Raw genomic sequence first — 72,089 nt, 5'->3', positions numbered from 1 at the left:
ACAGCCGTTCGTTTCGTCCGTCGCAGCAGTCAGCAAGATCACGTGACTCGAGAGTACCGCCTCTCGTGGTGCCTCGCTTGCACCAGCCGACTGATCGACCAACCGACAAATTGGACGTGTGTCCGTGCTTTGACCGACCGAACGACTAACTTTCATTGTCGGGAAGTCGGGCGCTTCGGACCACACATCATTAATTCATTAAGTTTACATGAACATAATTTATTTTATTTGTTTTGCCTTTGCTTTATCATGACATATTTCCTCAGGAAGCTATGAATCACTTTGCAGGTTTCAAGAAACATTTTAGATAATAATTGTGGGGATCCATTACGCCGAATTTCAGGTCTTCACAAATTATGCCAATGCCTAGAAATCGTGATGTAGCTAACAGTCTCTCTCGCAGTTTACAGCTAACAGTTTCATGGAAAAGAGTAGCAATGATCCAGAATTCTTAATTTTCTATCATAGATACAAAGAGATCTATAGGAGGGTGCTGATTACTGCAAAAATTCATATAATGACAAAATAATATATAATGTAGAGAATAAAAGAAAAGCAGTCTCGGATGTTATAAAAAAGAAAACGGGAAGAGGCAAACAAACACAGAATAACATATTGCTAATGGAGGGGGATAAGGTAATAAATGATCCACAACACTTAGCAAACTATGTAAACGGGCATTTTTCAAGTATTGCAGAGAAGTTACAGCAAATATGCCCCTAAACAAATATAATTCCTATAACAATGTACAATGATGTTACTTCCAACCTCAGAGAATGCAGTCAATAAAAATGATCAAAAACTAAAAAATAAAAGTTAGTAGGTTTAGATGAAGTACCGATGTGTATACTGAAACAATGCATAGGTATTATACAAGGCCCCGTAACAAATATAAGAAATGAAACCTTCAGAAATGGCTCTGGTTCAAATGGCTCTGAGCACTATGGGATTTAACATCTGAGGTCACCAGTCCCCTAGACCTTAGAACTACTTAAACGTAACTAACCTAACGACATCACATACATCCATGCCCGGGGCAGGATTCGATCCTGCGACCGTAACGGTCGCGCGGTTCCACACTGAAGCGCCTAGAACCGCTCTGCCACACCGGCCGGCTAATCCTTCACATCAGGGACATTTCCAGAGCAGTTAAAACAGGCAAGAGTTGTACGTTTGCTTAAGAAAGGTAACGCAGAAGACATAGAAAACTACCATCCCATTTTCCTGCTGCCAGCATTCTCAAAAATAATAGAAACAATTATGAAAGGCAGATTAATGAATTACCTCAATAAATACAATCTTTTAAGCGAATCATTTTGGTTTCCAAAGTGGCAAAAATACAGAGTCAGTCATAGTAGAATTCACAAACGATGTACTTGATGCTCTCGATAAGGATGAGAGTGTCACAGGCATATTTTTATATCTTTCTAAGGCCATAGGATTCGCTTCAATAAATTAGAAGTATAGTAATGAGAAGGGTAGCTAATGACTGGTTTCGATCGTATCTAGCATACAGGGTACAGAGAGTAGAGATAACACATACTCCAGATGGATCTAAACATTTAGTAAAACACCTATCAGAACCAAAATACATCAATATAGGTGTTCTGCAAGATAGTATATTAGGACCAATACTATTCCTGATATACATCAATGAGTTTCCCAGCAGTGTTACTCATGGTGAAAAAATTCTATTTCCTGATGACAGCAATATTTTAGTCACTGAGATGACAAGAGAACTCCTTGCAGAGAAAGCAAATGAAACTCTCAAGGAAGTTTATGATTGGCCAATAAGCAATAAAGTGACATTGAACGAAAAGAAAATTAATGCTATGAATTTCAGTTTGAAGAGGGAAAAGACAATGTCAAATTAAATGTAGCTGGTACCTCTATAGACTGTGTAACAAATGTAAAATTTCTAGGAATGAATATTGATTCTCAGTAGAAGTGGTGTGAACACACAAAGGTACTTGCAAACGGAATGCCATCAGCATGTTACGCACTCAGAATCCTATCATCAGTGTGTAACGTGCGAGGTGTTTTAGTGAGACATTATTCATATGTACACTCAATTCTTCGCTACTGAGCCGTGGCTGGCTCGTGTTATGCTTTTCATTAAACCTCGGTTGCTATTCTGTGATTAGTCTCCCGCAGTTATCGCGATTATGCTGTTATCCTCTTCCTCCGCGAGTCGCAGCAGCATCGTGTATCGATATTTGCACCCTTGTACTCGTGCTTATCGTTTCTGGCTCTGCTGTGTGCGGGATGTTGCTCGTTTGGCGTGGAGCAGCGAGGAAGTCTCCGTGTCGCATGTCTGGCCAGGCCTGCTGGCGGCGTCCACGCGCGGTCGGAGTGTGAGGGGCTGTTCCCACTGCTACGAGGTCCGTGGCTCACCGATCCCGGACACGAAAGTTTAGTCTTTACTTAATCTACCAGCCAGCCCCAACTGTTCACAATGTGTCCTTTGAATTTCGCTGTGGGCTGTTGGGACATTCCTGTGAGCAACAACGTGTGTTTTCAAGTTGACGAAATTCTAGCCGCCCTCCTGTGGAGTTTAAATTAATTTGATTATTTCGGAATTGAAGTGCACCAGCAAAATCTTCTGCCTTGTGGCCGTTAGCGTTCCAGTTACCTGCCCTGGCAGGCAGAATATTTTTCTCGTCGTGTTGTGGCTGTCCAGCATGGTATGTAGTTTGACAGCTGAATGTGTAATTCGTTGTGAGTGCCGATACCTTCTGCGTTGTTCCATTGAGCTCCCTATAGCGTGCTGGTCGGCTGGAGCGGAAGTTATCCTGTCCCTGGGACCGTTGACTGTCTGTCAATTGGGTTTCCATCAGATTGAGATGGGCCGACTGCGAACGTTAGTGTTTGAATTCCAGGTTGACCTTTGGAAACTTCTGAGCGCCGTTTGATGTGCTGCCTTTTCTTATTTATCCATGTTGTTTGCTTCTGTATGGCTTCTAGCCGATTTTAAATTAAAGTCGTTTTGGCCTTTAGGCGTGAGATTGTTTGGGCCTTCAGCCTAATTTAGAGAAATGTTTCAAGTGAGGCCTTCTGCCTTTTAAAATTCTAATTCTTATTTTTGAGTCTTAAGTGATTGGCCTTCAGCTGGTTTTAAATTAGTTGTTTTGCTCTTGAAGCGTGAGATTGAAAGGCGCATTTAACAGGGAGTTAAGTTCTAAATTTAATGTTTGGCTGGCTCTGTTTTTAATGTTTTCTTATTCCTGTAATGTTTGTCAAATGAATAAAGTAGTATGTTCGAGTGTAATTGACAGCCACTCATTTTGGCCCCTTTCCACAAATTAAACTATCTGTCCTGTGCTGCGGGTATAGCAGGGGATCTCACTGGTTGGCCTTGGATTATTCCGGGCACACCTTTTCCTTTACATTCGCTCCTGAGGAGAAGTTTGGCCTTTGCGAATGCGCTAAACCTATTGTACATCGAACTGTTGGCGCTTTGGTCGTTGAGGCTGCAGCTGACGACTATGATCTGGCCCATCTATTGCCCCATCAGGCTTCTAAGTTACGCGATTTGTTGCACAGTTTTCCCCAGCTCCTGAGTGGTCACTTGGGTGTTACTAACTGTTTTGGTTGGCAGGAGAGCCAACACTGTGTTACTAGAAGCAGGCCGAAATGCACGCGTTTTAGCTCACGCAGGCTGGCGTGAGGTCTGGAACAGTACAAGGAAATTAGAATTTAGAAAAACGGACGTAGCTAGTGGAATACTTAACTTTAATCCATTAATGGTGAACGTCGGTCTTGACGGTACATTATTCAATATTAATAGTAACTGATAATGGCGCCTTGCTAGGTCGTAGCAAATGACGTAGCTGAAGGCTATGCTAAACTATCGTCTCGGCAAATGAGAGCGTAAGTAGGCAGTGAACCATCGTTAGCATAGTCGTTGGTACAAGTGGGGCGAGTGCTAGGAAGTCTCTCTAGACCTGCCGTGTGGCGGCGCTCGGCCTGCAATCACTGATAGTGGCGACACGCGGGTCCGACGTATACTAACGGACCGCGGCCGATTTAAAGGCTACCACCTAGCAAGTGTGGTGTCTGGCGGTGACACCACATTCCTCCCCCGCAAATCGGCGTACGGTGGTGGCATAAGGATTCCGCCCGCCGTGGGGAGGACCCCATGTTGACGTATGCGACGAGGTGGGGAGCCTAACAACAGGCGAAGCTGTTCCACCCGCACCCTGCCATTCGGACCGCGGGGAGCTAGGAAACGTCTCAAAACCTGCTCCAGGGTGCACGCCAACATGCGGTGTATGCGCCCGCAGAGAGACAGGAGGGTCCGAAGGGTCGACCTCCATCGGGCCGGGGCACCCGACGGGCGAAGAGACATATGGTCCGGAGCGGGCAAGAGTTCCACGTCGGAGGACAACTGGTCACGGGAAGCGATCGGCGGCGCGTGACCCAGGGAGGCGCCCGGCTGTTGCAGCGACGCGTCCACTGCGGACGTCGCCGGCGGGAGAACAGGCGGTGGCGGTGGCGCGTCGCCATGGGGCAAAATGGAAGGCAACGTCGGTAACACCTGGGGCTGAGACGAGCCAGTAGATGGGTCCCCAGGGCGCTGACCAGACGGCACTGTCGCTGAAAGCAGATGGGGAGCGGCAGATCCCATGCGACGACAGAGGCGCAGCTGGTTGAGATGCCGGCGCACCTCACCAGAGGCCCCCAAACACAAATACATAGCGCGTCCGAGGCAGCGAAGAATGCGCCCTTCGAGCCAGCGCCGTGAACCTCGGTAGTGACGATAGTAGACAACGTCGCCTGGAGCAAAAGCAGGTGTCCGCCGCTGCACAGGAACCTGATGCGACGGATGTAGCAAAGACATCAAGGTTCGATGATGACGACCGTGGAGCAACTCAGCCATCCAGCGACCATCTCGGGGCTGAGAGCGATACGAGGACAAAAAGAGTAATAACGCGTCCTCCCGAGAATGCAACTCTCTTAACTTCAACATCTGTGACTTGAAAGTCCTGAGCAATCATTCAGCGGCACCGTTTGACTGTGGCGAAAACGGCGCGGACGTCAGATGTCGAATACCATTGGCCTTGCAGAATGACTGAAATTCTGCGGACATGAATTGCCTGCCATTGTCGGAAACAATAGTCTGCGGAAGACCTTCAATGCAAAAGATAGGAGATAACGCTTGGATGGTGGCAGATGACGTCGTGGAAGACATATGGACAACAAAAGGAAAATTACTGAATGAATCTACCACAACTAACCGTCGAGCATTCCAGAATGGACCAGCAAAATCGATGTGTAAGCGTTGCCAAGGGGAAGTGGCTTTTGGCCATGCAAAGAATTTCCACAGTGGGGCTGATTGTTGTTCGGCACACACCATGCAAGAAGAGCACATATTCGTAATCGCGGCATCGATTCCGAACCATGTACAGTGCTGACGAGCAAGTTGTTTTGTTCTCACTATACCCCAATATCCTTGGTGGAGAAGCTTTAAGACAGAAGACTGTAACGAACGTGGGACCACGACCCTGGACTGATCATTATCAGAACGCAACAACAAAACACCACGTCGAACAAAAAGTCTCTCCCTGTGAGCAAAAAATCGGCGAACCAATGTGTCCCCGATCCGTGACTTTGACAAGGGCCATTGCGTAGCAACAAAACGCAAAACGGTAGCAAGGACAGGGTCAGCAGCTGTGGCTGCAGCTACAAGGCGAAAATCAATCGGAAACGATTCGACCACGTCATTGGTTGCTACATCAATGAACATGCAAGCAAGTTCGGAGGAATCGAAAGCTCTATCCACAGCAACAGGCAAACAGGACAACGCATCAGCGTTTCCGTGCTTAGCAGTGCACCGATACAAGATATCGTAGCAGTACTGCGAGAGGAAAATAGACCAGCGAATGAATTTCTGCGCTGTACGTGGAGGTACAGGCTTGTTCGGATGAAAAAGCGATGTCAAAGGTTTGTGGTCTGTGATGATGGTAAAGTGACGACCATACAAGAAATCATGAAACTTTTTAACACCAAATACGAGAGTCAATGCTTCTTTCTCGATCTGTGAATAATTTCTTTGCGCAGACGAGACCAATTTGGACGCAAAGGCAATAGGGCGATGGTGCGATCTATCTTTGTGCGCAAGCACAGCACCGATCCCGAATTCCGATGCATCTACCATCAACAAAAGGGGCTTCTGGGGATCGAATGGTGTAAGGCAAGTATTGGAAAGCAACGCCGATTTCAACTGGAGAAAGGCGCGTTCACATGCCGTCGTCCAGACGACGGAACACCTTTATGGCGTAAGCGATGAAGCAGAGCTTAAATGGAAGAGGCATGCGGCACATATTTATGATAATAGTTGATTTTTCCCAGCACACTCTGTAGCTGCTTCAAATTCTGCGGCGAAGGCAAGTCTTGTATGGCACGGAGGTGCTCGGGACTAGGATGTATGCCTTGGGCATTGAGTACATATCCCAGGTAGGGCAAGTCACGAGCAAAAAACACACATTTGTCCTTCCGCAAGCGAAGACCATTTTGTCGCAAGACCTGAAATAATGTTCTGCTATTGGCCAAATGTTCTTCTTCCGTCTTTCCGGAGATCACAATATCATCCAGATAATTTGCTGTAGTAGGGACCGATGTACAGTTTGTAGATATTGCTGAAACAATGCAGGGGCGGATGCACACCCGAATGGCAGTCGTTTGAATTGATACAAACCAAGATGTGTGTTAACCACCAAAACGCGCTGGTATTCTTCGTCCACCGGTATTTGCAAGTACGGATCTGCGAGGTCCAACTTCGAAAAATATTTACCCTGGCACAGTTTGTCAAAAAGATCTTCCAGGCAGGGTAAAGTTGCAATCACTAGTTATGGATTCACTGTTGCCTTGAAGTCCACACAAAGTCTCAATTTTCCCGAAGGTTTTGGCAAAAGTACTAAGGGTGATGCCCGGAGAGAATCCTGCACACATTCAATTACACCTTGTGATTCAAAATCGTGTAATGTTTTTGCGACCTCATCACGCAATGCGTGGGGAACATTGCGCGCTCTGAAAAATTTCGGTTGCGCATTTACTTTCAGTTCCAAATGTGCTTTATAGTTCTTAGCGCAACCGAGGCCCAGTGCAAAAATGTCTGCAAATTCATCACATAGAAGAGAAACACTGTCTGAAGGCACAGTCTGGTTCACTGATAGGACCTGATTTACTATAGACAAGTTAAACAACTGAAATAAATCTAAACCAAACAAGTTCACTGTAGAAGAAGAACGAAGGACGTAAAATGACACAAGTTTTGTTTGTCCTTTGTATGTTGCAAGAAGGCTGCATTGTCCTAACACAGGGATCTCTTGACCTGAATAACTAGTTAACTTAACATTTGCGGCATGCAACGGAGGTGTTCCCAGCTGTTTGTACGTGTCTTGATTGAGCAGTGAAACTGCAGCTCCGGTATCGAGCTGAAATGGTATCACTTTGCCATTAATGTCCAAGTCTACAAAAAGTTTATTGTCCTGCTGATGACAAGAGCGACTGTCTCGTGTGACGTGAACTGACACTGGTACATAATCACTTGCGACTTGACGGGATTTCCGGCGATGTCGACGCACACTATTTGTGGGACGAACACAGTCACTGTTAGAGAGAGTGGCACTGAGCGGAGTGGAATGAACTACATGAATTTCCATGGCTGAAGTTTCACGAGCCTGGGTATCCTTGGTTCGAATTCGGCGCGAAGCAAAGGGCCTGGAATGGTTGTGAGTTTCTGATCTGAGCTTTTTCTGGCAAACACTCTGAACATGTCCTTCTTTATTACAGAAAAAGCAAATAGCCTCGCGTGACAGGCAATTCTCACGCGAATGTCTAGTAGCACACCGCGGGCATGATTTTAGCACTGCATTTCCTTGCCTGCGTGGCACACGTGGCTGAGAGCCTGGCGGCAGCGGCACGGCCGGGCGCGACGGCTGTTTACTGCTCCGTGCAGCTCGCCCGGCGTGTTGGTTAACCTGACACACGGCTGGTGAAGATTCAAATGATTCCTGAGCAAAGTCAAGTGTGACCTGCCGATCCACTATGTCCATCATTTGTAGAAAGGAGGGATTGACTAGTTTCAAAATCTGTTCCCTTATACTAAGATCAGAAACGTTCTGTGCAATTGCCTCACGTACCATAGTATCTGAATCAGGGAGTCCACATTGACACTCAAAAGCACAATCCCTAGTAAGGCCTTGCAAGGTTGCAGCCCACTCCCGATTAGTCTGACCTGCCATACGTTTTGTATGAAAGAAGGTATACCTCTTCGCAACTACATTGACTGGTTCTTTGAAATATGCATCGAATGCAGAGAAAATTTCGTCGTAGGACAGAGTTTCTACGTCGCGTCGGGGAAATAATTTGTCTATCACATGGTACGTGGTCACCCCAACGGATGATAACAAAAAAGGCTGCCGCTCGTTACCTTGAATTCTATAGGCGGCGAGATGGAATCCAAATTGGCGTGACCACTCCGTCCAGCTTTCCAGTGCAGCATCAAAAGGTCGGAAAGTTGGTGCAACAGCGTGTTGTGGCTGCGTTAGCGGTGGAGCGGCTGCTGCCGCATCGTTTTGCATCAGACGTTGACCCTGGACGAGCTGTCCAAGGGCATCCAGTAAGGCCTGCGTCTGCTGGTTCTGTAAGCAATAAAATTCGGACAGTACATCTGGAGATTGTGGCGAAGCCATTACACAAGCAAATCAGGGCAATATCGATAAGAACGCGGTTGTGCCCCGTCGCAAATGTTTTGGTTGACAGGAGAGCCAACACCATGTTACTAGAAGGAGGCTGAAAGGCACGCGTTTTAGCTCACGCAGGCTGGCGTGAGGTCTGGAACAGGACAACGAAATTAGAATTTAGAAAAACGGACGTAGCTAGTGGAATACTTAACTTTAATTCATTAATGGTGAATGTCGGTCTTGACGGTACATGATTCAATATCAATAGTAACTGATAACGGCGCCTTGCTAGGTCGTAGCAAATGACGTAGCTGAAGGCTATGCTGAACTATCGTCTCGGCAAATGAGAGCGTATTTTGTCGGTGAACCATCGCTAGCAAAGTCGGTTGTACAACTGGGGCGAGTGCTAGGAAGTCTCTCTAGACCTGCCGTGTGGCGACACTCGGTCTGCAATCACTTATAGTGGTGACATGCGGGTCTGACGTATACTAACGGACCGCGACCGATTTAAAGGCTACCACCTAGCAAGTGTGGTGTCTGGCGGTGACACCACACTAACGTTCTTGATTATCATATCCATCTGTGTGACAACATTCCGGTTAGGCAGTTCCCAAATCGCTTCTCACCCCTTTGATTATCATATCCATCTGTGCGACAATATTCCGTTTAGGCAGTTCCCATATCGCTTCTCACCCCCTAAAGTGAAGATACTCAAGTCTAAAATATGTCAGATGCTCCAACAAGAAGTGATTAGGCCTTCTACATCTGCTTATCCGTCCCCAATATTTCTTGTACATAAAGATGAGGGCGCGATTTCAGACCTGTAGTTGCCTACCGCCGTTTGAACGTTAGGGTTGTCCTTGCTTTGCTGGCGCTAATTGGTTTACGGTCCTCGATTTGAATCAGGCCTATTATCAGATTCCCTTGGCTGAAGAATGTAAACATGTTACTGCGTTTTGTACTGATTGGAACTTGTTTGAGTTTAACAGAGTTCCTATTGGGCTAGCGACTGGTGCAGCTGTGCTTACTCGTTTTCTGGATAATATCCTTGGCGACTTGAACTTAGTCTGTGCGTACAACTATTTGGACGACTTAGTTATCTATCTGTATCTGTTCGTTTCAGGACCATTTGGAGCATATCTAGCAAGTTCTTTTAAGTTACAGGCAGCCGGGTTGACCGTTAAGCCTAGTACGATGACGCTAGCCAAGCAGCAGGTAGCTTTCTAGGGTCATATAGTGTCAGGTCAGAGTATTTGCATCGACCAAGAGCGAACTAAAGCCTTGCGGGCTTTGCCTTCACCTACTGATAAGCGAAGAATTGCTAAATACACAGGCATGGCGAACTAATGTAGGCGTTTCGATCCCAATTTTACTCAGTTGGCGGCACCCTTAAATCAGTTACGGCGGAAGGGCGCGCGTTTTGAATGGGGACCCGCCCACGAAACCGTCTCTGAGCACATTAAGGAGCAATAGCCAGTCCTCCGGTTCTTGGAGTACCCGGTTTTAATAAAAGGTTTGTTGTTCAAACTGACGCTTTTAATGCCGGTATTTCAGCTGTTCTCCTCCAGGAGGCAGATACAGCCTCTAGCCTACGCATCGGTTAACTGATGCCGAACTTAGGTACTCTGTCTACGAGTGCGAGGCTTTGGCCGTTTTATTTGCGTTGGAGAAGTACCGCTTCCACCTTGAACATCGGGTTTTCCAATTAGAAACGGACAAGCAGTTGGGTGTTGGCTAGGTCGCGTAAAACTGGACATGTTGCCAGATGGGCGGTACGTATTTCGGTATTTCAGTATAAAGTTAAACATGTGAGAGGCTCTGAAAATATCCTTGCGGATGTCCTCAGCCGGATGTTCGCCGAAACTACACCTAGTAAGGGAAACCAGCAGGTAGAGGGAGACAGTCTTAATTGTAGAGTGTCGGGTGAAATTCCCCTCTTGTTTGAGGAGGTTGCTCAGCATCGGGATCAGGACTCTGTTTGGGCCCAGATTAAGCAACGTGTGTTGGCAGGAGAGCAGTCGGATGAGTATGTTGTTAAGAGTGGTATTCTCTGTAAGAGGGTGGGCGATGCTAAGCAGTGCAAGATCTGTTTGCCTGTAGCTTTCGTGCGCCCTGTTTTTCGTTATTTAGGACCTTTACCTAGTAATAAGAAGGGTCACCGATATGTGCTAGTTATTATCGAGGCGTTCTCCAGATTTACTTGGCTCCTACCGAGCCATAACATTATCGCTCCCACCACTATTTCTCTTTTAACTAATGTCTTCAGTGTTTTTGGCCCACCTAAGTAGCTAGTTAGCGATAATGCTCCTGCTTCCCTTTTGGCTCCTTTCAAGGCCTTCTGTTTTCAGAACGGTGTCAAGCATATCACAACCACCCCATATTATCCGCAGGGGTCCTATACGGAAAGAGTTAACCGAAATCTTAAGTCAGAATTGATTATTTATCATCAGAAAACGCCTAGTAAATGAGACTCCAGTCCTCCTTGGCTTAGTTTTGCCTTTAATACCGCGTCATGAAGTTTTGCGAGCAACGCCCGCCTCCTTGATCCTTTCGTATCCCATTAATTCCCCTCTTTCGAACTTGTGGGGAATTCAAGATCTTATTCCACGAGATATTTAGTCCTCAAGTTATCAAGGGAAACTGGAACCAGGCCAGACGAAATATACTCAGAGCACATAATAAACAAGCTGAGCGTTATAGTAGTAATCGAGAAATTTTTAAGGGCAGGCCAGGGGATCATGTCTATGTCCGCAATTTCCTGGGGAGGCAGGTGCGTGGCGGGAATCTTAGTAAATTTACTCCCCGTTTTCTGGGGTCTTGCACCATGATGCGTATGTTAGGCCCGGTAAATCTGTTGGTCAAGGATACTGTTCGGGTAACCAGTATCGGGTTCACCTTAGCCAAGTTAAGTTCAGGTAGCTTAGGGTATGAGTCACCCCCTCCCTGTGTTAAGGGGGAAGGTTGAGCTGTGGCTGGCCCGTAATATGTTTTTCATTAAACCTTGGTTGCTATTCTGTGATTAGTCTCCCACACTTATCGCGGTTATGCTGTTATCCTCTCTCTTCATGAGTCGCAGCAGCAGCATGTATCGATATTCGCACCCTTGTACTATCTTTGGCCTCACGCTTATCGCTTCTGGCTGTGCCCTCTTCGTGTGGAGCAGCGAGGAAGTCTCCATGGTGCGGGTCTGGCCGGGGCCGCTGGCGGCACTCACGTGTGGTTGGAGTGTGAGGGGCTGTTCCCATTGCTACGAGGTCCTTGGCTCACCGATCCCATACACGAAAGTTCAGTCCTTACTTAATCTACCAGCCAGCCCCAACTGTTCACATTGTGTCGTTTGAATTTCGTTGTGGGCTGTTGGGACATTCCTGTGAGCAACAATGTGTATTTTCAAGTAGGTGAAAAACTAGCCGCCCTCCTATGGAGTTTAACTTAATTATTTTTGAATTGAAGTGCACCAGCGAAATCTTCTCCCTTGTGGCCGTTAATGTTCTGGTTACCTGCCCTGGCGTTGACGTAAATTCAGGCAGTGTATTTTTCTCGCCGGCCAGAGTGGCCGACCGGTTCTAGGCGCTACAGTCTGGAACTGCGCGACCACTACGGTCGCAGTTTCGAATCCTGCCTCAGCCATGGATGTGTGTGATGTCCTTAGGTTAGTTAAGTTTAAGTAGTTCTAAGCTCTAGGGAACTGATGACCTCATCAGTTAAGTCCCATAGTGCTCAGAGCCATTTGAACCATTTGTATTTTTCTCCTTGTGTTGTGGCTGTCCTGCACGACATGTAGTTTGACAGCTGAATGTGTAATTCGTTGTGGGCGCCAATACCTTCTGCGTTGTTCCATTGAACTCCCTGTTGTGTGCTGGTCGGGTGGAGAGGAAGTTATCCTGTCGCTTCATCAGGTGACTGTCTGTCAGTTGGGTTGCTGTCGGAGTGAGAATTGTTGGGCCATCTGCCTGTCTCACCTAAGCAAGCGTTAGTGTGTGAATTCCAGGCCGACCCTAGGAAAGTTCTGAGCGCCGTTTGATGTGCTGCCTTTTCTTATTTGTCCTTGTTGTTTGTGTATGGTTTCTAGCCGATTCTGAAGTACATTTGTTTTGCCCTTAACGTGTGAGATTGTTTGGGCCTTCAGCCTAATTTAGAGAAATGTTTTAAAGATGAGGCCTTCTGCCTTTTAAAATTCAAATTCATGTGTTTGAGTCTTAAGTGATTGGCCTTCAGTTGGTTTTAAATTAGAGTTGTTTTGCCCTTTAAGTGTGATACTGAAAGGCGCATTTAGCCGGGAATTGAGGTATAAAATTAATGTTTGGCTAGCTCTGTTTGTAATGTTTTCTTATTCTTGTAATGTTTGTCAGATGAATAAAGTAGTGTGTTCGAGTGTAATTGACCGCCACTCATCTGTCCTGTCCTGCGGTTATAGCAGGGAATCTCAGCTATGTCATATTTTTTTGGGGAACAAAAATGGCTCTGAGCACTATGGGACTCAACTGCTGTGGTTATCAGTCCCCTAGAACTTAGAACTACTTAAACCTAACTAACCTAAGGACATCACAAACATCCATGCCTGAGGCAGGATTCGAACCTGCGACCGTAGCAGTCGCACGGTTCCGGACTGCGCGCCTAGAACCGCGAGACCACCGCGGCCGGCGTTGGGGAACAAATGAACAAAAAATGAACAAAATTTTCAAACTCTAGAAAAGAACCATAAGAATAATAACCAAAAATAGTAGTCGAGCTCATTGTAAAGATCTGTTCAAAACACTGGGGATTTTACTGCTCGATGGGAATACATTTACCAGTCAGTTGTACACATCAAAAATAACATTGGTAATTACTGCACAAACAGCTTTGTCCATGACCATGGAACAAGAGCTGAGCTCAACTTACATTTGCCAAGAAAAAATAAACATAAAAGTCAAAACAGCATTTTCTACCAAGGAATAAAACTGTACAATAAAATACCAAAAGAGATTAAAGGAATTGCAAAAATACACTTATTTAATACGGCAGCTAAAATGTATCTGTTATGCATTACATTTTATACAGTGAAGGATTACTTAGATAAAGCGGTAGGGGTTTGGTAAAGAACAGTTACACAAATAAATAACAATAATGATTATAAAACATCCAACATTCCATCTAACACCTACACATTATGTTTTTTCCTTATTTTTTCCTTTTCTAGAAATACTTACCCGCAAGCTATGCATAGCACAATACTAACACCTCTTCCTCTTTCTGAGCTCAACACTATAGAGGGATGCTGACTCACTTTTTCAGGATTGCAGATGGGAAGTTGCAGCACAAAAAATGGCTCAGATATCACCTGTGTGTGTGTGTGTGTGTGTGTGTGTGTGTGTGTGTGTGTGTGTAGTGAGTGAAGTGTTATGAAACAATGTGTGTATAGTGTGTACAGTGACTGATAGTGAAATATGAGTGATCAGTGTGGCATTACATTATTTAATAATTTTTTTTTTAAAAGTATTGTATATCAGGAATAAATCTAATGATTGTCTCTGACTAGAAGTCTGTAAATGTACGTGTATACGAATTAGCTTATTTTAAATTGGTCGTAACTTGTAAATAGTTTGACATGTCCCATATCCATGTAAAACCAGATCTACAGATGAATAAAGCTACTAACTACTACTACTACTACTACTACTACTACAACTTCACGACTGCATCTTCAGTATGTTCTGAAAAGCAGTTTCCATCCATTCCAAAAATCTTCGGGTCCCAGCTCCGTGAGTAACACAGTGTAGGTGCATTTCTTCCATTGCATTATCCATTTCTTTACCTGCAGCTTGACCACAGCTTTTTCTGGCATTTTTCGTTCGAAAACAGCCAAGCCAAATCCCAATTCTTTTTCTGTGTAACACTAAGCGATATCTCGTAGAACATAACGTCACAACCAGCGAAAGGTGCAGGGCGGCGCTGCAGTCGTTGAGTGTAGTCGGCCGGGACGTGCGTTGTGTGGGCTGCCACGAAATTTGTCGGTCGGTCGATAAATTGTGCGTGTATGCGTTTGTGTGTGTGTGTGTGTTTAAGGTCCTTGAGGAATTCAAAACGTTTGATTCTAGAGAGAAGCGTGTGAAGAACTGTGGTTCAGGTTTAGAAGAAAAGCTGACCATGTGTTTCATGGACATGTGCCTTGTGGAATATAAGACGTATTAGAGATAAAGTTAGTGAACTGCTTATAGATGTTGACTCTGAAATTATTGGTATATCAGAGCACCACTTAAATTATTTGGCAATTCAGTGGCCCTCCTTTACCAGGCTACAGATTAGCTGGCTGTTTCTCAAGGAGTCCCTTGTGTACGTGAAAAACAGTATTCCATTTGAGTCCATAGACGTATCAAGACACTGCACTGAACAGATATTTGAATGCTGTGTAGAGTTAGTTGAATTTAGTAAAACTAAACTTCTAACTGTTGTTGTTTATAGGTCCCCTAACTCCGACTTCAGAGCATTTCTAATCAAGCAAGAGAGGGTTCTTGATTCACTTTGTAGGGAGTACCAGAAACTAGTTACATGTGGTGACTTCAATATTAAAAAAATGGTTCAAATGGCTCTGAGCACTATGGGACTCAACTGCTGAGGTCATTAGTCCCCTAGAACTTAGAACTAGTTAAACCTAACTAACCTAAGGACATCACAAACATCCATGCCCGAGGCAGGATTCGAACCTGCGACCGTAGCGGTCTTGCGGTTCCAGACTGCAGCGCCTTTAACCGCACGGCCACTTCGGGCGGCTGACTTCAATATTAATTTTGTATATGATTGTACAAGAAAAAGGATGTTGATAGATCTAAATTCACACGATCTGATGCAAATTGTGTTTTTTTCAACTACGGTGCTGGGGAACAGTAGCACAGCCATAGACAATATTTTTATTCATTCTTCATTACTAGATGGTCATTCTGTTTGTAAGAGCGTGAATGGCCTTTCAGACCACGATGCACACATTTTAGCACTAATAGGCTTTTGTACTCAAACCAATGTCACATTTAATTACAAACTATGTAGGAAAGTTAACCCAACGGCAATAGTGAGTATTTTAAAAACTGTCAAGGAACAAGAGTGGCAGGATGTTTATAGCGCCGATAACATAGGTGATAAATACAGTTCTTTACTTAACACATTTCTAATGCTCTTAGAGAGTTGCTTTCCATTACACCATTTTAAACGGGGTACTAGCAGTAATGGGCAGCCCAGGGGGCTCACTAGTGGGATAAGGATATCATGTAGAACAAAGAGGGAATTATATCAAAATATTGTGAGTAGTCACAATCAGGCTACAGTAGCCCATTACAAACAGTATTGTAAGATGCTTAAAATGTTATTAGGAAGGGAAAGAGCATGTGGTATGCAAATAGATTAGCTAATTCACAGGATAAAATTAAAACCATATGGTCAGTTGTGAAGGAAGTGTCTGGTCAGAAGCACAAGGTCGACGATATAAAGTCACAGTAAAAATATTTCTGTTACTGATAAAACAGATATATGTACAGTATTTAACAATCATTTTCTGAGCATTGCTGGTGAATTAAATAAAAATTTAGTTTCCACAGGAAATCATATAACTTCCTTGGCAAATGTCTTTCCGAGATTGATGTCTGAAATACTCCTCTGTGATACAGACAAGAGGGACACTGAGTCAATAATTAAATCACTGAAGACTAAGTACTCTCATGGTTATGATGGAGTGTCTAGCAGAATATTAAAGTACTGTGCTGCGCATGTTAGCCCTGTATTAAGCCATATTTGTAATTTTTCCTTTAGGAATGATCAGTTTCCTGAGCGATTAAAGTATTCAGTAGTAAAGCCGCTTTATAAAAAGGGAGAACGGGGTAATGTAGATAATTTTAGACCCATTTCTATGCCACCAGTGTTTCCTAAAGTTATTGAAAAGGCTTTGTATGTAAGGATAATTGATCATTTTATATCATACGATTTGCTATCAAATGTACAGTTCGACTTTAGAAGTCGTTTAACAACTGAAAATGCTATATTCTCTTTTCTCTGTGAGATACTGGATGGGCTAACCAAAACGTTTCGAACGCTTGGCGTATTTTTTGATTTAACAAAGGCATTAGATTGTGTTGATCGCAAAATATTGCTCCAGAAGTTGGACCATTACGGAATATGGGGAGAAGCTCACAATTGGTTCATCTCTTACTTTAGCAACAGGCAGCAAAAGGTCATTATTCACAACGATGAAAACAGGTGTGATGTGGGATGTGAGTGTGGTACTGTCAAGTGGGGGAAGGGGGGGGGGTGCCCCAGGGATCAGTGTTGCGGCCACTCCTGTTACTTATTTATATAAATGATATGCCCTCTAGTATTACGGGTAACCCTAAAATATTTCTGTTTTCTGATAACACTAGCTTGATAGTAAAGGATGCTGTGTGCAACATTGGCTCGGATTCAAATAGTGCAGTACATGACCTCAGTTCATGGCTTGTAGAAAATAAACTAAAGTTAAATCACAGTAAGACTCAGTTTTTACAGTTTCTAACACACAATTCAACAAAACCTGACGTTTTAATTTCACAGAACGGGCATATGGTTAGTGAAACTGAATAGTACAAATTTCTAGGTATTCAGCTAGATAGTCAGCTGTCGTGGAAACACCACGTTCAGGATCTTATTCAAAGACTTAATACTGCCATTTTTACTATTCGAACGGTATCAGAAGTGACTTATACTTCGACACGAAAATTAGTCTACTTCGCTTATTTTCATTCGCTTATGTCTTACGGTATTATATTTTGGGATAGCTCTTCCCACTGTAGAAGGATATTTTTGGCTCAGAAACGGGCGGTTTGGGCAATAAGCGGTGCGAGTTCACGAACCTCCTGTCGACTTCTGTTCACGAGTCTGGGTATTTTGACATTGGCCTCTCAATATCTATACTCCTTATTGTCGTTTCTTGTTACCAATATTAGTTTATTCTCAAGAACAGGCAACTTTCACTTGGTTAATGTTGTGTTGGCAGAAGAACCAACACCGTGTTAGTAGTGGAGGCCGAAATGCACGCGTTTTAGCTCACGCAGGCTGGCGTGAGGAGGAAAGAACTATATTGACGTGAGGTCTGGAACATGACAAGGAATTAGAATTCAGAAAGCGGACGTAATTAGTTTGATACTTAACTTTAATCCATTAATGATGAACGTCGCTCTTGACGGTACATGATTCACAATATTATCAGTTCAGAATACATTACTGAAGAATATGGCGCCTCGCTAGCAAATGACGTAGCAGAAGCCTATGCTAAACTGTCGTCTCTGCAAATGAGAGCATGTGTGGTGAGTGAACCATCGCTAGCAAAGTCGGCTGTACAACTGGGGCGAGTGCTAGGGAGTCTCTCTAGACTAGACCTGCCGTTTGGTGGCGCTCGGTCTGCAATTCACTGATAGTGGCGACACGCGGGTCCGACGTATACTAACGGACCGCGGCCGATTTAAAGGCTACCACCTAGCAAGTGTGGTGTCTGGCGGTGACACCACATTCCTCCCCCGCGAATCGCCATACGGTTGTAGTATAAGGCCTCCGTCCGCCGTGGGGAGGACCCCATGTTGTCGTGTGTGACGAGGTGGGAGCCTAACAACAGGCGAGGCTGCGCCACCAGCACCCTGCCGTTCGGACCGCGGGGAGCTAGGGAACGCCTCAAAACCTACTCCAGCGTGCACACCAACCACTCCAACATGCGGGGTATGCGCCCGTAGAGAGACAGGAGGGGCCGAAGGGTCGACCTCCATCGGGCCGGGGCACCCGACGGGCGAAGACGACATATGGTCGGGAGCGGGCAAGAGTTCCACGTCGGAGGACAACTGGTCACGGGAAGTGATCGGCGGCACGTGACCCAGGGAGGTGCCCGGTGGCTGAAGCGACGCGTCCACTGCGGGCGTCACCGGCGGGAGAACAGGCGGCAGCGGAGGCGGCGCGTCGCAATGGGGCAAAATGGAAAGCAGCGTCGGTAACACATGGGGCTGAGGTGAGCCAGTAGATGGGTCCCCGGGCGCTGACCAGACGGCACCTTAGCTGAAAGCAGAGGGCGAGCGGCAGATCCCGTGCGACGACAGAGGCACAGCTGATTGAGATGCCGGCGCACCTCACCAGAGGCCCACAAATACATAGCGCGTCCGAGGCAGCGAAGAATCCGGCCTTCGAGCCAACGCCGTGAACCTCTATAGTGGCAGTAGTAGACAACGTCGTCTGGGGCAAAAGCAGGTGTCGGCCACTGCACAGGAACATGATGCGGCGAATGTAACAAAGACATCAAGGTTCGATGATGGCGACCGTGGAGCAACTCAGCCATCCAGCGACCATCTCGGGGCTGAGAGCGATATGAAGACAAAAAGAGCAATAACGCGTCCTTCCGAGAATGCGACTCTTTCAACTTTCTGTGACTTGAAAGTCCTGACCAATCTTTCAGCGGCACCGTTTGACTGTGGCGAAAACGGCGCGGACGTCAGATGTCGAATACCATTGGCCTTGCAGAATAACTGAAATTCTGTGGACATGAATTGTGGGCCATTGTCAGAAACAATAGTCTGTGGAAGACCTTCAATGCAAAAGATAGCAGATAACGCTTGGATGGTGGCAGATGACGTCGTGAAAGACATCTGGACAACAAAAGGAAAATTACTACAAAAGGAAAATTACTGAACGAATCTATCACAACCAACCATCGAGCATTCCAGAAAATGACCACTCCAGAATGGACCAGCAAAATAGATGTGTAAGCGTTGCCAAGGGGAAGTGGCTTTTGGCCACGCAAAGAATTTCCGCAGTGGTGCTGATTGTTGTTCGGTTTATGCCATGCAGGAAGAGCACATAGTTGTAATCGCGGCATCTATTCCGAACCAAGTACAGTGCTGACGAGCAAGTTGTTTCGTTCTCACTATACCCCAATGTCCTTGGTGGAGAAGCTTTAAGACAGAGGACTGTAACGAACGTGGGACCACGACCCTGGACTGATCATCATCAGAACGCAACAGCAAAACAGCACGTCGAACAAAAAGTCACTCCTGGTGAGCAAAAAATCGGCGGACCAACGGATCCCCGATCCGTGACTTTGACAAGGGCCATTGCGTAGCAACAAAACGCAGAACGGTAGCAAGGACAGCGTCGGCAGTTGTGGCTGTAGCTACACGGCGAAAATCAATCGGTAACGATTCGACCACGTCATCGGTTTCCAAATCAATGACCATGCAAGCAAGTTAAATTAGACCAGCGAATGAATTTCTGCACGGTATGTGGAGGTACAGGCTTGTTCGGATGAAAAAGCGATGTGAAAGGTTTATGGTCTCTGATTATGGTAGAGTGACGACCATACAAGAAGTCATGAAACTTTGTAACACCAAATACGAGAGCCAATGCTTCTTTCTCGATCTGTGAGTAGTTTCTTTGCGCAGACGAGAGCAATTTGGACGCAAAGGCAATAAGGCGATCGTGCGAGCCATCTTTGTGCGCAAGCAGAGCACCGATCCCGAAATCCGATGCATCCACCATCAACAAAAGGGGCTTCTGGGGATCGAATGGCGTAAGGCAAGTATTGGAAAGCAACGCCGATTTCAACTAGCGAAAGGCGCGTTCGCATTCCGTCGTCCAGACGAACGGAACGCGGCGTAAGCGATGAAGCAGAGCTGATATGGAAGAGGCATGCGGCACATATTTACGACAATAGTTAATTTTTCCCAGCACACTTTGTAGCTGCTTCAAATTCTGCGGTGAAGGCAAGTCTTGTATGGCACAGAGGTGTGTGGGACTGGGATGTATGCCTTGGGCATTGAGTACATGGCCCAGGTATGGCAAGTCACGAGCGAAAATCACTCATTTGTCCTTCCGTAAGCGAAAACCATTTCGTCGCAAAACCTGAAACAATGCTCTGGGACTGGCTAAATGTTCTTCTTCCGTCTTTCCGGAGATCACAATATCGTCCAGATAGTTTGCTGCAGTAAGTACCGACGCACCAACAGTTTGTAGATATCGCTGAAACAATACAGGGGCGGATACGCACCCGAATGGCAGTCGTTTGGATTGATACAAATCAAATGAGAGCGTATGTAGTCAGTGAACCATCGCTAGCAAAGTCTGCTGTACAACTGGGGCGAGTGCTAGGGAGTCTCTCTAGACTAGACCTGCCGTGTGGCGGCGCTCGGTCTGCAATTCACTGATAGTGGCGACACGCGGGTCCGACATATACTAATGGACCGCGGCCGATTTAAAGGCTACCACCTAGCAAGTGTGGTGTCTGGCGGTCACACCACGGTTAATACTCGGCAGAAATCAAATCTTCATTTGGATCGGACTTCCTTAACTCTAGTGCAGAAAGGTGTGCAGTATACTGCTGCATCGATTTTCAATAAGCTACCACTGGAATTCAAAAATCTTAGCAGTAATCCACGCGCTTTCAAATCGAAACTGAAGAGTTTCCTCATGGGTCACTCCTTCTATTCTGTTGAGGAGTTCCTTGAAAAGTTAAGCTGATTCTTATTGTATTGCTGATAGCGTTTACTTAAACATATGGACTGACTTTTTTCAGGTTCGTTAACATTTATTTTTATCTGTTATTACTTTTGTGGTGTCACCGCTAGACACCACACTTGCTAGGTGGTAGCTTAAATCGGCCGCGGTCCATTAGTACATGTCGGACCCGCGTGTCGCCACTGTCAGGATCGCAGACCGAGCGCCACCACTAGGCAGGTCTCGAGAGACGTACTAGCACTCGCCCCAGTTGTACGACGACGTTGCTAGCGACTACACTGACGAAGCCTTTCTCTCATTTGCCGAGAGACAGTTAGAATAGCCTTCAGCTAAGTCCATGGCTACGACCTAGCAAGGCGCCATTAGTTACTTCATGAATCTAAAGAGTCTCACTTGTATCATCAAGAATGCTGTATACCAAAGGACGATATAAAAGTTAAGTGTTCTAGTAGCTACGTTCTTTTCTTTATCACATTCATTACGAATCCTGTTCCAGACTTAACGCCAGACGGCGTGAGTTGACGTGTGCCCTTTCGGCTACTTCACTGTGGACTGGCTGCCTTAACAGTCCACTACAACTTTCATGTTGTAATATCATGTACTGACTCTTTCCATGAGCTTGGAGATTTGCTCCTCAGTTTGGTCCTACGGAACTTGACGTGTAAATAAATGAAAATAAAAAGTGGAGCCGTCGGTGATGGGACAGACCAGTCCTGCATGACCGTGTAGTCGCGCATAAAATACGAAGTGTGCGTAACCGGACAGCCTGGCCGCACTAGTTATAGTGGCCGAGCGTAGAGGGCGAGACCGTGTCCCAGGTAATGTTCGACTATAACAACGTTAAACGTGTCCTTATCCCTCCGCTACTACATCCAGCACAGGCTTCTCAATTGTGGTGTGTTTATAATCATGCAGAGTGAGAAAGCAAGTGCAGTAATAAGTAAAACTGTAACCAATGCGAAAATGCAGAAGAAACTATTGGGTCTAAAAAGCGAAATAAGAAATAAATATTTGTTATAAACGATAACAGTAAGTCTGCAGGATACGTCTCGTGCCTAAACTGATCTATGTTATTGTGTTTCTAGTCGGGAGCAACTCATTTAAAGAAACACAGTTGTAAGATATCCCACACTGGCACACGTCCTTCGGGAATGTACGTATTAATAATAATATAAAAAAAACAACAGTTCGTTGCAATGTGCACTAAAGAGATGATACTTTGAGAGTTGTTTCTGGTGAAGGTTTCAACGAAATAGGTCTACAATTAATTCATTTGGGCGCATATTATCGAGAACTCAGCGTTTCAGATATTATGTGAAACCTCTCTAGTGTAAGTAAACATGTCACAGAAGAGGTTGCTGCAGCTCGGAACCGGATAAGGCCTTCTGTTATTATCTAAGTTATTAATGAAACATTGTCTGCGACAGTTGCTATGTGGAATGATTTGTGAAAAAGTTGCATTATTTGACACTTACAGCACATTACATAAACACAGATTGGTGTCTTGTGAATATCGTTTTACTTACAACCATATTCGCAGACGTTAAGCCGACGGGAGTAAATATTACTAAAGACGCACAGGAGAGGATGACTGATACGAATATTTTGTTTTTGTCTCCGACCAGGTTTTCAATACAATAACAGATTTGGAATATCGTGAGAGCGTTCCCTGTTGTGTTCCTCTTATAACAGTACTTAGCCACATTTGCGACGTTAAATGACACGAACAAAAGCGTCTTCTGCCCATGTTTGGAGCCAAAGTTCCCATTCGTCTGAACAGCTTGTGCACTACGCGAGAATCCGTACAAGCACTGTATAACGAAGTTGCTGCTTTCGTGGAGGACAAGAATTCTGCTTACAGATTAGAGGGGTGTGAGAATCAACTTGCAGGAAGAATTGTAGATTTTCCGGAAACCGTTTAAAGGGGGCAGACATGAATTAATATCCAGTTACTTCTTCGGTTTTACAAACTCGAGAAAATCTGTAGCGTCAAAGACAATGATTGTGATATCAGTTGAATTACCGCAGTTGCAAGTGCCGTTTCATGACGACACGGGGAAAGAATAGATTCGTAATCAATTAGTGTAGCTGGTGCATTTTGGGAGATGTGTATTTTCGACGGAGGTACAAGGAATTAAAAACAGCGTCCTGACTTGTCACTTCCAAACATAAAATTGCAGCTTTCGTTAGGCTGTGTTTCCCTTACCTCAATATGTTTAACACAAAGGGAAAACAACGAATTTCTTACCACTGTGTGATGAATGTGTGCAAGCTGTTCAGTTACAACCTGCGACCATTAACGTAGTTTTTCTACACTTTGTGTATAGTGTCTCATAGCGAAACGGACGTACTGAGTGCAAATTAAAATACAGCTGCCCAAAGAGGACCAGTGCGGACTGTAGTTATCGTATGGCAACGAAAGGTGGTACATATTCTAATGAGATAATGAGGAATTGATTTACGCTGGAAAAAAATACTTCCAGTTCTGACTACCACGTGCAAATCTGGCGTTGTAAATGCGAGAAAAGGTTATGGAAATGTTTCCGTAGGTAACGTATTAGGACGAGACATGGGCGGAAAAGTAAAACAAGTAAGAAAGGCTTAGCTTTGATATTATTGTTAACCGCCACCCACACAATTTGTTCAGTATGAGCATCCGTAGAAAGAAGTGATCAACAGTTGCTCACAGCAATTCCAGTGGAATCTCAGCAGCGTGTCCCTGTGTACCGGCATTCAGATCAGGTTGAGACCGAACGTGTCTCTGATAAGAGCATTCTCTTAGATATCCCAAAAGCCAAAAGACGCATGGATTCGGATAAGGTGACTTGCAGGCCATACATCACGAAACAACACTCCCGTGGAAGGTTGCATTAAGCAGATTTTTCACTGGACAAGCGACTTCAGGTGTTGCCTCATCTTGCATGAAAACTCTGGTTTACAGACAGTTCCGCTTTCTCGAAGTAGAAATCACATGCTGTACAAGGAAGTCTCGATAGCTTGCACACGTCTCGGTACATCTGACAGGCTCTCTGCGCTTGTCCTCTTCAAAGAAGAACGGACCAACAATAAAGGTGGTTGTGAATCCACACCACACAGTCACATACGGAGAATGCAGTGTCTGTTCGTGTACAACACGCTGTCCAACAGTAGGCAAATTCGGCAGTTCTGTGCAATCACTACACCCTGTACTGTAAAATGTCCCTCGTCAACCCACAGAATATTGCCTAGCCACATGTCACAAACTTCGATCTGTGCCAGAAACAGAAGAGGTAAATGAGGTGCTGCACTGTCTGAATCGTCTACATGTACCAGTGTCCGATATATCGGAACACTTTCCGCACTGTAGACTATTGCATGGACAATTCTCATGACACATGTGCACTAGTACTACGCAGGACACATGCTGCGCAGTCAACTACAGCAACAGCAACCTCGTCAGTAACTTCTAAGGACACCTCCCTTTTCCAGATGCTACATCAAGCTCACCCGTGTTTCCTAATTTCGTCATCATTTAATGTATACTATTTAATGACATTGGGTCTATCCTCAGACTTTCAGCTGGTTTTATCTCTCAATGTTCCACTCTAACTTTCGTCATTAGCATAAGACAGTTTCACTAACAGTGCATGGTCTCTCTTCTCTAGAGTCATAATGTTCACTCACCTTATGGCTTGTCAGATGACAGCGTGAGTAGTGGGGCTGAGCCGTTTCTAGCCCCCTCTGATGACAAATTGATATTAAATTAACTAAGGAAATTAATTGATCAATTAAGTACCCCTACTCCTAAAAACGTCATGGGTTTTCCACAGCTGGCACGTGGGTCCCACTCAGACAACTCCCAGTACACTCCCCACCAGTGGTGTAATACAAGATGGTCGCCTCAGGAAAAATGGTGGGAAATTCGTTCAGTCTGTGTCGAGCCGATGAACTAGAAGATTATCACAACAGCAGGTTAATATAATGTAAATCATAATGCATTAATCAATTTTCATAGATACTGTTTATTTATTTTTAACATGCCTCTAAATTGATGCTGGAGTTGAAACAATTTGCAAATATACTAATTATGCAGAATATCGTTTCACACATACTTACACAAAAATTCGCAGCTAGTAGCAGATTGACTAAAAACTGATACTGGTCTTCGGATGACCTTACTAGACGGTAAATTACAGCATCATCTGCGAACAACCTAAGAGAACTGCTCAGATTGTCACCGAGGTCATTTAAATAGATCAGGAACAGCAGAGGTCCCAGGACGCTTCCCTAGGGAACACCTGATATCACTTCAGTTTTACTCGATGATTTGCCGTCTATTAATACGAACTGCGACCTTCCTGACAGGAAATCACGAATCCAGTCGCACAACTGAGACGATACCCCATAGGCTCGCAGCTCGATTAGAAGTCGCTTGTGAGGAACGGTGTCAAAAGCTTTCCGGAAATCTAGAAATACGGAATCAACTTGAGATCCCCTGCCGATAGCGGCCATTACTTCGTGCGAATAAAGAGCTAGCTGCGTTGCACAAGAACGAGGTTTTCTGAAACCATGCTGATTACGTATCAATAGATCGTTCCCTTCGAGGTGATTCATAATGTTTGAATACAGTATATGCTCCAAAACCCTACTGCAAACTGACGTCAATGATATAGGTCTGTAGTTCGATGGGTTACTCCTACCACCGTTCTTAAACACTGGTGCGACCTGCGCAATTTTCCAATCTGTAGGTACAGATCTATCGGTGAGCGAGCGGTTGTACACTCCTGGAAATTGAAATAAGAACACCGTGAATTCATTGTCCCAGGAAGGGGAAACTTTATTGACACATTCATGGGGTCAGATACATCACATGATCACACTGACAGAACCACAGGCACATAGACACAGGCAACAGAGCATGCACAATGTCGGCACTAGTACAGTGTATATCCACCTTTCGCAGCAATGCAGGCTGCTGTTCTCCCATGGAGACGATCGTAGAGATGCTGGATGTAGTCCTGTGGAACGGCTTGCCATGCCATTTCCACCTGGCGCCTCAGTTGGACCAGCGATCGTGCTGGACGTGCAGACCGCGTGAGACGGCGCTTCATCCAGTCCCAAACATGCTCAATGGGGGACAGATCCGGAGATCTTGCTGGCCAGGGTAGTTGACTTACACCTTCTATTGCACGTTGGGTGGCACGGGATACATGCGGACGTGCATTGTCCTGTTGGAACAACAAGTTCACTTGCCGGTCTAGGAATGGTAGAACGAGGGGTTCGAGGACGGTTTGGATGTACCGTGCACTATTCAGTGTCCCCTCGACGATCACCAGTGGTGTACGGCCAGTGTAGGAGATCGCTCCCCACACCATGATGCCGGGTGTTGGCCCTGTGTGCCTCGGTCGAATGCAGTCCTGATTGTGGCGCTCACCTGCACGGCGCCAAACACGCATACGACCATCATTGGCACCAAGGCAGAAGCGACTCTCATCGCTGAAGACGACACGTCTCCATTCGTCCCTCCATTCACGCCTGTCGCGACACCACTGGAGGCGGGCTGCACGATGTTGGGGCGTGAGCGGAAGACGGCCTAACGGTGTGCGGGACCGTAACCCAGCTTCATGGAGACGGTTGTGAATGGTCCTCGCCGATACCCCAGGACCAACAGTGTCCCTAATTTGCTGGGAAGTGGCGGTGCGGTCCCCTACGGCACTGCGTAGGATCCTACGGTCTTGGCGTGCATCCGTGCGTCGCTGCGGTCCGGTCCCAGGTCGACGGGCACGTGCACCTTCCGCCGACCACTGGCGACAACATCGATGTACTGTGGAGACCTCACGCCCCACGTGTTGAGCAATTCGGCGGTACGTCCACCCGGCCTCCCGCATGCCCACTATACGCCCTCGCTCAAAGTCCGTCAACTGCATATACGGTTCACGTCCACGCTGTCGCGGCATGCTACCAGTGTTAAAGACTGCGATGGAGCTCCGTATGCCACGGCAAACTGGCTGACACTGACGGCGGCGGTGCACAAATGCTGCGCAGCTAGCGCCATTCGACGGCCAACACCGCGGTTCCTGGTGTGTCCGCTGTGCCGTGCGTGTGATCATTGCTTGTACAGCCCTCTCGCAGTGTCCGGAGCAAGTATGGTGGGTCTGACACACCGGTGTCAATGTGTTCTTTTTTCCATTTCCAGGAGTGTATATGATTGCTAAGTCTGCCGAACGTGGCGCAAACTTTTCGTCGCTTTACCGAAGAAGTTTTGCTCGGATTAGACTTTCGCTTCCCATACGTACTTCAGCTGGAAGGAAGTATGGATAAACAGCGAGAAATAAGTGCTTGACAATAAATGCAAATCCCACACAAGCCTGCAGATGGCGGTCTTGTATTTTATCCCGCACGGCACCTGAGCGATGCCCACGACACGTTGAAAGGCAAGTGCCAGTCGTGGCGAGAACAGCGCCCTCTGCAGCTGCGGGTGCGTTATGTACGCGCTGATTGAAGTCTAACGTGTGCGAATTGTTGGTGCTGGTGTGTTAGCGAAAATGTTAGGAGTTTCAAGAAGCATTGTATTGGAGATTTATACCGCACACAGCAAAAGTGGGAAAACACCATCCACTAAATCATAACTTGGATCGTAGATCGCATCAGCAAAGTACTCAGAAAACGCAGTATTGATGCAGTGGTTAAAGCAACAAGAAAGGTGCGTGAATATTTCTGAGGGTGAAGAGATACTCCATTTCGGCAGCTGCACGATGGTACAGTGTGAGCCCTGTTCCGAGAGCGCATCCATCACATGCGACGCGACTGGCAGTTGTATACCGTTAACTTAATAGAACATATTCCTCAGTAATACATCTACGTATATGTCAGACCTGAGTTTCTCCTGCCGTATACAACTTTCAAATAACTTCCGGGAATTCAGCCAGGTGAAAGTGTTACCTGGCTTAATTCCCGGAAGTTATTTGAAAATCTACATACATACTTCGCAATCCACCATAAGGTGCGTGGCGGAGGGTACCTCGTACCACAACTAGCATCTTCTCTCTGTGTTCCACTCCCAAACAGAACAAGGGAAAAATGACTGCCTATATGCCTCTGTACGAGCCTTAATCTCTCTTATCTTATCTTTGTGATCCTTCCGCGAAATATAAGTTGGCGGCAGCAAAATTGTACTGCATTCAGCCTTAAATGGCACTTCGCTAAATTTCCTCAGTAGCGATCCACGAAAAGAACGCCTCCTTTCCTCCAGAGACTCCCACCCGAGTTCGTGAAGCATTTCCGTAACACTCACGTGATGATCAAACCTATCAGTAACAAATATAGCAGCCCGCCTCTCAATTGCTTCTATGCTGTCCCTGAATCCGACCTGATAGGGATCCCAAACGCTCGAGCAGCACTCAAGAATAGGTCGTATTAGTGTTTTATAAGCGGTCTCCTTTACAGAAACAAATCGTGAACGATGCAAGCTGTGTGAACAGCGGCCCCGTCGTCTTGGAACACAGAATCACCGTCGAGGGACAAACATTCTACCAAGAGATGGACCTGATCATCCAAAATGGTCACACAATCCTTGCCAGTAATGCGACATTGCAGAGAACCCGTGGAGTCCATGCAACACCACGATATAGTGAAATGATAATTAAATCAATACCCTAAGCTGTCCAGAGGTGTTGATAAACATCAACGGGGACAGTTGGAAATGTGTACCCAGACCGGGACTCGAACCCGGGACCTCCTGCTTACGCGACAGTCGCTCTATCCTTTGAGCCACCGAGGGCACTAAATTGTGTCAAGTTTGGAGCAAGACCGATACTTCAACGTCTCGAACCATGGAAGTAGATTTTTCAGTATCAGTTAACAGACAAAGAAATGGTTCAAATGGCTCTGAGCACTATGTGACTTAACTTCTGAGGTCATCAGTCCCCTAGAACCTAGAACTACTTAAACCTAACTAACCTAAGGACATCACACACATCCATGCCCGAGGCAGGATTCGAACCTGCGACCGTAGCGGTCGCGCGGTTCCAGACTGTAGCGCCTAGAACCGCTCGGCCACTCTGGCCGGCCACTTAACAGACAGAAGAACAAATTCGATACATTGATAAAGGAGAGAGTAGCTTTTCTATGTTCAGACATGAATCATACTCTTAGCCTGACAGAATTTGTCTAAGAATGAAACGGAGTGCATTCCAAAGAAGGAAACTATGTGGTTGCACCTTCTCGAACTCGAATGAAAGACATTGTTGCTAACGTCGAAGCTGAAATGCCTTTATTACCTAAACCAGCTACAGAAAGCATGCACGCATAGAATCATCCAGGATATTGCTTAAGACCAAACCACGTTGTAGTAATTTGATGGAAGTTGAAATGAAAGATGTCCGAGATTTAAAAGTCTGATAAAGACATTCTAATTGTTCCAGCAGGTAAAGGCCATCCTACAGCGGTAATGAAGAAAGAGGACTAGTCAGAAACCATTTCTCACAACCAGTTCCGAAGTGAATTCTGAGTCCGAACTGTTGCGGAGAAAGGTACTGTGAATGCAGGTCTATCATACAACGCAAGCGTCACATAGTACGACATGTAATGCAGAGGTAGTGACATATTTTGCAAATGTAACGATGAATGAAAACTTAATTGGGTACTGTCAGTTTTAAAGTTTTCGTGCGTGATAAGGAACCTGTGCAGCCCATTGAATTCACTGAAACTTTTAGAGGACCAATGCCTAATTCACGGACTGAGCCACAAAAAACTGTACTTAGATGCATCCACGGAGAAGGATCAGTAATGACAATGAGTGTTCCTGGTTATTATAATAGTTATGATGATTTTGAACGTGTGTTCCTTGTTAAGTACTGGTCAGATGCTCGTCAAGAAAGATTAAGGAAGGAGGTTTTTAACATGAAACCTCTTCAATCAAAAAGGGAAACCTTAGAAAATATTTCGACAAGTAGCTGAACGCACAAAATATTGGGAGAACGCCATGTCACAGTCAGATGTCATCCGAATATTCAAGGCCAAACTGCCGATGCTTATTACAGAAAAATTAATTAACACGACAGAATCGAATATTGAGACATTCATGTCAGTATTAGATTCCATTTACCTGATCAATGAAGATGCCTAGGCAAATTATCAAAGTGATAAAAACAGTAGTTGTCCTAATCGTAATGAAAGGCACAAAAATTGTGTGGATAATAAATAATTGCAATAGTAGTAGCAGTAAAGGGTACAGTTACTTTGATAGGCGTAAACAGAGAAAACTGAACTATTGTTCGGCTAATCATTCGCAAAACTAACTTCGACCATGTCTAACTTTGAATGGTTTATCAGAGAATCGGAGAGCGGTGCTCAAAACGAAATTTGATGTGGGACAGGGGAGCTCAAAACGAAATCAGTCTAATCAGGTATGACAACGGACAAGATATATGAGAGGAATTATGTTCTGGTAACGTATGTTGTAAGAGGCAGCCTAAGGCAAGGCCTCAGTCAGCGATATATACTGTAACGATAAGTATTACTGTAATGGTTACAACTGACACAGGTGCTGCATGGATTGTATGAAAGATAATCTCAGATAATGGAAGTGCTTACTTTGCCAGTCAGCAATTTCAGGGTTCTGATAGCCTTTGGCACGCAGTCCCAAAATATTAATCAGCAGCGTCGCATGCCATTGTAGCAATAATGAGTATATTTTAAATGAAAAAATGTTAATTGTGGACTTCTTATTTGGATTTCATTTTCTCCGCGAGATCAAGACAACAATAAGCCCGTCCATGGGAAAGTTTCTTGTTTACGATTGCTGGGCAAGAGTTGGCAGTTAACTCTCTGAAGACAGATTTAGGCCATGGAAAATACTGTCAGGAAATTAGAATTAGATTGATAGGGAGAGAGATGGAGCATGTATACCTGTAGCATTCTGGAATCAGTTATGAACTCAACATTGAGTAAAAGATTGAGGTCAAGATACCTGAGTGACAGAGTTTTACTAAAGACCAATAGACCGATTTGGTTAGTGTTTTTTTTTGTTTTTTTGAATTCATAAAAGTTTTTGAAACAAAACTCAGAATGATCGAAGGATATTCTTGTCATCCAAATGTCATGCCACATGAACCAAATTGTTTACCGTCGTACCCCATTCCGTGGCCAAAGTGTGCTGCTGTTTCAAAAGCAATTAAGAAGATGCTAGAAAGTCAGGTTATTGAACCATCGCTGAGCAAAAGTTGGGGCTAATGTACGGTTGGTGGTTGATACCAGAGCAATCAATAAGATTATCATTCCAGTGAAAGAATCAATGACACTTTGGTCAACTCACAATATCTGTATCATCCTGACATGTCATAGGATTGTTCCTTAGCTCGGATGCTTTGTCCATTGACTTGGGGGTTTTCCTTTTTCAGATTAGAAACACAGATGGGGAACCTACCATTCTCCTTAACAATTTACCACAGTCTGACAACGCTGGTGTAATTTTACTATTCTGCAACTAGAAAAATCCCGAGGTTTTGAGGCAAAGAACTCGTCGAGATGCGATCGGAGCGCATTTGCACTCGGAATAGAAGTTCCTTGAAGGTTGTTTGATAGGGAGTGGAAAAGGTGAAAAACTGAGGACGCAAGATCAGGTGAATAAAAAGGGTGCGGAATGACTTCCTAATCCAACTTCCGTACAATGTTGTTTGCTAGTTTAGCAGAATGAGGGTGGGCGTTATCGTGGAGTTGCATCACTTTACACAGTTTTCCTGGTGGTGGTTCTCGGATTCCGTCTGCGAGATGTCTCAGTTGTTGACAGTGAACGTCAGCAGTCATGGTTACGCCTCAGGGAAGCAATTCGTAGTACACCATACCGTCGTTATTCCAGCACATGCATAAAATAATCTTTTGAGAGTTTGTCTGAGACTGAGGAATATGATAGTCAAAATAATGAATTCGAAGTTTATTAATGAATGATGGAACGTACTGGCAGTGTTACCTCCATCTGTGTAGAAACGTGGGATGTCTACAAGATAATTATCCCAGATAGGGGACATAAGAAAGGTAGTTAGTGAGAAGCCCGACAGAGATGGCAAGTAATCATTATGTGGCGCATAATGGTGTACTGTTTTATCGCCATAATGCACGGAACAGTGACTGGTGTGTTTTCATTCCAGAAGGAAGCCAAGCAGACGTAATCTGGTGCACCCATAGGATTTGGCTAAAGGCGCCGCAAAAATTATTGAATATTGAATATACGAAGGAAAATACAGCAATTGGTACGGAAACGTTTGATATGTCAAAAGGAAAAACCTTCAAACCGAGACTCAAAGGGAAAATTAAACCCTATTTTTGTCGAGAAACGTCGACAGGTCGAACGTGACAGACGTTTGTGAACACTTTCCAATTGCATGTACAAACACCCAATACGTCATTACAGTCTGTGGGTTGTTTTCGAATATGCCTTGAAGAGGGCAACCGGCACCCAGTAATCCGACGACGATTATTAGAAATTAAATTCCTCAAGTCAGCAATTCGAATGATAACGCATAAAATTTCACGAGCAGATATGGAAGCAAATTTTGGAGATTCGTGGTATCAAACAGAGACTCATATCACGCTATCATTCTGAAACGAATCCCATACAGGTATTCTTCGATTTCAATAGGTTCATGCAAATTTACTGGTCAAGTAAAGAAACTGCATAGACGGATTATTTGCTGTTGTTCAAGGATCTTTTTCATAACTTAACCCATATCTCGACCCAGTGCACTGTCTATGAGCTAATTTTTGACAGGAAGAACAATGAATGTGTTAAGCCATTACCCAGGACTGCAAGAGAAATGACCTCTTTCGCAACAACAGAGAAGAGAAACTTTTACTTTGACACCAGTTCGAAGAGAGTACAAGAGTTTGAGGCAGGGAAAAAAAAAAACCTTGTATGAAGCCACACTGCGTCTTCTACGTTAGCTAAAAGCAAAAAGAAGTAGCAGCTGCTATATTCTGGCCCCTATGTCGTTATTGACGTACCCCACGTGATCATGCGTCTTTTGTCATATCCCGACACGCAACGCATCAAAGTGATGTATGCTCAAAAGGAACTCAAAAAATATTTTGAGCAAATACACTTACGAGAAGTAAAACTGCTTTTGTAAAAATGAGCATAAGTTTGTTTGGATGTAATCTGGTATATTTAGGAATTGTCTGTTCTTGAAAGAATTGGTTAGGTTTGATCATTGATAAGCCAGTCTTTTCTTTGCACTACTAAGGTCTCTGTAAAAATGACAGCCTTCGTTATCAAATAAACTGACTTTAGCTGTGGGAGCATATTGATTAGTTACAAGCAGGTTGTAGATGCATTTAGTTGCTTGCTCGGTAATGAAGTAAAACTAAAATTAAATCCAATTTCTAAATACATTTGTCATGGACGTATGTGGCAAAGTACCACAAATGACATCAATAATTGAGGTATACTGTATTTTTGTGGAAATGATTATTACTAAGCAGTTAATTTACTGCAAATCAATAGATTAACAAATATCGAATCACACTCGATTGTGAGGTATCTCTCCTTCATTCGTTCACCGATGACATTTTTCTCTTTCGGCTCCTTCAGTACATATTTTTTCCTTTCTATTGCAGTCGGATAGACTTTGCCATCTTGATACAAGGACCGATTTCTCTGAAACGGTACAAATTATTCATATTACTGGAAATATCCTTGACTGAAAACTAGAATAGAACTAACGGTTTTAGACAAAGCAAGAGCGTAGAAAGGATACGTAATCTGATAACGATCTAGTTCAGAAATGTATGAGATGGTGGTCTGTGGAAAACATGTCTTCTATAAAGACAGTTTGTGTGAATTGTAAAGGTTATGCGCAATTAATGCATGCATATGGGCTTAGTGGTAATATAGACAGCCTCGTTAATTGTGAGCCGTGGGTATCAAGGATGAAGTGAAGATGGCAGCTTACAGACAATAATGTGTGCCGACAGCTATTTAACTGATGTGTTGGCTGCTGTGTAACGAACAATTCTAAAGTGAATCTATTAGTGGCACTAATAACGGACACCCGCTGCAGTGTCTATCGTAGAACAATAATATGTCCTGTAAATGGTACGCAGTTAACGTCAAATTAGAACTGGACTCCGGTGACGGCTAACAGACGGCATTGCTACTGACAAGTGCGAGTTATCAGTTTACCGGTCTGCCAAGGGGCAATAACCGGACTACCAACCTCAAATGCATGCAAGCTAATTAGTCCATGTAGTGACCGTACAGTTACTGGACTTGAAGGAGCAGTGAAAACTAGCAAAGAAGGACAAAACTGACCCAACTGATCCCGAGGATATGACTAATCTATAACGTACCCGATTTCAGAAATGAGCAAAGGATATTGCATTAAGTCGAGATTCTGAGTCGAAACTCCTCACTGTCAAATGCAATGTATTAATCCATACGAAGTCTTCTATATTGGTAATAATTAATTAATTACTTTAATTTTGGAATTTTTCATGTTCTTCGGCATCCGGTGAGGAGTGGCGAGGTAGAAGTAGCTTATAATGCAGAGCTACAGTTAGCTACGCCTAAACGACAGCAAGCAACCCCTGCCTAAAATTCAACCACTTGCTCCATCCCCTGAAAGGCAAAGCTCCCGAGTTCGAGTCTTGCTCTAGCACATAGTTTTAATCTGCCAGCGCACACTCCACTACAGAGCGAAAATCTCATTCTGGAAACATCCCCCAAGCTGTGGCTAACGGGTTGTCAGTCGTGCTTGGGTAGTTCAGATGATAGAGCACTTGCCGGCGGAAGTCAAAGGTCCCGAGTTCGAGTTTCCGTCCGTCACACAGTTTTAATCTGCCAGGAAGATTCATATCAGCTCACACTCCACTGCAGAGTGAAAATCTCATTCTCGTAAATGAACGATAATATTAATTGACTGTTTGGTCACCTCTTTGTTAAAAACCTTCATGAAGTTCAATTGATTACCTAAATAAAACAGTACTATTAGTGACATATGAGCCAGAGTTCAGGTTTAAATACAAGTTGGTGCCAGTTTTTCAGATTCACAGAATATAGCTTAAGAGCAAAATTTCAGTTTACATTCATCCATATACCAAACTAAATTTCTACAAAAATTCTGTAAGGTACACAGCTGGTGATTTCATTTTTCGCTTAACATACAAACATTCATCTTTCGTAGTAATCATTTGGTTACAAAGTTTATCATGATACATTTTTAGTATTCGTAGAGATGATCGGATGGAGCAAGTGGTTGAATTTTAGGCAGGGGTTGCTTGCTGTCGTTTAGGCGTAGCTAACTGTAGCTCTGCATTATAAGCTACTTCTACCTCGCCACTCCTCACCGGATGCCGAAGAACATGAAAAATTCCAAAATTAAAGTAATTAATTAATTATTACCAATATAGAAGACTTCGTATGGATTAATACATTGCATTTGACAGTGAGGAGTTTCGACTCAGAATCTCGACTTAATGCAATATCCTTTGCTCATTTCTGAAATCGGGTACGTTATAGATTAGTCATATCCTCGGGATCAGTTGGGTCAGTTTTGTCCTTCTTTGCTAGTTTTCACTGCTCCTTCAAGTCCAGTAACTGTACGGTCACTACATGGACTAATTAGCTTGCATGCATTTGAGGTTGGTAGTCCGGTTATTGCCCCTTGGCAGACCGGTAAACTGATAACTCGCACTTGTCAGTAGCAATGCCGTCTGTTAGCCGTCACCGGAGTCCAGTTCTAATTTGACGTTAACTGCGTACCATTTACAGGACATATTATTGTTCTACGATAGACACTGCAGCGGGTGTCCGTTATTAGTTTCACTAATAGATTCACTTTAGAATTGTTCGTTACACAGCAGCCAACACATCAGTTAAATAGCTGTCGGCACACATTATTGTCTGTAAGCTGCCATCTTCACTTCATCCTTGATACCCACGGCTCACAATTAACGAGGCTGTCTATATTACCACTAAGCCCATATGCATGCATTAATTGCGCATAACCTTTACAATTCACACAAACTGTCTTTATAGAAGACATGTTTTCCACAGACCACCATCTCATACATTTCTGAACTAGATCGTTATCAGATTACGTATCCTTTCTACGCTCTTGCTTTGTCTAAAACCGTTAGTTCTATTCTAGTTTTCAGTCAAGGATATTTCCAGTAATATGAATAATTTGTACCGTTTCAGAGAAATCGGTCCTTGTATCAAGATGGCAAAGTCTATCCGACTGCAATAGAAAGGAAAAAATATGTACTGAAGGAGCCGAAAGAGAAAAATGTCATCGGTGAACGAATGAAGGAGAGATACCTCACAATCGAGTGTGATTCGATATTTGTTAATCTATTGATTTGCAGTAAATTAACTGCTTAGTAATAATCATTTCCACAAAAATACAGTATACCTCAATTATTGATGTCATTTGTGGTACTTTGCCACATACGTCCATGACAAATGTATTTAGAAATTGGATTTAATTTTAGTTTTACTTCATTACCGAGCAAGCAACTAAATGCATCTACAACCTGCTTGTAACTAATCAATATGCTCCCACAGCTAAAGTCAGTTTATTTGATAACGAAGGCTGTCATTTTTACAGAGACCTTAGTAGTGCAAAGAAAAGACTGGCTTATCAATGATCAAACCTAACCAATTCTTTCAAGAACAGACAATTCCTAAATATACCAGATTACATCCAAACAAACTTATGCTCATTTTTACAAAAGCAGTTTTACTTCTCGTAAGTGTATTTGCTCAAAATATTTTTTGAGTTCCTTTTGAGCATACATCACTTTGATGCGTTGCGTGTCGGGATATGACAAAAGACGCATGATCACGTGGGGTACGTCAATAACGACATAGGGGCCAGAATATAGCAGCTGCTACTTCTTTTTGCTTTTAGCTAACGTAGAAGACGCAGTGTGGCTTCGTACAAGGTTTTTTTTTTTTTCCTGCCTCAAACTCTTGTACTCTCTTCGAACTGGTGTCAAAGTAAAAGTTTCTCTTCTCTGTTGTTGCGAAAGAGGTCATTTCTCTTGCAGTCCTGGGTAATGGCTTAACACATTCATTGTTCTTCCTGTCAAAAATTAGCTCATAGACAGTGCACTGGGTCGAGATATGGGTTAAGTTATGAAAAAGATCCTTGAACAACAGCAAATAATCCGTCTATGCAGTTTCTTTACTTGACCAGTAAATTTGCATGAACCTATTGAAATCGAAGAATACCTGTATGGGATTCGTTTCAGAATGATAGCGTGATATGAGTCTCTGTTTGATACCACGAATCTCCAAAATTTGCTTCCATATCTGCTCGTGAAATTTTATGCGTTATCATTCGAATTGCTGACTTGAGGAATTTAATTTCTAATAATCGTCGGATTACTGGGTGCCGGTTGCCCTCTTCAAGGCATATTCGAAAACAACCCACAGACTGTAATGACGTATTGGGTGTTTGTACATGCAATTGGAAAGTGTTCACAAACGTCTGTCACGTTCGACCTGTCGACGTTTCTCGACAAAAATAGGGTTTAATTTTCCCTTTGAGTCTCGGTTTGAAGGTTTTTCCTTTTGACATATCAAACGTTTCCGTACCAATTGCTGTATTTTCCTTCGTATATTCAATATTCAATAATTTTTGCGGCGCCTTTAGCCAAATCCTATGGGTGCACCAGATTACGTCTGCTTGGCTTCCTTCTGGAATGAAAACACACCAATCACTGTTCCGTGCATTATGGCGATAAAACAGTACACCATTATGCGCCACATAATGATTACTTGCCATCTCTGTCGGGCTTCTCACTAACTACCTTTCTTATGTCCCCTATCTGGGATAATTATCTTGTAGACATCCCACGTTTCTACACAGATGGAGGTAACACTGCCAGTACGTTCCATCATTCATTAATAAACTTCGAATTCATTATTTTGACTATCATATTCCTCAGTCTCAGACAAACTCTCAAAAGATTATTTTATGCATGTGCTGGAATAACGACGGTATGGTGTACTACGAATTGCTTCCCTGAGGCGTAACCATGACTGCTGACGTTCACTGTCAACAACTGAGACATCTCGCAGACGGAATCCGAGAACCACCACCAGGAAAACTGTGTAAAGTGATGCAACTCCACGATAACGCCCACCCTCATTCTGCTAAACTAGCAAACAACATTGTACGGAAGTTGGATTAGGAAGTCATTCCGCACCCTTTTTATTCACCTGATCTTGCGTCCTCAGTTTTTCACCTTTTCCACTCCCTATCAAACAACCTTCAAGGAACTTCTATTCCGAGTGCAAATGCGCTCCGATCGCATCTCGACGAGTTCTTTGCCTCAAAACCTCGGGATTTTTCTAGTTGCAGAATAGTAAAATTACACCAGCGTTGTCAGACTGTGGTAAATTGTTAAGGAGAATGGTAGGTTCCCCATCTGTGTTTCTAATCTGAAAAAGGAAAACCCCCAAGTCAATGGACAAAGCATCCGAGCTAAGGAACAATCCTATGACATGTCAGGATGATACAGATATTGTGAGTTGACCAAAGTGTCATTGATTCTTTCACTGGAATGATAATCTTATTGATTGCTCTGGTATCAACCACCAACCGTACATTAGCCCCAACTTTTGCTCAGCGATGGTTCAATAACCTGACTTTCTAGCATCTTCTTAATTGCTTTTGAAACAGCAGCACACTTTGGCCACGGAATGGGGTACGACGGTAAACAATTTGGTTCATGTGGCATGACATTTGGATGACAAGAATATCCTTCGATCATTCTGAGTTTTGTTTCAAAAACTTTTATGAATTCAAAAAAACAAAAAAAAACACTAACCAAATCGGTCTATTGGTCTTTAGTAAAACTCTGTCACTCAGGTATCTTGACCTCAATCTTTTACTCAATGTTGAGTTCATAACTGATTCCAGAATGCTACAGGTATACATGCTCCATCTCTCTCCCTATCAATCTAATTCTAATTTCCTGACAGTATTTTCCATGGCCTAAATCTGTCTTCAGAGAGTTAACTGCCAACTCTTGCCCAGCAATCGTAAACAAGAAACTTTCCCATGGACGGGCTTATTGTTGTCTTGATCTCGCGGAGAAAATGAAATCCAAATAAGAAGTCCACAATTAACATTTTTTCATTTAAAATATACTCATTATTGCTACAATGGCATGCGACGCTGCTGATTAATATTTTGGGACTGCGTGCCAAAGGCTATCAGAACCCTGAAATTGCTGACTGGCAAAGTAAGCACTTCCATTATCTGAGATTATCTTTCATACAATCCATGCAGCACCTGTGTCAGTTGTAACCATTACAGTAATACTTATCGTTACAGTATATATCGCTGACTGAGGCCTTGCCTTAGGCTGCCTCTTACAACATACGTTACCAGAACATAATTCCTCTCATATATCTTGTCCGTTGTCATACCTGATTAGACTGATTTCGTTTTGAGCTCCCCTGTCCCACATCAAATTTCGTTTTGAGCACCGCTCTCCGATTCTCTGATAAACCATTCAAAGTTAGACATGGTCGAAGTTAGTTTTGCGAATGATTAGCCGAACAATAGTTCAGTTTTCTCTGTTTACGCCTATCAAAGTAACTGTACCCTTTACTGCTACTACTATTGCAATTATTTATTATCCACACAATTTTTGTGCCTTTCATTACGATTAGGACAACTACTGTTTTTATCACTTTGATAATTTGCCTAGGCATCTTCATTGATCAGGTAAATGGAATCTAATACTGACATGAATGTCTCAATATTCGATTCTGTCGTGTTAATTAATTTTTCTGTAATAAGCATCGGCAGTTTGGCCTTGAATATTCGGATGACATCTGACTGTGACATGGCGTTCTCCCAATATTTTGTGCGTTCAGCTACTTGTCGAAATATTTTCTAAGGTTTCCCTTTTTGATTGAAGAGGTTTCATGTTAAAAACCTCCTTCCTTAATCTTTCTTGACGAGCATCTGACCAGTACTTAACAAGGAACACACGTTCAAAATCATCATAACTATTATAATAACCAGGAACACTCATTGTCATTACTGATCCTTCTCCGTGGATGCATCTAAGTACAGTTTTTTGTGGCTCAGTCCGTGAATTAGGCATTGGTCCTCTAAAAGTTTCAGTGAATTCAATGGGCTGCACAGGTTCCTTATCACGCACGAAAACTTTAAAACTGACAGTACCCAATTAAGTTTTCATTCATCGTTACATTTGCAAAATATGTCACTACCTCTGCATTACATGTCGTACTATGTGACGCTTGCGTTGTATGATAGACCTGCATTCACAGTACCTTTCTCCGCAACAGTTCGGACTCAGAATTCACTTCGGAACTGGTTGTGAGAAATGGTTTCTGACTAGTCCTCTTTCTTCATTACCACTGTAGGATGGCCTTTACCTGCTGGAACAATTAGAATGTCTTTATCAGACTTTTAAATCTCGGACATCTTTCATTTCAACTTCCATCAAATTACTACAACGTGGTTTGGTCTTAAGCAATATCCTGGATGATTCTATGCGTGCATGCTCTCTGCAGCTGGTTTAGGTAATAAAGGCATTTCAGCTTCGACGTTAGCAACAATGTCTTTCATTCGAGTTCGAGAAGGTGCAACCACATAGTTTCCTTCTTTGGAATGCACTCCGTTTCATTCTTAGACAAATTCTGTCAGGCTAAGAGTATGATTCATGTCTGAACATAGAAAAGCTACTCTCTCCTTTATCAATGTATCGAATTTGTTCTTCTGTCTGTTAAGTGGCCGGCCAGAGTGGCCGAGCGGTTCTAGGCGCTACAGTCTGGAACCGCGCGACCGCTACGGTCGCAGGTTCGAATCCTGCCTCGGGCATGGATGTGTGTGATGTCCTTAGGTTAGTTAGGTTTAAGTAGTTCTAGGTTCTAGGGGACTGATGACCTCAGAAGTTAAGTCACATAGTGCTCAGAGCCATTTGAACCATTTCTTTGTCTGTTAACTGATACTGAAAAATCTACTTCCATGGTTCGAGACGTTGAAGTATCGGTCTTGCTCCAAACTTGACACAATTTAGTGCCCTCGGTGGCTCAAAGGATAGAGCGACTGTCGCGTAAGCAGGAGGTCCCGGGTTCGAGTCCCGGTCTGGGTACACATTTCCAACTGTCCCCGTTGATGTTTATCAACACCTCTGGACAGCTTAGGGTATTGATTTAATTATCATTTCACTATATCGTGGTGTTGCATGGACTCCACGGGTTCTCTGCAATGTCGCATTACTGGCAAGGATTGTGTGACCATTTTGGATGATCAGGTCCATCTCTTGGTAGAATGTTTGTCCCTCGACGGTGATTCTGTGTTCCAAGACGACGGGGCCGCTGTTCACACAGCTTGCATCGTTCACGATTTGTTTCTGTAAAGGAGACCGCTTATAAAACACTAATACGACCTATTCTTGAGTACTGCTCGAGCGTTTGGGATCCCTATCAGGTCGGATTCAGGGACAGCATAGAAGCAATTGAGAGGCGGGCTGCTATATTTGTTACTGATAGGTTTGATCATCACGTGAGTGTTACGGAAATGCTTCACGAACTCGGGTGGGAGTCTCTGGAGGAAAGGAGGCGTTCTTTTCGTGGATCGCTACTGAGGAAATTTAGCGAAGTGCCATTTAAGGCTGAATGCAGTACAATTTTGCTGCCGCCAACTTATATTTCGCGGAAGGATCACAAAGATAAGATAAGAGAGATTAAGGCTCGTACAGAGGCATATAGGCAGTCATTTTTCCCTTGTTCTGTTTGGGAGTGGAACACAGAGAGAAGATGCTAGTTGTGGTACGAGGTACCCTCCGCCACGCACCGTATGGTGGATTGCGAAGTATGTATGTAGATTTTCAAATAACTTCCGGGAATTAAGCCAGGTAACACTTTCACCTGGCTGAATTCCCGGAAGTTATTTGAAAGTTGTATACGGCAGGAGAAACTCAGGTCTGACATATACGTAGATGTATTACTGAGGAATATGTTCTATTAAGTTAACGGTATACAACTGCCAGTCGCGTCGCATGTGATGGATGCGCTCTCGGAACAGGGCTCACACTGTACCATCGTGCAGCTGCCGAAATGGAGTATCTCTTCACCCTCAGAAATATTCACGCACCTTTCTTGTTGCTTTAACCACTGCATCAATACTGCGTTTTCTGAGTACTTTGCTGATGCGATCTACGATCCAAGTTATGATTTAGTGGATGGTGTTTTCCCACTTTTGCTGTGTGCGGTATAAATCTCCAATACAATGCTTCTTGAAACTCCTAACATTTTCGCTAACACACCAGCACCAACAATTCGCACACGTTAGACTTCAATCAGCGCGTACATAACGCACCCGCAGCTGCAGAGGGCGCTGTTCTCGCCACGACTGGCACTTGCCTTTCAACGTGTCGTGGGCATCGCTCAGGTGCCGTGCGGGATAAAATACAAGACCGCCATCTGCAGGCTTGTGTGGGATTTGCATTTATTGTCAAGCACTTATTTCTCGCTGTTTATCCATACTTCCTTCCAGCTGAAGTACGTATGGGAAGCGAAAGTCTAATCCGAGCAAAACTTCTTCGGTAAAGCGACGAAAAGTTTGCGCCACGTTCGGCAGACTTAGCAATCATATACACTCCTGGAAATGGAAAAAAGAACACATTGACACCGGTGTGTCAGACCCACCATACTTGCTCCGGACACTGCGAGAGGGCTGTACAAGCAATGATCACACGCACGGCACAGCGGACACACCAGGAACCGCGGTGTTGGCCGTCGAATGGCGCTAGCTGCGCAGCATTTGTGCACCGCCGCCGTCAGTGTCAGCCAGTTTGCCGTGGCATACGGAGCTCCATCGCAGTCTTTAACACTGGTAGCATGCCGCGACAGCGTGGACGTGAACCGTATATGCAGTTGACGGACTTTGAGCGAGGGCGTATAGTGGGCATGCGGGAGGCCGGGTGGACGTACCGCCGAATTGCTCAACACGTGGGGCGTGAGGTCTCCACAGTACATCGATGTTGTCGCCAGTGGTCGGCGGAAGGTGCACGTGCCCGTCGACCTGGGACCGGACCGCAGCGACGCACGGATGCACGCCAAGACCGTAGGATCCTACGCAGTGCCGTAGGGGACCGCACCGCCACTTCCCAGCAAATTAGGGACACTGTTGGTCCTGGGGTATCGGCGAGGACCATTCACAACCGTCTCCATGAAGCTGGGTTACGGTCCCGCACACCGTTAGGCCGTCTTCCGCTCACGCCCCAACATCGTGCAGCCCGCCTCCAGTGGTGTCGCGACAGGCGTGAATGGAGGGACGAATGGAGACGTGTCGTCTTCAGCGATGAGAGTCGCTTCTGCCTTGGTGCCAATGATGGTCGTATGCGTGTTTGGCGCCGTGCAGGTGAGCGCCACAATCAGGACTGCATTCGACCGAGGCACACAGGGCCAACACCCGGCATCATGGTGTGGGGAGCGATCTCCTACACTGGCCGTACACCACTGGTGATCGTCGAGGGGACACTGAATAGTGCACGGTACATCCAAACCGTCCTCGAACCCCTCGTTCTACCATTCCTAGACCGGCAAGTGAACTTGTTGTTCCAACAGGACAATGCACGTCCGCATGTATCCCGTGCCACCCAACGTGCTCTAGAAGGTGTAAGTCAACTACTCTGGCCAGCAAGATCTCCGGATCTGTCCCCCATTGAGCATGTTTGGGACTGGATGAAGCGCCGTCTCACGCGGTCTGCACGTCCAGCACGATCGCTGGTCCAACTGAGGCGCCAGGTGGAAATGGCATGGCAAGCCGTTCCACAGGACTACATCCAGCATCTCTACGATCGTCTCCATGGGAGAACAGCAGCCTGCATTGCTGCGAAAGGTGGATATACACTGTACTAGTGCCGACATTGTGCATGCTCTGTTGCCTGTGTCTATGTGCCTGTGGTTCTGTCAGTGTGATCATGTGATGTATCTGACCCCATGAATGTGTCAATAAAGTTTCCCCTTCCTGGGACAATGAATTCACGGTGTTCTTATTTCAATTTCCAGGAGTGTACAACCGCTCGCTCACCGATAGATCTGTACCTACAGATTGGAAAATTGCGCAGGTCGCACCAGTGTTTAAGAACGGTGGTAGGAGTAATCCATCGAACTACAGACCTATATCATTGACGTCGGTTTGCAGTAGGGTTTTGGAGCATATACTGTATTCAAACATTATGAATCACCTCGAAGGGAACGATCTATTGATACGTAATCAGCATGGTTTCAGAAAACCTCGTTCTTGTGCAACGCAGCTAGCTCTTTATTCGCACGAAGTAATGGCCGCTATCGGCAGGGGATCTCAAGTTGATTCCCTATTTCTAGATTTCCGGAAAGCTTTTGACACCGTTCCTCACAAGCGACTTCTAATCGAGCTGCGAGCCTATGGGGTATCGTCTCAGTTGTGCGACTGGATTCGTGATTTCCTGTCAGGAAGGTCGCAGTTCGTATTAATAGACGGCAAATCATCGAGTAAAACTGAAGTGATATCAGGTGTTCCCTAGGGAAGCGTCCTGGGACCTCTGCTGTTCCTGATCTATTTAAATGACCTCGGTGACAATCTGAGCAGTTCTCTTAGGTTGTTCGCAGATGATGCTGTAATTTACCGTCTAGTAAGGTCATCCGAAGACCAGTATCAGTTGCAAAGCGATTTAGAAAAGATTGCTGTATGGTGTGGCAGGTGGCAGTTGACGCTAAATACCGAAAAGTGTGAGGTGATCCACATGAACTCCAAAAGAAATCCGTTGGAATTCGATTACTCGATAAATAGTACAATTCTCAAGGCTGTCAATTCAACTAAGTACCTGGGTGTTAAAATTACGAACAACTTCAGTTGGAAAGACCACATAGATAATATTGTGGGGAAGGCGAGCCAAAGGTTGCGTTTCATTGGTAGGACACTTAGAAGATGCAACAAGTCCACTAAAGAGACAGCTTACAATACACTCGTTCGTCCTCTGTTAGAATATTGCTGCGCGGTGTGGGTTCCTTACCAGGTGGGATTGACGGAGGACATCGAAAGGGTGCAAAAAAGGGCAGCTCGTTTTGTATTATCACGTAATAGAGGAGAGAGTGTGGCAGATATGATACGCGATTTGGGATGGAAGTCATTAAAGCAAAGAAATTTCGGTCACCAACTTTCTCTTCCGAATGCGAAAATATTGTGTTGAGCCCAACCTACATAGGTATGAATGATCATCAAAATAAAATAAGAGAAATCAGAGCTCGAACAGAAAGGTTTAGGTGTTCGTTTTTCCCGCGCGCTGTTCGGGAGTGGAATGATAGAGAGATAGTATGATTGTGGTTCGATGAACCCTCTGTCAAGCACTTAAATGTGAATTGCAGAGTAATCATGTAGATGTAGATGTAGACACAGGAGGGCCAGTCGTCCGCTTCCTTTGGCACAACCTATCCTAGCAGATTGTTGTTCACCCTGACTAACATCTCTCAATTGAAACTACGCAATAAATGTTCAAAAATTAATGCTCGCCATAAAAGTGGAAATAAATTCACCACTTGCCACGCGGAATTGAATTTCACACGGACGGCACACTAACAGTTATTTTACCGAATTCTAAATGATCCAGGACGGTGTACAGTTCTCGCGAGTTCACTATCCGTTTTCACTGCCAAATACGTGCTTATCACGGCTCGGCTCTGACGTCATCCGAGGCAGAGCGCGACCAGACGTTTAACTGGCGTGGACCTGTCAGTGTCTGAGAGCGAAGTGAACCTCTCTACTGCTTCAGGGGCTGTATTTATAAGGTGCCGGCGGGGACTGCCGAGAAAACATCTGTCTCTGTCTATTTGCATACGGCGGCAGTCTACAAACGACCGCTATCTCGGGCACATAATCTTTAATAATATAGTTACCAATTGTTTGCAGAAACTTCTTAATTTTTGCTGGTATGCAGATAAGCAGTTTGAAAGCACGTAGAATGTTTCAGCTCGCTAGAATGAAAACTTTGCTTAATAGAATTTATTTAATGGAACTAACGGTAGATTGTTACCCCTGAACCATACTTTTGCTAAGACTTATATCAGTTGCTATTTATGTTACAAGTCTTAAACATGGTGTAGCTTTATTATTTGATATGTTTGATCATCTGGTTGAACCAAAATCCTCTATCATTAAAATTTCAAGTACTTAATCTACAACACTTAGGTACATTTTAGTTACAAAATTAGTTTTTATTTAATTACTCAAAAACTATAAGAGGTAGATTAACGCGGACTCTCTGTTATTATTTTTGGGGTGTACTGAAGCATAAAACAAATTTTCAAGTTTCTAAGTCCATTATTTGGCGGCGCCTCTGATTTTTCCGAAAAACGTGGATTCTGGGGTTAATTTTTGTTTTATGTTTTTGGAAACCAGCATCACTTATTTATAACTTCTAACTGCACCTTCTGACCAAATTCTGGCTTCCTAGCGCTATTATTTAGCGCCTCTGATTTTTCTCTTAAGACGGCATTTTTCCGTAAACTATTAAGTTTAGAGCATCAAGACTTGGTATTTGGAACATTATTACACTGAACTATAATTTAACAAAGTTTTAAACATAAATTTTGATTTTTAATTTCATACTAAATTGTGGTGCAATACTTGTGCGGTACATGCAGACGTGTTAAGGTGACGTGGCGCTACTAGCAGTGAACTGGGGTAATTCCTGGCGCACTCGCTCGCCTCTGTATCTCACACAAGATTCAGCGCTTGGTTTGCTTCAGTAGGGGCTTATGGGACGAGACGATATTCGGCGAATGGACTGGCCTGCCCGTACGCGCGACTTGAATCACATCGAATGAGTGTGTGATGTTTTGGGGGCGTACACGTATTGCAGTACGTCCAGCAACTTGCAGAGTATGCACTCAACACACACCCTGTCAAGAATTTTGTCGACGATATAAATTATATATGTACACACACCCTATTAAGAATGAGCCGTGGTAAAATTAGCTGTTTTGACGAGCGCGCCGCAGCGCGTAGTGTAAAGCAGTTGCCTTCCGTTTCTGGCGGTGGCGCCGCTGTGGCAATCGCAGTTTTGGTGTCTCCCTCTGGAGGGAAAGGGGAAAAGTTGCCTGCTCACGTGCATTTAAGCGGCGCTATGAGCTCGGTTGGGGACCAGTCAGTCTCAGTCGGTCGGTGGATCAGTCGGAGTGAGGCTAGGTCAGTCTCGCGTCACCAGTTATTTGTCTGTCTCTCGTTTGCATTTGTGCGGCAGTTAGTGCCTGTCTGTCGTCGAAGTGCTAGTATGTCTGTCGTTTGGATCAAACTTTAAGGCCGGCAAATGAGAGTCTTGCCACTCCGCCAGTAACAGAACTCAGCTAGTGGTCGCCCGGTCGGGGCTTAGTTCCTGCATCTGAGTCTGCGCGTAGGCCGCCAGTCTGCTCGAGTTGCTCGGGCAACGGTCATTGGCGGTTGGATCGGTCGGTTGGTCGGTCGCGCACTGAGGCACAAGATGACTTGTCCGTCGGAGCATGTGAGGTCCCCACGTGAGTCCAGCGGGCAGCGCCGTATAGAAAGGGGTAGTGACTTCGCGGTTCACACGAGAGCAAGAGGAGCGAAACTACGACATCGGGTTAGCCGGAGCGAGCTGCGACGCCTTGAGACGGGAGATCGGCGCGCCATCCTGCGTCCGTTGAAGCAGCTGGCAGCGGACGGTTCGGGAGAGCGTTGGGGGTGCTGCACCAGGTCTTCGCCAGAAATCGCAGTTTATTAGAAGTCAAGTGATTGGGGATATGTTGTTTCATTTACTTGTTAAATTCTACTCGTTTTCTTGGTGAGGTCACCAGCCGCTTTGTTTTGAAGTCGTCCCACCATTCTTTCCGTTTTTATCTTGCGAGGTGGTACATGTGTAATCTAGAGCATGTTGTACATTTTATGTAAGTATTTTATTTAAATAGTCATTTTAGGTTATAAGGTTGCCACCCATCGACCGTAAGAGTCCTTTAAAAAAAATTGCACTTTCGGTGGCAAATAATTTGAGTGTTGTACCATTTCCATCCCTCTTACGGGGTGCATAGTTGACGTGTTTGTGTCAGTTGTTAAATTTTTTTTGTTTAAAGTAATCTGGTGTGTTGCAGATTTGCACCAGTGTACTCTTTCAGAGGTTGTTGTGAGCGGTCATGACTACGGCCGTGTTGAAAGGGAGCAGGCAAGCTTCTCAGCCCGAAGGCTCCTACTGTTAATATTGTTCTTCCTGCCTCTAAATAAAATTGTAACTTGATATTTCGAGAGTGGTTTTCTGCTTATAATTTTAAATCTGTTTTTGAAAAAAGCTTTTAGAAATATAATTCACATTTCTTAAAAGTGACTTCATTTTCCATCAGTTACTTCCTGGCAACTACTTCCACGCTCACCTAGTGTGATTAAATGTGTTGATGTTCTTGATGAATCGCTAGTAAATAAAGTAAATTCTTTAAGAAAAGATTTTGAAAGTAAATTGACGGTTCAAAGAATTTTGGCGACGATATTAATTTTATATGGCAAAGGATCCAAAAAGACGACATTTGACACCCATGATCTGGTGTTACAGTGCCTCCCCGTAAACCGCACAGTATGCTAATACTCATAAAGGCAACAGTTCCTCCTTGGGTGCACGGAGTCCATTTCAAGATATCTGTTTGAAAGTCGTTTGTAATATACATTTAATGAAATAGCGTAAAAAAAATCGATCTTATGGGACCTGAATCGTCAGAGCATATCATGTGTCTGTCAGTCAACAGCCAGAAATGTACAGGTATTTACCTCTCTCAGAACCCAGTTTCGCATGTTACGTAAACTTAACTTGCCTATATTGATCAATTTGTATGCATTGGAAGTGTTTCTTTCTGTTTGTCTGTATTGGAAATGTTTTATTTTCATTCATTCATTTCGTATAGGCCATCTTTGGACTACGTTATTTCAACTGTCTTGCTTTCATCTACATCTACATCTACATGGTTATTCTGCAATTCACACTTAAATGACTGACGAAGGGTTCATCGACCCATTTTCATTCTACTTCTCTGCCATTCCACTCTCGAATAGCGCGTGGGAAAAAGGATCGCCTAAATCTTTCCGTTCGAGCTCTGATTTCTCTTATTTTATTATGATGATCACTTCTTCCTACCTAGGTGGGCGTCAACAAAATATTTTCGCATTAGGAAGAGGAAGTTGGTGATTGAAATTTCGTTAACAGATCTCCCCGCAAAGAAAAGTGCCTTTGTTTCAGTGACTGCCACCCCAACTCGCGTATCGTATCAGTGACACTCTCACCCCTATTGCGCGATTACACGAAACGAGCTGCCCTTCTTTGCACTTTTTCTGTGTCCTCCGTCAATCCTACCTGGCAAGAATCCCACACCACGCAGCAGAGGACGGACAAGTGCTAACAGCTGTTCTGGTTTAGAATTTTTGAATATTTACTTCGTCTTCTTTCCTGAAGGAATCACGGAAAACTGTATTTAGTAACTCCGCTTTAGTGGCACCATCATCGGTAACATTTCCATCGCTATCGAGCAGTGACGGTATTGACTGTTTTTTGCCACTGGTGTACTTTACATATGACCAGAATCTCTTTGGGTTTTCTACCATATTTTGAGACAATGTTTCATCTCGCATTGACGTCCGCACTAAATTTCGAGCTACCGTGAAACTTAGCCAGTCTTGGGGCTTTTGCGTTCTTCTGAATTTGGCACGCTTTTTTCGTTGCTTCTGCAACAGTGTTCTGACGTGTTTTGCGTACCATGGTGGATTAGTCCTGTCTCTTTTTATCTTATGCGGTATGAATCTATCTATTGCTGTCGATACTGTATCTTTGAATTTAAGCCATATCTGGTCTACACTTACATAATTAGCTTGGAAGGAATGGAAACTCTCTCTTAGGAAGGCATCAAGCGAACTTTTATCTGCTGTTTTAAATAGATATATTTTGCATTTGTTTTTAGTGGTTTTGGTTGATATGGTTTTGAGCCTCGCTAAAATGACCTTGTGTTCACTAATCCCTATATCCATCATGACCCACTCTATTAGATCAGGATTACTTGTGGCTAAGAGGTCAAATGCGTTTTCGCAACAATTTACAATTCATGTGGGCTCATGAACAAATTATTCAAAGTAATTCTCAGAGAAAGCATTTAGTACAATTTCGCAACGTGTTTTCTGTCTACCATCGGCTTTGAACATGTATTTTCGACAACAAATCGAATGTAGATTGAAGTCTCCACCAATAATAGCTGTATGAGTGGGGGGCTTTACGTGCTCTGATGTTTGCCCAGTGCTCCCGCATTCGTTGTCGGTGATGCTCCTTCTTCTCCTGGGTCCACGCCATAAGTTTCTCTTTGAGTGGGACACGCTCCAATGTGTCATCATTGGTAATCCCCACTTATTCAAGATCTTTCTCCATCTACACTCCTGGAAATTGAAATAAGAACACCGTGAATTCATTGTCCCAGGAAGGGGAAACTTTATTGACACATTCCTGGGGTCAGATACATCACATGATCACACTGACAGAACCACAGGCACATAGACAAAGGCAACAGAGCATGCACAATGTCGGCACTAGTACAGTGTATATCCACCTTTCGCAGCAATGCAGGCTGCTATTCTCCCATGGAGACGATCGTAGAGATGCTGGATGTAGTCCTGTGGAACGGCTTGCCATGCCATTTCCACCTGGCGCCTCAGTTGGACCAGCGTTCGTGCTGGACGTGCAGACCGCGTGAGACGACGCTTCATCCAGTCCCAAACATGCTCAATGGGGGACAGATCCGGAGATCTTGCTGGCCAGGGTAGTTGACTTACACCTTCTAGAGCACGTTTGGTGGCACGGGACACATGCGGACGTGCATTGTCCTGTTGGAACAGCAAGTTCCCTTGCCGGTCTAGGAATGGTAGAACGATGGATTCGATGACGGTTTGGATGTACCGTGCACTATTCAGTGTCCCCTCGACGATCACCAGTGGTGTACGGCCAGTGTAGGAGATCGCTCCCCACACCATGATGCCGGGTGTTGGCCCTGTGTGCCTCGGTCGTATGCAGTCCTGATTGTGGCGCTCACCTGCACGGCGCCAAACACGCATACGACCATCATTGGCACCAAGGCAGAAGCGACTCTCATCGCTGAAGACGACACGTCTCCATTCGTCCCTCCATTCACGCCTGTCGCGACACCACTGGAGGCGGGCTGCACGATGTTGGGGCGTGAGCGGAAGACGGCCTAACGGTGTGCGGGACCGTAGCCCAGCTTCATGGAGACGGTTGCGAATGGTCCTCGCCGATACCCCAGGAGCAACAGTGTCCCTAATTTGCTGGGAAGTGGCGGTGCGGTCCCCTACGGCACTGCGTAGGATCCTACGGTCTTGGCGTGCATCCGTGCGTCGCTGCGGTCCGGTCCCAGGTCGACGGGCACGTGCACCTTCCGCCGACCACTGGCGACAACATCGATGTACTGTGGAGACCTCACGCCCCACGTGTTGAGCAATTCGGCGGTACGTCCACCCGGCCTCCCGCATGCCCACTATACGCCCTCGCTCAAAGTCCGTCAACTGCACATACGGTTCACGTCCACGCGGTCGCGGCATGCTACCAGTGTTAAAGACTGCGATGGAGCTCCGTATGCCACGGCAAACTGGCTGACACTGACGGCGGCGGTGCACAAATGCTGCGCAGCTAGCGCCATTCGACGGCCAACACCGCGGTTCCTGGTGTGTCCGCTGTGCCGTGCGTGTGATCATTGCTTGTACAGCCCTCTCGCAGTGTCCGGAGCAAGTATGGTGGGTCTGACACACCGGTGTCAATGTGTTCTTTTTTCCATATCCAGGAGTGTATGTGAACCAGGCCCATTTTGTTTTCTTCTCCTGAAAGTAGGTGATCATAGGATTGGTGACTCTTCCAGGGCTCATCTTCTCTATGTGGGAATACAGTTCATGATTATGACGTCATCTATATTCCCCATTTTCTTTGATGGGATCTAAGATCTTTCTCAAAATCTTCCTATCCTTGGCCTAGAGTTATTCGATTAGGGATTTGTTGTTCATTACTAGGCAATGGCAAGGAAACCGTTTCTGAATAAGAGAAATTTGTTAACATCGAGTATAGATTTAAGTGGCGGGAAGTCGTTTCTGAAAGTATTTGTATGGAGTGTAGCCATGTATGGAAGTGAAACATGGACAATAAATAGTTTGGACAAGAATAGAAGCTTTCGAAATGTGGTGCTACAGAAGAATGTTGAAGACTAGGTGGGTAGATCACGTAACCAATGAGAAGGTATTGAATATGATTGGAGAGAAGAGAAGTTTGTGGCACAACTTCCGAAACGCTTTCCTTGCCTTTGCCAGTCTCTACTTCGACCATCATCATTTATTTTGCTCCCCAAATAGCAAAACTCCTTTACTACTTTAAGTGTCACATTTCCTAATCTAATTCCCGCAGCATCACCCGATTTAATTCCACTACAGTCGATTATCTTCGTTTTGCTTTCGTTGGTGTTCATTTTATATCCTCCTTTTAAGACACTGTCCATTCTGTTCAGCTGCTCTTCCAGGTCCTTTGCTGTCTTTGACAGAATTACGATGTCATCGGCGAACCTCAAAGTTTTTATTTCTTTTCCATGGATTTTAATTCCTACTCCGAATTTTTCTTTTGTTTCCTTTACTGTTTGCTCAATATACAGATTGAATAACATCGGGGATAGGCTACAACCCTGTCTCACTCCCTTCCCAACCACTGCTTCCCTTTCATGCCCCTCGACTCTTATCTGGTTTCTGTACAAAATGTAAATAGCCTTTCGCTCCCTGTATTTTAGCCCTGCCATCTTGAGAATTTGAAAGAGAGTATTCTAGTCAACATTGTCAAAAGCTTTCTCTAAGTCTACAAATGCTAGAAACGTAGGTTTGCCTTTTCTTAATCTTTCTTCTAAGATAAGTCGTAAGGTTAGTATTGCCTCACGTGTTCCAACATTTCTACGGAATCCAAACTGATCTTCCCCGAGGTCGGCTTCTACCAGTTTTTCCATTCGTCTGTAAAGAATTCGCGTTAGTATTTTGCAGCTGTGACTTATTAAACTGATAGTTCGGTAATTTTCACATCTGTCAACACCTGCTTTCTTTGGGATTGGAATTATTATATTCTTCTTGAAGTCTGAGGGTATGTCGCCTGTCTCATACATCTTGCTCACCAGGTGGTAGAGTGTTGTCATGACTGGCTCTCCCAAGGCTGTCAGTAGTTCTAATGGAATGTTGTCTACTCCCGGGGCCTTGTTTCGACTCAGGACTTTCAGTGCTCTGTCAAACTCTTCACGCAGTATCTTATCTCCCATTTCGTCTTCATCTACATCCACTTCGATTTCCATAATATTGTCCTCAAGTACATCGCCCTTGTATAAACCCTCTATATACTCCTTCCACCTTTATGCCTTGCTTTGCTTAGAACTGGGTTTCCATCTGAGCTCTTGATATTCATACAAGTGGTTCTCTTTTCTCCAAAGGTCTCTTTAATTTTCCTGTAGGCAGTATCTATCTTACCCCTAGTGATATGCGCCTCTGCATCCTTACATGTGTCCTCTAGCTATCCCTGCTTAGCCATTTTGCACTTTCTGTTGATCTCATTTTTTGAGACGTTTGTATTCCTTTTTGCCCGCTTCATTTGCTGCATTTTTGTATTTTCACCTTTCATCAATTAAATTCAATATATCTTCTATTATCCAAGGATTTCTATTAGCCCTCGTCTTTTTACCTACTTGACCCTATGCTACCTTCATTATTTCATCTCTCAAGCTACCCATTCTTCTTCTACTGTATTTCTTTCCCCCATCCTTGTCCATCGTTCCCTAATGCTCTCCCTGAAGCTTTCTACAACCTCTGGTTCTTTCACTTTATCCAGGTCCCATCTCCATAAATTCCCACCTTTTTGCAGTTTCTTCAGTTTTAATCTACAGCTCGTAACCAATAGATTGTGGTCAGAGTCCACATCTGCCCCTGGAAATGTCTTACAATTTAAAACCTGGCTCCCTAATCTCTGTCTTACCATTATATAATCTATCTGAGACCTTCCAGTATCGCCAGGTTTCTTCCATGTATAGAGCCTCCTTTTATGATTCTTGAACCAAGTGTTAACTATGATTAAGTTATGCTCTGTGCAAAATTCTACCAAGCGGCTTCCTTTCATTCCTTCCTCCCGTTCCATATTCATCTACTACGTTTCCTTATCTTCCTTTTCCTACTACCGAATTTCAATCACCCATGACTATTAAATTTTCGTCTCCCTTCACTATCTGAATAATTTCTTTTAGCTCATCATACATTTCATCAAGCTCTTCGTCATCTGGTGAGCTAGTTGGCATACAAATTTGTACTACTGTGGTAGGCGTGGGCTTCGTATCTAACTTGGCCACAATAATGCGTTCACCATGCTGTTTGTAGTAGCTTACCCGCATTCCTATTTTCCTATTCATTATTAAACCTACTCCTGCATTTGATTTTGTATTTACAACCCTATATTCATCTGACAGGAAGTCTTGTTCCTCCTGCCACGGAAGTTCATTAATTCCCACTATATCCAACTTTAACCTATCCATTTCCCTTTTTAAATTTTCTAACCTACCTGCCCGATTAGGAGATCTGACATTCCACGCTCCGATCCGTAAAACGCCAGTTTTGATTCTCCTGATAACAACGTCCTCCTGAGTAGTCCCCACCCGGAGATTCGAATGGGGGACTATTTTACTCCGGAACATTTTACCCAAGAGGACGCCATCATCATTTAACCATACCGTAAAGCTGCATGCCCTAGGGAAAAATTACGGCTGTAGTTTCCCCTTGCTTTCAGCCGTTCGCAGTAACAGCACAGCAAGGCCGCTTTGGTTAGTTTTACAAGGCCAGATCAGTCAGTCATCCAGACTGTTGCCCCTGCAACTATTGAAAAGGCTGCTGCCCCTCTTCAGGAACCACATGTTTGTCTGGCCTCTCAACAGATACCCCTCCGTTGTGGTTGCACCTACGGTACGGCTATCTGTATCGCTGAGGCACGCAAGCCTCCCCACCATGGTCCATTAGGGGGGGGGGGGATGTTTCTCCTCTAAATTTCACTTTTGAGGATGTGTTGGTCAGTGTTTGCTGGATTATCGCTTTGGTCTTCTTGTCTAGGCCAAGTTCTTCTTGAATTCTGATCGGGGTTTTACGATCAATCGAGTCGTATGCCTTTATGAAATCCACAAAGGTCACAACAAAATTTTTATTCCTGAGCTTGCGATGCCACTATCCAAATGTACTGTAATATTTTAGTCCTTGTGGCATCGGACGTCTGGAAAGCGGCTATCGCGTGTAATAAGCCTGAATAGCTTTTCTATGTAATTCAGGCTACTACACGGAATTACTGAATAAATATTGGCGATGGCGTACAAGAAATCGAATGTTAAATGAATTCTGATTTTCATTAACAAACATAACCTCTTTGAAGTGACTGAACAGAATGCACTAACTGGTGTACGTTAATCACGCCTAGCAGGCGAACAACATTTACGTAACACAACATACACATATATGATAAACACTTGAACTTGTTGTGAGTTAGATTGATCCACACCAACTGTCAGTAATGATTTTAATGTTACAGAATTTGCATTGTACTGAAGGTACAATGAGTACTGTGGTGGCAAATAATTCTTTAATCGAATAATCAATGAACGCTATAGAACTGATGGTTACTAGAGTTGTTAAAAACATTACTTTAGAATCATTTTGTTCTAATGAAACTGAATGAGTTTTTACGTTGATAATGTACTGAAAAGCCACCACATCGAGTTGAACTGTAATTAATGTGGCACAGTACCTGGCGTCTTCTATCAGTTGTATAATCCGGCGTTTGTTGGAAATTTTCGGCGTTAACTCCGATTATATCCTCTTGTTGCATTAATACGCCGATACTCACGTAATATAGCCTTTTTACTGGTATTGCTTAACACACAGTGATGGATTTGGGATAATAACGAACTATTCTTTGTAAATAATTGATGACACTCGTGGAATGCACTTTGAATCACAAACTTATTATTTCACTCAGACATTACACTGTAGAGAACTTGACTTGATAAATAGATAAACTGGTTCACTACGGATAAATGTACTTGTTATGGCGGCGACATAAAATGCACTGTTCATAAAAACACTGTCGTATGATAACTACTAGTTTGTTGTTTGTGCTGACGTGAGCTCATCAATGGATCTCATATGGTAGTAAGATCACATTGCAATATTATCTGCAGACACTGGTCACTTTATACCTTGCTGCTGGTCGCTGCAGTCCGTCGTAAATTAGCAGACTTCCACAAGGCATGCCATGTGCTTTTTAAGCGGGAACAGCAACTATATCGCTCACAAGCCGTCTCCGTCGAAATATTGCATCCTGCAAGCCTTATTGTTCATTTGACTTGCTGACACACCATAAATCCAGTTCGTGTTTGTTGTAATCTCACTTTTAACTGTCTATAAGCAACGTTACCGTACCTTACTTAAACCGTCACTTTCGCGCCGCGTAATCTCTGTTCTGCATCTGAACAGAACACACCTCTCTCTACTGCCAAATTCACGTGCTAACGTGCATATATATATATATATATATATATATATATATATATATATATATATATATATATATATATATATATATATAAATTAATATTAAACATAATCTCACTTTTCACAAATTCAGATTTCTTCAATCGTAATGTCATTCCTCCTTTATGCAATGCATAAACACCTCTCTCAATATAGTACAATATTCCTTCCAACTTTTGGTAGCTATGAGTATATCGTCCACATGCACTGTAATTTTGCTACTCAACTCCTTTCCTAATACTTTGTCTAGAGCCTATATAAATATGGATACTGAAATATTCAGACCAAATGGTACCACGCAATATTGGTAACATTTTCCTCCAAATAAGAAATCTGTATATTTTCTATGCTCCTTTGCCAGGTCTATTTGCCAATATCCCGCTGTTAAATCGAGACTACATAAGTATTTAATCCCATTAAAATTTTGTATTATATCATCTAAACCGTCTGGTTTGTCACACTCTCTTTCTATTATTGAATTTAGCTTCCTGGCATCCAGTACAACTCGAATTCCACCATCCTTTTTCTGTACACACATAATCGGATTATTATAATTGCTATTACATCTTTCTATTACTCCCAGGCTTTCCATCCTGTCCAATTCAGCGGCTACTGCCTTCCTCTTTGCTATAGCTATATCAAATGGTCTTCTATAAAATGGTTCATGAGGTTTAATGTTTAACCTACATTCAGAATCGATTACTCTTCCTGGTTCCTCAGAAAACACCTGTTCGTTTTCTACTAACAGATTAAACAGCTCCTCCTTTTGTTGTTCATCAATACCGTCCACTTCACTCACCTGATGGAACACCATATTATTGTCTAACCATAGATTCTCACTTTCACCAACATTTCCTTCCTCCCACTCTTCACAACATTCCACTACTGACCCACTATTTTGAGACAAACTAATGATTCCCTCTCATCTACCATTGTCCTGCAAAATTCACTGTATATTCTGTACGCAAATATTTAAACAGCATCAGCCCTTGGTCACAATTAATTATTACTTGATTTTCCATCATCCAATCTGAACCTATAATCATATTTATACTTAAATTAGGAATAACTAAAAACACAATTTCCATCTTACAATTGCCCATTTTGAAAGACAAATACACTTGTTTCTTCACAGGTTTACTTCCCTGTGGCACCTACTATCTTGTGTCCAGACACAGACATTTCTGGAATCTCATATTTACTACTAATATGTTTCCACAAGGACTCAGAAATACGACTTATCTCACTACCTGTATCTAATAATGCATATCACTTACATCATACAACTGTACACTTATTAAGGGTTGGCCTAACCTAATTGATGACTCATCTTCCTCTTCTCTTAGCAAATCCTGTTCAATTGCCTCATTAGTCCAATCTGCTAACATTCCTTGCACTAACTTATCACTATACTTATCAGGTGGTTCCTTTTACCTCTCTGTGACAAACTCTCTCTGGGGTATTTTTCTGTTTGTCTCTCCTACTGTGTTTTGACGCATTTCTATTGAGGAATTTTCATTATCACCTATCACACTTTCATCATCTTGGCAATGATCCCTACAATTGCCTCTTTTGACAAGGTAAACTTGTGTTTCCCTTTCAGCACGGGTAGGATACTCTCTTTCACTTAGTTCTGCTCTTCGGGTACCTTATAACCTCTCATGTTTTCGACTAGGTTCACCTACTATCACCATATCACATTTACCATTAAACACTTGCCCCTCTACACTAATGATTTCATTACCGATGTCTACCAAACTGTTACCTTCCTGGTCACTCTTTGAATTATTTCCTTTGAAACACTCTCCTTGCAAATTATGCTCCATCTGTCTACTCACACTACACAGTAGTAGCACCCCTCTCCATTATCTCCTCATCACTCTCGTCACTACTAGTTTCCTCATCACTGTGACTACTGGTACTACTTACTGATTCCTCCTCCATTTCACTACATATTTCGGGAATATCTTCAATATTCTCCTCTATTTCAATTCTACCCCTTCCTTCAACTTTCTCGTACCTACTATGAGTATCCTCTCCTAGCTCCCTCTCATACTCTATTAATCCTGTACCTAACCCATGTAAGTCATTTACCCAGTGATCATATCCTTCCTCACCACTAGTATTATTGAGAGACTTACTCTCAATAACTACACTTCCTACTTCTTTTCCAGTACTACCATTGATCATCTTTCCTATATTTCTGCAAGTACCACCCTTTTCCCTTTTGGGTATCCCTTCTTTAATATTAGTTATGCTATTATGTTCATTTGTTGGCAAGGTATCATCTATGTCTACTTGATAGGCTTTCCTTAGCTTGTAATACGTATCTAGTTCCTTCTTTCTACAAAATCCAGTTAAACCTTGTACCCATTTTAATTTAGAGTCACATTCTCTCTTCCCCCATTGCTTCTTATCTTTCTCACACCAAGTATGATATTCATTCTGTTCACTCTTTTTGCAATAGTTTACTTTCCGTCTATTATATTGCCTATTATTATTGTAATTCTTACTTTGGTGATAACGTTTTGGTTCCTATTACCCTGTTGTTGGGGCCTACCCCCACATTCCGCTCCAGTTCGGCCCTCTACTGTGGCGGTTCTTCGTTTTCCGACTGCGGTCTACCATTGTAGTTACCTCTACCACCAAAACCTCTTCCACCTCTTCTACCTCTATTAGTCCTCACTGCTCTCACTCCATATTGCTGTCTCTGGTCATTCCTGTCATTATTACCGTAACCGTACCGTACTTAAACCGTCACTTTCGCGCCGCGTAATCTCTGTTCTGCATCTGAACAGAAAACATCTCTCTCTACTGCCAAATTCACGTGCCAACGTGCATATATATACTAATATAAACTAACATTAAATTAATATTTTACTATATGTAATAATATTATCCTAGTTTAACACTTCTTTATTTCGTCGTCCGAGCACATCACTATTCAGATACTGTCTTACTCGTAGCGCTATTTCATTTGACTGCCGCCAGGCGGAAGCACCTGTGCTTTTGTTTGTGCAACTATCCAACACATGGCATGAGCGTTCACTTATTCAACTGCTGCACCTTGGTTATGCTTCGTTGTGGCATTACAAGTTTCAGGTACGAAAGGAAGAATTTGAGATCAATTATCTGTTCGACGCATGATCGCCCCTTCCTGAAACCTTCTTGATACTCTTCAGCTGTGGGTGTGACTGTTCTTCTGTCCTAGTTTGCAGAGCTTTCGACAGAATCTTATAGTTTGATGATATGAGAGAGATACCATGATAGTTTTACTTTGTTTTTTATTTTATTATTTGTTTTTACAATTGGATTTATATGGCTGAAATAATGGAACTGAATAACAAGTAACTGCTGGGCATGGTGGTTGCAGGATGCTAGCTGCGCAGAGGACCGCTCTGCTACTGCTAGTCTTCCTCGTCGCTTCTGCTGCCAGCTCCACGTTTCCAGTGAACTGCGACTTTTCACGTGATGGCAGTGAGGCTGTCTGCATTGGCTGGTGCCCTTTGTACATCAGCAAAAATGTAACGACTCTTCGCTGCCAGCACAATGGCTGGAGAATTATAAATGGTACTCGGCTTCATCGTTTCGCCCACCTGATCTCTCTGGACCTCTCATTCGGACGCATATCACAGGTAGCTGCTCATAGTTTAAGTCACCTGCTACAAGTACGAACGTAGCTGGGTTTAATATCATTTTACATTTAAATTCACAAGATCTCTTAGAGTTCACATTAAGGAGGTTCTCTAATGTTTTCTGTTAAGTCACGAAGAAAGCTATTCATATTATCTGAAATTTTGAACAGGCCGATTAATTAATCTCTCATTGCTGGTTTCTTTAGATGGGTTGTAGTATTAGATTCATTAAAAATCTCCATTCTTCGTTTTGCATCTCTCTCTTGTCGTAATTCTACTAGTAGTCGTCAGAAGTACCCTTTGTTACTGGAATCTCTTTCAATGTTATGGGCTGTATATTCATCGAAGTTGATTACCAAACATACACCATTTCTAGATTACATAAAACAATTCTGTTGCTCCTTAGCTTGTAGTACCCTCGATAGACGATCTTCTGCTTATGAATGACAAAATTTGGATGTTCAGACAATTAGTTGATGTAAATAGGGATGAGTCACCCTCATTCTACCAACGGCCTTCTCAAAGTGGGCGGAGGAGCGGACAGAGGTTCAACAACAGAGGTTGGAACAACTTAAACCTAACTAACCTAAGGACATCTAACACATCCATGCCCGAGGCAGGATTCGAACCTACAACCGTAGTGGTCGCGCGGTTCCAGACTGAAGCGCCTAGAACCGCTCGGCCACCCCGACCAGCCGGACAGAGGTCTTGGGGTGGGAAACTGCCCCTAAAGGCAGAACAATCAGCAATGATCAACAGCATGAGGATGCAGAAGGCAATGAAAACCATTGCAGTAAAGGCAGATCACGTGTATGCACAAGCCATGTAATTGAAAAAATTGGCGAAAAATTCCGGAATAGTCCCTCATTCGGATGGCCAGGAGGGGACTGCCAAGGGGAAGGCGACAATGAGAAAAAGACTGACTAACCAACGAAAGGATAACGTTCTACGAGTCAGGGCATGAAATGTCAGAAGCTTGAACGTGATAGGGAAGCTAGAAAATTTGAAAAATCGAAATGCAAAGGCTCAGTCTACCCACAGTAGTGGTCATTTTACTGAAACGGAAGGAAGACAAGGATTTGTGGTCAGATGAGTATAGGGTAACATCAACAGCAGCAAAAAATGGTATAACGGGAGTAGGATTCGGTATGAATAGAAAGGTAGGGCAGAGAGTACGTTACTGTGAAGAGTTCAGTGATAGGATTGTTCTTATCACAATCGACAGTAAACCAGCACCGACAACGATAGTTCAGGTATACATGCCGACGTCGCAAGCTGTAGATGAAAACAAAGCGAAAGTATATGAGAATGCTGAATCACAGAAGCTGGAAAGACTGGTAAATGCGAAGAAACAAGTGGTAACACAGGAAACACTTGAGTTGATCGATGAAAGAAGGAAGTACAAAAATGTTCGGGGAAATACAGGAATTCAGAAATACAAGTCCATGACGAATGAAATCAGTAGGAAGAGCAGGGAAGCTAAGACGAAATGGTAGCACGAAAAATGTGAGGAAATCGAAAAAGAAATGCTTTCCGGAAGGACTGACTCAGCATACGTGAAAGTTAAAACAACCTTCTGTGAAATTGAAAGCAAGGGTGGTAACATGAAGAGTGCAACGGGAATTCCATTGTTAAATTAAGAGGAGATAGAGGATAGGTGAAAGTGTACACTGAAGGCCTCTATCAGGGGGAAGATTTGTCTGATGTGTTAGAAGAAGAAGAAACAGGAGTCGACTTAGAAGAGATAGGGAAGCCAGTATTAGAATCATAATTTAAGAGAGCTTTGCAGGACTTAAGATCAAATAAAGCAAAAGAGATAGAATTTCTAAAATCATTGGGGTAAGTGGCAACAAAACGACTATTCACGTTGCTGTGTAGAATTTATGAGTCTGGCGACATACTATCTGACTTTCGGAAAAATATCATCCACACAATTACGAAGACTACGAGAGCTGACAAGTCCGAGAATTATCGCACAATCAGCTTAACAGCTCGTGCTTCTATGTTGCTGAAGAGAATAATATACAGAACAACGGAAAAGAAAACTGAGGATCTGTCAGATGACGATCAGTTTGGCTTTATGAAAGGCAAAGGCACCGGAGAAGCGGTTCTGACGTTGCGGTTGGTAATGGAAGCAAGACCAGAGAGAATCAAGACACGTTCATAGGGTTTGTGATCTGGACAATGTGTTCGACAATGTAACATGGTGCAAGATGTTGGAAATTTGAAAAAAATAAGAGTAAACTATAGGGAGGGACGGGTAATATGCAATATGTACAAGAGCCAAGAGGGAATAATAATAGTGGACAACCTAGAACGAAGTGCTGGGATTAAGAAGGGTGTAAGACAGGGATTTAATCCTTCGCCCCTAGTGTTCAATCTGTACATCAAAGAATCAAATAAAAGAAACGTTGAGAAATGGGTTTAAAATTGAAGGTGGAAGGAAATCAATGATATGACTCGCTGATGACATTACTATCCTGAGTGAAAGTCAAGAAGAATTACGGGATCTGCTGAATGGAATGAACAGTGTGATGAGTACAGAACAGAGAAAGAGAGTAAACAGAAGAAAGGCGAAAGTAATGATAAGTATCAGAAATGAGAACAGTTAGGAACATATCATCAGGACTTACGTCTACGAAGCTGATGAAGTTCTGGAATTCTACTACCTAGGCAGCAAAGTAACCAATGACGAATGGAACAAGGAGGACATCAAAAAAGTAAACTGTACATTATACTTTCTGTTTACACATTGTGTCTCAGATTCGAAGAGTTTTGCAGATTCGAAGAGTTTTGCTCTCATTCCTCTGATCTCTGTAATAATCTCCCCTGGTAATGCATCTTTCATTAAACCCACTTTCTTTTTATTGACACATGGGACGTTATAAATACTATTATAGGGGTAAGTCGAAGTGACAGATCACCTGTACACACCACTTTTATTAACCCTGTGCTTACCAGAAAATCCGTATCACGTTGTCTGCAACACGGGCCTCTCAGTCCCGTGTTGTTTAAATTGACATAAACTGAAACTATTTTGACTCTTTTTGATGTGAAAGACTTTCGAATTATATATACTTCTAAAATAGTTGTATTTATTTAAAATTTGCATTAAAAACACACAGTTTTATATTTTGCTGGTGGCTTTTATTTTTATTGTCTACAGACAATAGCAGAATGTTCCAAGCATGCAAATTTTGTGCACTTTTAATATGCTGTTTGACTTTTTCTATCTTTCTTCTCTACACAATAAGCACTTTTTCTCCTTTTCTTAGATTGTGGTTTCACTGCCCTTCCTGGATCCGTTGCTACTAATGAAGTCATTGACTTCTTTACCCTGCTAGTTGCTTTCCCAAACTGATGATGAAAGTCTGACGTCACACTTTTTATTACAACCAAGCATGATCTAAATTATGTATGAATTCATTACACTTACATCGATCACTTTGGAGAAAGCCACCAATGGCCAGCGCCTTGTTTTTCTCTTTCCACTGTAACATCGCGTCTTCTGGTCCATGTTGTCAACGCCGTCCTTTGTGGCACTGTATGTCATTATAACTACGAGCTTCTTTTCTTGTGATGACGGTACCGTTGGCTGGACATGAAGAGTGCTATGATCGGTAACAACTTTGTTTTTCTTAGGAACAACAGAATCTATCATCATAGCTGGTTGAAAACCAAATGATATAACAGTACACTTTATATCTTTTAGGTGTAAAAATATCAGCAGGCAGTTCACTTTTGTTTTTTTCGCATAGTACCAACTACTGTCAGACCCTGTGACAGCAAATAAAGAGCTAAATCGTGAGATGTAAAAAAATTATCACAGGGATATTACGTCCAGATTCTTAAAGTTCAATAACCAGGGTTTTCACAAAATTTTCTGCAAATCGCACGGCTTTGGTTCGTTCCTCCTTCCCCAAATACACTTTCATCTTCCAGCGCCGGCCGCGGTGGTCTCGCGGTTCTAGGCGCGCAGTCCGGAACCGTGCGACTGCTACAGTCGCAGGTTCGAATCCTGCCTGGGGCATGGATGTGTGTGATGTCCTTAGGTTAGTTAGGTTTAAGTAGTTCTAAGTTCTAGGGGACTAATGACCACAGCAGTTGAGTCCCATAGTGCTCAGAGCCATTTGAACCATTTGAATCTTCCAGCAATAGCTTGTTACAAGGTCACAAATTGCCCAGAACTCTAATTCGTATCCACCAGATTTTGAGGTATGTATTGTCGAAATACACAACGTCCTCGATATGTGACCAACTGTTCATCCGTGGTCATGCACCATCTTGGAATGTACGTATCCTTAAGTGTAATTTCCTACATCTCAAAAACTTCTCTAAATGGTTCCAATGTGTCACCTGACTTATATTCACGTCGGGCTGCTGCATCACCAAAGCATATCACCCTCAGAATAGCACGGAAGCGCTTGCGAGAAATAATTTCATTGAACAGTGGTCAGCCATTCTCAACACTCCAGAGCTGACTGATCTCTTCATTTTTTGATTTGTAACCTCCAGTCAGGATCAGAGCAGCAAGATACTTTTTCATTTCATGCGTATCTATGTCAACCCAGTCCTCATAAACTGTTCGACCTTTCTTATTGGTTCACATACACATTTTGTCCATCAGGGGTACACGAGAGAACAACATAAAACCAGATTTGTCATTATCACGGCTACTAATCAAATAACTTGGAGGTATCTGGCCTTCTTTCTGTGCATCCTTTTGGCTCCGCCTACTAGAAATTCCAACTTGAGGAGCTGTAGCCCATATTTTATTTCCATTACGACAAAGCAATAAGTCACACTCAACAGAATTTGCACTAAATTATTCATCTGCGTAATATTTTCAGTTTGTATTACAGACAACTGTTATGAAATAATATACAAGAATAAACAAGTTCTTATCATAAGGAGGACAGTTGAACAGTGAAAGAATAACAGCGCGAGTCGACAATGGCACATGCCGTAGCAGATGCTGCGCGGCCAGATATCTCGTTGAAAAATTGCTTCTAATCGCACTGACCCGCACCAACAATTTAATATAATTCCATAGGTAAATTTTTATAGTTGTTTTTCCAAAATTATGACTAACTTGACAAAATAGGGAAAAAATCACAAAATTTCATTAAAATAAAATCTGTAGTTACTAATACAAAAGATATTAAACATCGCAGACGGGCCTCTGTGACACGACGCTAGGGAAAGGATTAACATCATAAATATTTGAGGAAGTTATACGGTATGTTAGTCTTTCTACGTCTATGGAGAACACTGTAATATTTTTTATCTGGAATTTTTCAGTTTGTGCGTGTAATAGAAATCCGCAAGCAACGCCTTAGAAGTAACTAAAATAGACTACCTGCAAGTATAGGTTTATGAAAAATAAACTTTAAGTCTTCTTAACCCCGCTGTTGTGTTCGGATCTATGAACGTAAGACCAGAAAAGGCTTTAAATTTCTTTTCTCAGGATTTAGATAACAAGATAACTTGAAAATGAATGTTTGCATGAGAAGTAGGTTTAAAATTATTTAAGTGGCTTGGCCATAAACCGTAATAGTGATATATTTCACATTCTGGTCATAATGACCCAATATCAATATCATTACTCCAATGTCAAATATTTTTTAGTTTTTTCTTTTACTTTATGGTAATAGCCATTTTTGTCGTTCCAACGAACTTTGAACAATCATCAAAGCCTCTGTGTTTGCATCTATGGGCTCTTTTCTTGATTCTTCCATGAAATTGATTCACATTTTTCAATTATTCGCACCTTTATTGTTTCTCGCATCTTTATTGTGTCTGTTCAATTTCAGTTGTGACACCATGGAAATTCACTGACTGAATATGTGTCTAAGGGATTAATAAATTCCTCAATAGATGAAAGTACGCTTCCAGCAGAATAAGCGACGTAAGATCTACATTTGGACTAGTATTGTGTACAGCACTTCAAAATGAAATAATAGAAATGCCAAATTTTGAGGGGTGACGAGTTTATTCTCAAGAATGGACAAACGTGATGATCCTATATTTCATTTGTACTTAGGCCTCTTATTCCTTGTGGGTGTATATCGATTTAAAATCAGTTTCTGGCATAAGGATACTGATCGGAACACATTTCGAGCAACCGCGTTGCATGAAATTTCTGTTGGCTATCGTTTGTCCTGCAATTTGCTAAGATATCCACCACAAAAGCAGGAAGACATACTTATAAATTTTTATAATTCGTAGGATTTGGGAGAAGTCGGTAGAAGTCCTACCTAAATTCTGTAATCCTCGATAAAACGTTGCCGTCGACGGAGAGTTAGGAGAATTTAGAGGTTGATGTCCTAAGTAAACCGACCAAGTATGGGATCAAAATACTAACTAACTAACTAAATACAGTAAATCTTTATATATACTGAAAGCCCAAACTAATAAGGAAACAAGTGAGGAGTAACACCACTAAAAGATATGAGAATGAGGGAGATTGCTTATCTCACTTCTGAGTTTGCTAGGTCAAAATATAACATGTGATAACTTTTTTACATCATAAAATTGGGGCAGCTGCTTCTTAAAAGAGTATTAACGATGCTGGAAACTACAAGCAGAAATATGTCTAAGCTTCCACAAAATTTGACAAACAAGGAGATATATAGCTCTTCGTTTTAGTTCACGAGTGACAGTACAGCGGTCAGTTACATTCCTACGAGAAATAAGAATGTTGTACCAATGGTCACCCTCAGTCGTGATAGTTAAATCACTGACCGGCCTGATAATAAGCCAAAAATGATCCTGGATTATAATTCAACGAAAGGGGCTGTAGACACATTTGGTCATCTAGCAGGAAAAAAAAAACTATAGGTAGCCCTTGATACTTTTCCATAATATTCTCGAGCTTTCTGCTTTTAACGTATACGATTTGAGGACTTCGAGTGACCCTAATTAGAATGTATGAATATTGACTAGAAGGAGAATGTGTTTTGCGGGACAGGATGAAACACTGGCAGTGGAACACATTGTGTCAATGATGCATTTCCCAAAAACAGAAAAATATCTGAGATTAGTCCAAAAGCTTGAATGTAAGTTAAGTGTGTCAGAATCAGAAACCTCAAAGGCTACATAATGTGCGCGTTGTAAAATTTTGGAAATTTGTGGTAAATTCCTATGGGACCAAACTGCTGAGATCATTGGTCCCTAGGCTTACAGACTACGTAATACAACTTCTAACTTACGCTACGGACAACACACATGCACACCCGTGGGAGGATTCGAACCTCAGACGCAGGGAGCCGCGCGAACCGTGGCAAGGCGCCTCACACCGCGAGGGTAGCCGAGCGGCTGTGCGCGTTGCAACTTCTGTTTAACAAGCAGATTATGAAACAAACGTATTGTGTGGAAAAAGTAATAAACATTTTAGAAAAACACGAGATAGTACGGGTGCAACAAGATTCCCCTAAACTGAACGTTTTTTGTGCCACATCCCGGCGGAAAGTTTATGGGCCGTTCTTTTTCGGTGGAGCAACTGTAACTGGTGTTTCCGATGTTCCTCAGCTGGAAGAAACTGACCATAGAACTTTGTTTGGCAGCAAGATGTCACCTCCACGTTCGACCGATCAGACGTCATGTGCATTTTACCTTTGGGGGTTCATAAATGATCATATTCGTGTGCGTCCGCTACCAGCTCATTTGACGAACTTAAGAAACAGTAATGAAGCAGTTGTTGCAACAGTGCTCTAGACAGGATGACCAAGATTTCGGAAAAACTCTCCTGTCGACTCGACGTAATGCTGTGCGACGAATGGTGCTCACATTCAACACTTGTATGAAAGATGCTAAGGATATTAAAACCCTGACAGTCAGTTTCAAACCCCCCTATAAACATTACATCTAAATTTTTTCCCTTAATGTTCTTTTAGTGTCTTGCACTTTTATTTTGCTTGTTCAATTTAACTAATTTTATTTTTCATTTTCTTTCGTAGATACTGCCTGACAGTTTCCAGCGGATGAAAGAACTTCAGCATCTCGACCTGTCCAACAATATGTTGAGTGCCCTTTCTTCCGACTTGAGTGAGCTGCCAAAGCTTCTCTCTCTGAACCTGTCTGGAAACCCGCTGACGCTGCCTTCCAGGGAGCCGTTCCTCGTCTCCAGTTCGCTGGACGCTCTTGACGTCTCTAGCTGCAGCCTCACTGACCTGTGGGAACACTCGTTTGGCAAACTACCGAATCTGAGTGAGCTGCGGATTCGAAACAACCCGGACCTGGAGATCAACGGATGTCCATTTGTTGACAACATTAAACTAATCGTCATCGACGGCGAAAAAGAAGTCATCCCAAAATTAAAAACCGTTTGCCAGTACAATAATTCATCTAACCCCATGCCCCATCAATGGAAGAAAGCAATAAAACATTGGCCGTAAGCAAGTCTTCTGCTGATACAATATCTTCTAAACGGTTTTTTGTGTATATCACTGCATGCATTTTTCTACTTTTTTTACTGGTTTGACTTTGTGCTAATTAAACATAACAATGGCCACAAAACCAACATTATTACATTAAATGAATATCAGTGAAGTTAAGGATCACAATGTATTCTAATTTCATACAGCTACATTGATCGTAACGTGTCTTTCTTTCCGTTGAAACACAAAAATAGTTTTACAGGTAGTGATTCTGCTTTACTTCCGGCATAAGAAGTCAGCCTCATTCTGCCAACGGCCTTTTCAAAGAGGGCGGAGGAGCGGATAGAGGTTCAGGGCACCCTCTTGTCCTAGGGGTGGGAAATTGCCCCTAAAGGCGGAAGAATCAGCAATCATCAACGACATGAGGATGCAGAAGGCAATGGAAACCACTGCATTAAAGACACGTAACGTGTATCCACAGGACATGTGGCCTGTAATTGAAGAAGTGTCATGATGATCGCTCCATTGGCAAAAGATTCCGGAATAGTCCCCCATTCGGATCTCCGGGAGGTGACTGCCAAGGGGGAGGTTACCATTGGAAAAAGATTGAATAATCTACGAAAGGATAACGTTCTACGAGTCGGGGCGTGGAATGTCAGAAGCTTGAACGTGGTAGGGAAACTAGAAAATCTGAAAAGGGAAATGCAAAGGCTCAATCTAGATATAGTAGGGGTCAGTGAAGTTAAGTGGAAGGAAGACAAGGGTTTGTGGTCAGATGAGTATCGGGTAATATCAACAGCAGCAGAAAATGGTATAACAGGTGTAGGATTCGTTATGAATAGGAAGGTAGGGCAGAGGGTGTGTTACTGTGAACAGTTCAGTGACCGGGTTGTTCTACACAGAATCGACAGCAGACCAACACCGACAACGATAGTTCAGGCATACATGCCAACGTCGCAAGCTGAAGATTAACAGATAGAGAAAGTGCATGAGGATATTGAAAGGGTAATGCAGTATGTGAAGGGGGACGAAAATCTAATAGTCATGGGCGACTGGAATGCAGTTGTAGGGGAAGGAGTAGAAGAAAAGGTTACAGGATAATATGGGCTTGGGACAAGGAATGAAAGAGGAGAAAGACTAATTGAGTTCTGTAACAAGTTTCAGCTAGTAATAGCGAATACCCTGTTCACGAATCACAAGAGGAGGAGGTATACTTGGAAAAGGCCGGGAGATACGGGAAGATTTCAATTAGATTACATCATGGTCAGACAGAGATTCCGAAATCAGATACTGGATTTTATGTCGTACCCAGGAGCAGATATAGACTCAGATCACTATATAATAGTGATGAAGAGTAGGCTGAAGTTCAAGACATTAGTCAGGAAGAATCAATACGCAAAGAAGTGGGATACGGAAGTACTAAGGAATGACGAGATACGTTTGAAGTTCTCTAACGCTATAGATACAGCAATAAGGAATAGCGCAGTAGGCAGTACAGTTGAAGAGGAATGGACATCTCTAAAAAGGGCCATCACAGAAGTTGGGAAGGAAAACATAGGTACAAAGAAGGTAGCTGCGAAGAAACCATGGGTAACAGAAGAAATACTTCAGTTGATTGATGAAAGGAGGAAGTACAAACATGTTCCGGGAAAATCAGGAATACAGAAATACAAGTCGCTGAGGAATGAAATAAATAGGAAATGCAGGGAAGCTAAGACGAAATGGCTGCAGGAAAAATGTGAAGACATCGAAAAAGATATGATTGTCGGAAGGACAGACTCAGCATACAGGAAAGTCAAAACAACCTTTGGTGACATTAAAAGCAACGGTGGTAACATTAAGAGTGCAACGGGAATTCCACTGTTAAATGCAGAGGAGAGAGCAGATAGGTGGAAAGAATACATTGAAAGCCTCTACGAGGGGTTAAGATTTGTCTGATGTGATAGAAGAAGAAACGAGTCGATTTAGAAGAGATAGGGGATCCAGTATTAGAATCGGAATTTAAAAGAGCTTTGGAGGACTTACGGTCAAATAAGGCAGAAGGGATAGGTAACATTCCATCAGAATTTCTAAAATCATTAGGGGAAGTGGCAACAAAACGACTATTCACGTTGGTGTGTAGAATATATTTGTCTGGCGACATACCATCTGACTTTCGGAAAAGCATCATCCACACAATTCCGAAGACGGCAAGAGCTGACAAGTGCGAGAATTATCGCACAATCAGCTTAACAGCTCATGCATCGAAGCTGCTTGCAAGAATAATATACAGAAGAATGGAAAAGATAATTGAGAACGCGCTAGGTGACCATCAGTTTGGCTTTAGGAAAAATAAAGGGACGAGAGAGGCAATTCTGACGTTACGGCTAATAATGGAAGCAAGGCTAAAGAAAAATCAAGACACTTTCATAGGATTTGTCGACCTAGAAAAAGCGTTCGACAATATAAAATGGTGCAAGCTGTTCGAGATTCTGAAAAAAAGTAGGGGTAAGCTATAGGGAGAGACGATCATATACAATATGTACAATAACCAAGAGTGAATAATAAGAGTGGACGATCAAGAACGAAGTGCTCGTATTAAAAAGGGTGTAAGACAAGGCTGTAGCCTTTCGCCCCTACTCTTCAATCTGTACATCGAGGAAGCAATGATGGAAATAAAAGAAAGGTTCAGGAGTGGAATTAAAATACAAGGTGAAAGGATATCAATGTTACGATTCGCTGATGACATTGCTATCCTGAGTGAAAGTGAAGAAGAATTAAATGATCTGCTGAACGGAATGAACAGTCTAATGAGTACACAGTATGGTTTGAGAGTAAATCGGAGAAAGACGAAGGTAATGAGAAGTGGTAGAAATGAGAACAGCGAGAAACTTAACAGCAGGATTGATGGTCACAAAGTCAATGAAGTTAAGGAATTCTGCTACCTAGGCACTAAAATAACCAATGACGGACGGAGCAAGGAGGACATCAAAAGCAGACTCGCTATGGCAAAAAAGGCATTTCTGGCCAAGAGAAGTCTACTAATATCAAATACCGACCTTAATTTGAGGAAGAAATTTCTGAGGATGTACGTCTGGAGTACAGCATTGTATGGTAGTGAAACATGGACTGTGGGAAAACCGGAACAGAAAAGAATCGAAGCATTTGAGATGTGGTGCTATAGACGAATGTTGAAAATTAGGTGGACTAATAAGGTAAGGAATGAGGAGGTTCTACGCAGAATCGGAGAGGAAAGGAATATGTGGAAAACACTGATAAGGAGAAGGGACA

General features: G+C 43.3%; 1 protein-coding gene across 1 annotated transcript; it reads left to right on the top strand.

The window, feature by feature from the left end:
- Positions 1-48,924: 48,924 nt before the first annotated feature.
- Positions 48,925-68,996, top strand: LOC126195253 (leucine-rich repeat-containing protein 40-like). Its single transcript, XM_049933779.1, has 3 exons — positions 48,925-48,947; positions 60,180-60,441; positions 68,400-68,996. Exons 1-3 carry the CDS (start codon positions 48,940-48,942, stop codon positions 68,835-68,837), a joined length of 708 nt encoding a protein of 235 aa, XP_049789736.1. The 5' UTR covers positions 48,925-48,939; the 3' UTR covers positions 68,838-68,996.
- Positions 68,997-72,089: the final 3,093 nt, after the last annotated feature.

The sequence above is a fragment of the Schistocerca nitens genome, chromosome 7 (assembly GCF_023898315.1).
Source record: "Schistocerca nitens isolate TAMUIC-IGC-003100 chromosome 7, iqSchNite1.1, whole genome shotgun sequence".
Taxonomy (NCBI): domain Eukaryota; kingdom Metazoa; phylum Arthropoda; class Insecta; order Orthoptera; family Acrididae; genus Schistocerca; species Schistocerca nitens.
Note: the sequence above shows the minus strand (reverse complement) of the source record. Positions and strands in the feature narration are given on the sequence as shown.

What these genes read in the sequence shown, in the direction of transcription:
- LOC126195253 (XM_049933779.1), top strand. An exon ending in CATTCGGACGCATATCACAG is followed by an intron (nt 60,442 to 68,399) that starts GTAGCTGCTCAT and finishes TTTCTTTCGTAG; the next exon opens with ATACTGCCTGACAGTTTCCA.